General features: G+C 42.8%; 1 protein-coding gene across 1 annotated transcript; it reads left to right on the top strand.

The window, feature by feature from the left end:
- Window positions 1-7934: 7934 nt before the first annotated feature.
- LOC124012522 (syndecan-2-A-like) lies at window positions 7935-41825 on the top strand. Its single transcript, XM_046326250.1, has 5 exons — window positions 7935-8370; window positions 35856-35970; window positions 36391-36560; window positions 37501-37621; window positions 39774-41825. The coding sequence occupies exons 1-5, from the start codon at window positions 8311-8313 to the stop codon at window positions 39935-39937; spliced, it is 630 nt and encodes a 209-aa protein (XP_046182206.1). The 5' UTR covers window positions 7935-8310; the 3' UTR covers window positions 39938-41825.
- The last annotated feature ends 18699 nt before the right edge of the window (window positions 41826-60524 follow it).

Genomic DNA, 60524 nt, shown 5'->3' with positions numbered 1-60524 from the left:
TACATCACATCTTCTGCAATTCTGGAGAGTAAATGTTTGCAGTTAATATTTAATATTTTTTTGTGAGAGTGACTAATTAAATCAATGGGGGCCCCCCAGTTGGTAATTCGACCATGATTACTACAAGTTTAGAAAGCTGGACATTAGACTAACAAAAAATGTTAGCTGAAATGGACTTATTGAGTGACTGTCAGTGACTGACATAACAAGAGAAAAACTGCTGAGGCACAACTACCTTTTCAAAATGGCACCCTGTATATTCTACTATTCTAACCTCAATTGAGTTCTTAATGATTTATTTTTATTGATCCACGGGCCGCCAGTTGCCCATCCCTGCTGTAGGTCATCAATCTGTTTGTTACATGCAATATGCTTTGTGGACTTCACCAGACAAATACGGCTGTCTGGTTTTGTGATGAAACAAATGTGTGGTTGAATTGATTCTCCCAGTGGTGTAAGGTACTTTAGTAAAACTACTTTAATGTACTACTTAGTTGTTTATTGGTGTATCTGTACTGCACTTTACCATTTATATTTTTGACAACTTTACTTTACTACATTCCTAAAGAAAATAATGTACTTTTTACTCCATGTATTTTCCCTGACACACAAAATCACTCATTACATTTTGAATGTTTAACAGGACAGTCCAATTCACACACTTATCAAGAGAGCAACCCTACTCACCCCTACTGTCTCTGATCTGGCAGACTTAGTTTGCTTAGTTTGTACATTATGTCTGAGTATTGGCGTGTTGCAGTGTGCCCCTAGCTAGCAATAAAACAAACAAGACAATTGTGCCGTCTGGTTTGCCTAATATAAGGAATTAGACATTATTTATACTTTTCCTTTGAAATCTTAAGTATATTTCTGCAATTACATTTACTTTTAATACTTAAGTATATTTAAAACCAAATACTTTTAGATTTTTACTCAAATAGATTTGACTGGGTGACTTTTACTTTAGTAATTTTCTATTAAGTTATCTGCTTTTACTCGAGTATGACAACTGGGTACTTTTTTCCACCACTGATTTTGCCCACTGTGTGACTATTGTCTTCTTGTTGTCTCTGCCTTATACACCGAGTGTACATAATATTCACCCCTCATTCACAGCCTCAATGCATGGACTCTACAAGCTGTCGAAAGCATTCCACAGGGATGCTGGCCCATGTTGACTACAATTGAATGGCACACATACACAATCCATGTCTCTATGATCTCAAGGCTTAAAAAATGTTTCTTAAACCTGTCTCCTCCGCTTCATCTACACTGATTGAAGTGGATTTAACAGGTGACATCAATAAGGGATCATAGCTTTCACCTGGACTCACCTGGTCAGTCTATGTCATGGAAATAGAATGGAAGAAGGTGTTCCTAATGTTTTGTTCACAATGTATATCACGGTGGGGTTTGAACTACAATGATTTATAGAGCAAAAAATGCAAATATCACAACACAGGTTGTAATATGGCTTTTTTCCTGAATTGGCTTCCCCAGTGATTTTACCCACACACCATGTCTGTCTGTCTGTCTGTCTGTCTGTCTGTCTGTCTGTCTGTCTGTCTGTCTGTCTGTCTGTCTGTCTGTCTGTCTGTCTGTCTGTCTGTCTGTCTGTCTGTCTGTCTGTCTGTCTGTCATTTGAAACATCATTTTGATATCCTACGTTCTGTGTCCCCTAGTAGACTGTCTAAAAATGTGTCCTGAACTATTATGTGTCACCAGGTGGCGCTGTTGTCTGAGATATAATGAAATTGGATTTCCTCATACAGATGGTACAATCAATCCATTATTGTATACAGTTCAGATTCAACCCAATGTTTGGGAATATATACAAGGTTCACAAAATACCATTGTATGTATTCAATGCATCACTATCGTTCACGACATTTGCAACTACCAAGTAAATCTCATGCTTCAGTATGTAAATCCTGCATCATCTGTCACATTGACATAGACAGTACATCCTCTTTGACGTAAGACCCCTTCCAGCACTCTTCCCCCAGGGTGACTTGCAAGCCTTCCAGTCAATGCTGGATGCAATCCTAACCTCCCATAGCAAAGGGCCATAGCTACTAAGCATGCTGCAGCAGCACCAGCCGCTGTGGCAGAAGGGGCTTTGCCTTCACCCTAATTGGCTGGGTAATCTGGGACGCCAGAGCGAGAGCTAAGCCTGCTCAGGAGACTGGGGGATGGGGCACAGGGGACAGGGATAGAGGGGGACGCTGGAGAGAGGCTGGAGCGTGATTCCTCCATGGCTCCTCCTTTATAAGGGCTGGATCTGACCAGAAAGGCAGGATGGCATGAGTCCACCAGCCTTGGCAGGGGCCAGGTTACGCCTCGCACCAGACTCCGAGGTCAGAAGATCCCCTTAATAAGAAGTAAGCATGGGAAAGGAGATTGGCACAGTTGGCAAAGTGACAGAGGGTCACACTTTATTTTAAGTTACACAGATACTGTGGGAACAGGGACCTTTATTTTTGACAATTCAGTCATTGTTTCAAGCACTTCTGCAGATACCACGTGTAGCTAAGTGATGACAGTGGTTATCAAAGATTCCGAGATTTATTGAGATAGTAGTAAAGGGAAAATGACACACGGTATAGGTAATAAGTATAGAGAGTAGCTATTCAATATGTAGGCCAAAAAGTTGCATGGCTGTATGCAAAGCTATCCAAAAAAAAGAGAACCCTAAGTTGGTAAATTCTGGTAAACATTATGAGTTCAGTATATTAACTCAGAGTTGTTGCTGCTGCTATGGTTAACATTTCATCTTAGAAAATCTTTGTCCTGAACCAATACATCATCTTAGTTTTGCTAGAGAAAAGAGCAAACATCACATTCAAGAACAGCACCACCAACTTGATCTATTCTCATTAAATGTTTCTGACTCATAGTTCAATAAATTCCCTCAAAGCCTCAAGTCTCCTCTATTCTCCATGCATTAGGGCCCCTGCCCTGCTCTTTAGAATGTTGCGGTCATAACGTCTATGCCCTCTGAAATAGTTTGCAGTTGAAGCATGTCACCTCTTGTAAAGGACTAGCCATGCCTGTAATTACAATCCATATTTAACAATGACAGGCGATGTCAAGGGATTTCTGTTTGAGGCAGACAACCAATAGCAGAGCACCCTGCTTGTGATGATAGGAAAGAGGCTAGGCAAACTGTATTTCATAAAGCTAAAGGTTATACAGTGCTGCCTGTTGAAGGGTATAGAACTATCGCACTCCTAATTTAAAGATTGTTATGTAAAACTCAGAAGTTTTGCCAGAGTCCTTTCTCAGCTGATAGTGAGACTGAGGTAAGAGAGAATTCTGAAAGCAAGGTGACAAGGCGTCTGTTGTCCCAGTCATTAATCCCAACATGTTTCAAGCTGACCACCATGGTCACTGTTCCCAAGAGCTCCAAGGAACCTGCCTAAATGACTATTGCCCTGTAGCACTCACATCTGTATTTATTAAAGTGCTTTGAAAGGCTGGTCATGACACACATTAACACCATCATCCCAGACACCCTGGACTCACTCCAATTTGCATCCCGCCCCAACAGATCCACAGATGACGCAATCTCAATTAATCTTCACAATGCCCTCTCCCACCTGGACATTAGGGGAAATAACTACGTGCAGTTGAAGTCAGAAGTTTACATACATCTTAGCCAAATACATTTAAACTCAGTTTTTCATTATTGCTGACATTTAATCCGAGTAAAAATTCCCCATTTTAGGTCAGTTAGGATCACCACTTTATTTTAAGAATGTGAAATGGCAGAATAAAATTAGAGAGAATGATTTATTTCAGCTTTTATTTCTTTCATCACATTCCCAGTGGGTCAGATGTTTACATACACTCAATTAGTATTTGGTAGCGTTGCCTTTAAAATGTTTAACTTGGGTCAAACGGGTAGCCTTCCACAAGCTTCCCACAATAAGTTGGGTGACTTTTGGCCAATTCCTCCTGACAGAGCTGGTGTAACTGAGTTAGGTTTGTAGGTCTCCTTGCTCGCGCACACTTTCTTTTTCAGTTCTGCCCACAAATGTTCTATAGGATTGAGGTCAGGGCTTTATGATGTTTACTCCAATACCTTAACTTTGTTGTCCTTTAGCCATTTTGCCACAATGTTGGAAGTATGCTTGGGGTCATTGTCCATTTGGAAGACACATTTGCGACCAAGCTTTAACTTCCTGACTGATGTCTTGAGATGTTCCTTCAATATATCCACAATTTTCTTTCTTTGTGACGCCATCTATTTTGTGAAGTGCACCCGTCCCTCCTGCAGCAAAGCACCCCCACAACATAATGCTGCCACCCCCGTGCTTCACGGTTGGAATTGTGTTCCTTGGCTTGCAAGCCTCCCCCTTTTTCCTCCAAACATAACGATGGTCATTATGACCCCCCCAAAAAATTGTTTCATCAGAACAGAGGACATTCCTCCAAAAAGTACGATCTTTACCCCCATGTGCAGTTGCAAACCGTAGTCTGACTTTTTATGCCGGCTTTGGAGCAGTGAATTCTTCTTTGCTGAGCGGCCATTCAGGTTATCTCGATATAGGACTCATTTTACTGTGGATATAGATACTTTTGTGCCTGTTTCCTCCAGCATCTTCACAAGGTCCTTTGCTGTTGTTCTGGGATAGATTTTCACTTTTCACACCAAAGTACGTTCATCTCTAGGAGACAGAACGGGTCTCATTCCTGAGCCGAATGACAGCTGCGTGGTCCAATGGTGTTTATACTTGCATACTATTGTTTGTACAGATGAACATGGTACCTTCAGGTGTTTGGAAATTGCTCCCAATGATGAACCAGACTTGTGGAGGTCTACAATTTTCATTTGAGGTCTTGGCTGATTTCTTTTGATTTTCCCATGATGTCAAGCAAAGAGGCACTGAGTTTGAAGGTAGGCCTTGAAATATATTCACAGATACACCTACAATTGACTCAAATTATGTCAATTAGCCTATCAGAAACTTCTAAAGCCATGACATAATTTTCTGGAATTTTCCAAGCTGTTTAAAGGCACAGTCAATTTAGTGTATGTAGACTTCTGACTCACTGGAATTGTGATACAGTGAATTATAAGTGAAATAATCTGTCTGTAAACAATTGTTGGAAAAATTACTTGTGTCATGCTCAAAGTAGAAGTCCTAACCAACTTGCCAAAACTATAGTTTGTTAATAAGAAATTTGTGGTTGAGTGGTTGAAAATTAGTTTTAATGACTCCAACCTAAGTGTATGTAAACTTCCGACTTCAACTGTATGTGAGAAGGCTGTTCATAGACTACAGCTCAGCGTTCCGGTGTATGTGACAATATTTATTTTTCTTCAAGCTCATCACCGAGCTCGGGACCCTGGGACTGAACACCTCCCTCTGCAATTGGATCCCGGACTTCTTGACAGGCTGGCCCCAGCTGGTGAGGGTAAACAACAACACCTCCGTCACACTGACCCCTCTACATGGGGTCCCCTCGGGATGTGTGCTTAGTCACCTCCCTGTTCAACCACGACTGTGTGGCCACGCACGATTCCAACTCCATCATCAGGTTTGCTGACAACATGACGGTGGTAGGCCTGACTACCGATGGCGATTAGACCGCCTACAGAGAGGAGGTCAGAAATGTCCACATCAGTAAGGACTTAACATGGTCCACAGACAGACACACATTCGTGAACAGGGCATGACAGTGCCGCTTCATCCTCAGGAGGCTGCAAAGAGATCTTGACTGGCTGCATCACCACTTGGTATGGCGATGCATCATTCTCGACCACAAAGCACTACAGCGGGTGGTTCGGACAGCCCAGTAAATCACCGAGGCCGAGCTCCCTGCCATCCAGGACTTCTATATCAGGCGGCAAGGAAGGCCTGAAAAATTGCCAAAGACTTCAGCCACCCAAGCCACAGACTGTTCACTCTGCTACGGTCCGGGCAAACGGTACCGGAGCATTGGCTCTCGGACCAACAGACTCCGAGATAGCTTCTACCCCCAAGCCATAAGACTGCTAAATAGCCATAAAACTGCTAAGTAGTTAATTAATTAGTCAAACAGACTATCTGCATTGATCCTGTCTTGCACTGACTCTATGCACACTAACAATACTTTATACAGTGCTTTCTGGAAGAATTCACACCGTTTTTCCACGTTTTGTTGTGTTACAAAGTGCGATTAAAATGTAATTAAATGTCTTTTTTTATGTTAAAGATCTACACAAAGTACTTGAATGTCAAAGTGAAAGACCAAGATGAGAAATAAAACAATAAGTGTTTAACCCGTTGACTGAATACATGTTAGAATCACCTTTGGCAGCGATTCCAACTGTGAGTGTTTCTGGGCAAGTCTCTAAGAGCTTTGCACACCTGGATTGTACAATATTTGTCTATTCTTCTTTTGACAATTCCTCAAGCTCTGATAAATTGGTTGTTGATCATTACTAGACAACCACTGGGTGTATTGATACACCATCCAAAGTGTAATTAATAACTTCACCATGCTCAAAGGGATATTCAATGTCTGCTTTTTGATTTGTACCCATCCACCAATAGGTGCCCTACTCTGCCAGGCATTGGAAAACCTTTGTGTCTTTGTGGTTGAATCTGTGTTTGAAATTCACTGCTCGACTGAGGGACCTTACAGATAATTGTATGTGTGGGGATCAGAGATGAGGTAGTCATTCAAAAAATAATGTTAAACACTATTGCACACATACATAGTGAGTCCATTATACATTCAGACTGCAACACAACAAAATGTGGAAAAAGGGGGTGTGAATAATTCCAGAAGGCATCTCAAATACCTCTTACCCCTGCACATTGATCTGGTGCTTGTACTCCCTGTATAAACCTTAATTGTTTTGTATTTTATTCCTTTTGTGTTGCTGTTTTTATACATGTTTGGAAAACTGCATTGTTGCGAAGGGCTCGTAAGCAACCGTTTCACGGTAGTCTACACCCATTGTATTTGGCGGCTGGTGAGAAATGAAATGTAATTTGATTTGAGCGAGGATGGCAAATATACAAGCATATAACCTGATACAAAGATTGAATGCATGGTTACTTGTAAGGTATAAACAATGTTTGCCATTCACAGCATGAGAATGTAACACAATTTAAACATAGTGCTCATTTATTAAGATTCAAACGGTCATTTACTGACATTCTATGCGTGATACGATTCTAGGATTCATAAAGTAGGCCTACTAACACCCCATATAATATCAGTCTACCGTTTAGGAGTGAATTATACCAGTAGGGGGAGACTTTGCATCGAAATGAACCATAGAAATGGACTGACCGGAAAATTCCTTGAAATGATCCTCTGCTATAGGGTTTCCCAAACTCGGTCCATGCCCTCGCACGACACAGCTGATTCAAATAACCAACTCATCATCAAGCTTTAATTATTTGAATCAGCTGTGTGGCGCTAGGGCAACAACAAAAAATATGTGTGCACCCAGGTGCCCCAGGACCGAGTTCAAGAAGACCTGCTCTATTGGACTATAGAGGCCCTCAGGAAAAACAGTTGGTAGCACAATTACAATGTCAAGCTGTCACAATCATTTCAATAAAGTAATACTTTGTTACAGGGAAATAATAGCTGATGATATGTCTGCAGTGATTTAATGGTTGTTTTTGCCTCTCCATTGGACAGAAGATGCAGATATTTATAACCCACAAATAAGATGATAAATGTTATCTTTGACTACTGGACTTTTCTGGAACATTATATGTAGGCTATTAAAAGGTATATCACGTCAAAGTGTAGTACTTCAAATAAATGTAGATGCAAGGACAGTTGATTTGATGGCAGTCCGTTGATACTGTATGATGTACAGAGAGGCGAAGCTCTTGGCTTGAACAATGCTCCCATATGGTCGGAGTTACTGTCAATCATTGGACGAGCTCTCCCTCATATGACCTGTATTTTCTTGCCGACTCTCTGCATACAGCATTGCGGTTGAGTTTGTGTAACGTGTGACATGGCCGAATCTTAGCGCGTTATAGCGGAACATCTTACTTGCGTTTCTACTATACTCAAGTGAATACAGGGTATAATTAAGTCCGGATTCAACTGTGAAACATCCAAGTCAAGTGTCCTACGCAGCAATTTGACTCGAACTACATTTTTTTTGTACGAAAAAGTGCGTGGAGGAATAACAAAACGCAACACGTATCCGGTGGGATTCCATTCTAGAGTAGAGAAACGCGAGGGTGCAAAGGGGAGAGGGGTTAGTCACAAACAGAAGAGGAAAGGGAGAGAAGGAGAAAGATTTTGTATGTTTTTGCCGTATCGACACATTTTATTGAAGGAATAATGAGGAACATTTGGATAATTTTGACCCTCGGCATAACAGCCTTTCTCTCGGGGGAAAGGGTAAGTTTTAAAAGCGAAACATGTCGATTTGTTTGAGGGGGGAGCTGGGAAAGCGAACAACTTCGAATCTTTGACCACTCTTTCTTGATTGTTGCATTGTAACGTTAGAGTACTCGGAGCAATTGTAAATGTAGCCTATTCTTGTCCTAAATGTGACACGTTGTAGCCTATCATATAACTTAAGAGCAATGTCAATTCAGTTTCGGCCAGAGATATTAAAAAAAATCTATAGTCAATATTATTTAAAATGGTTTTTCTTGGTCTGGGAACCATAACGTTAATGTACTTGCACGTCAAGTTTGTCGATGTTGACAATGATTCAGCGTTCAGAGTTTGCTTTGAACAGATACACATTGTTTTTAGAGTTTTAGTTTAATGTCAGTACTTAGTATTTTATCTCCTAAACTATCATTTTGATGTACGTGGCAGGTTGCTGGTCAAAAATAGAGGAACCCTTTCTGTATGGAAATGTCAACTAGCATAGTTTTACAAATCAGTGCTTATAAGCTATCTGTTATCATTTGGTCTTTGGTGGGTAATAAAAACCCAGTCTGGTTCCATTTATGCGGCTTTTGTCGTTAACCTATGAATTGGCCATTAATTGTATCTTATTGTGAAATGCAAATAAACACTTTTGCTGCATGTAGCCTATCCAAATTGCCTAGCCTATTCATAGCCATGGGAAGTAGGGGTGCGGATGGTTCTGCAGCACCCGCTGAAAATAAGGTGTGTGTGTGTGTGTGTATGTATATGTGTGTGTGTGTGTGTGTGTATATATATATTACACAGTACCATTCAAAAGTTTGGATACAACAACTCCTTGCAGGGTTCTTCTTTATTTTTACTATTTTCTACATTGTAGAATAATAGTAAAGACATCAATACTATGAAATAACACATGGAATCATTTAGTAACCATTAAAGTGTTAAAAAAATCAAAATACATTGTTTGAGATTCTTCAAAGTATCCTCCCTTTGCCTTGACAGCTTTGCACTCTTGGCACTCTTGGTTAAAAGTTAATTTGTGGAATTTGTGTTGTTGTGACAAGGTAGGGGTGGTATACAGAAGATAGCCCTATTTGGTAAAAGACTACGTCCATGTTATGGACAGAACAGCTCAAATAAACAAAGAGAAACAACAGTCCATCATTACTTTTTTATTTATTTCACCTTTATTTAACCAGGTAGGCTAGTTGAGAACAAGTTCTCATTTGCAACTGCGACCTGGCCAAGATAAAGCATAGCAGTGTGAACAGACAACAGAGTTACACATGGAGTAAACAATTAACAAGTCAATAACACAGTAGAGAAAAAAAGGGGAGTCTATATACAATGTGTGCCAAGGGCATGAGGAGGTAGGCGAATAATTACAATTTTGCAGATTAACGCTGGAGTGATAAATGATCAGATAATCATGTACAGGTAGAGATATTGGTGTGCTAAGACATGGTCAGTCAACACAGAAAATTTCAAGAACTTGGAAAATTTCTTCAAGTGCAGTTGCAAAATCCATCCAGCACTATGATGAAACTGGCTTTCATGAGGACCTCCACTGGAAAGGAAGAGTCAGTTACCTCTGCTGCAGAGGATAAGTTTCTTAGAGTTACCAGACTCAGAAATCACAGCCCAAATAAGTGCTTCACAGAATTCAAGTAACCGACACATTTCAACATCAACTGTTCAGAGGAGACTGTGAATCAAGCATTCATGGTGAAATTGCTGCAAAGAAACCACTACTAAAGGACACCAATAAAAAGAAGAGACTTGCTTGGGTCAAGAAACACAAGCAATGGACATTAGACTGGTGACAATCTGTCCTTTGGTTTGATGAATTTGAGATATTTGGTTCCAACCGCCATGTCTTTGTGAGATGCAGAATAGGTGAACGGATTATCTCCACATGTGTGGTTCTCACCGTGAGGCATGGAGGAGATGTGATGGGGGGAAGGGGGTGCTTTGCTGGTGACACTGTCAATGATTTATTTAGAATTCAAGGCACACAAGCATGGCTACCACAGCATTCTGCAGCGATACACCATCACATCTGGTTTGGGCTTAGTGGGACTATCATTTGTTTTTCAACAGGGCAATGACCCAACACACATCCAGGCTTTGTAAGGGCTATTTGACCAATAAGGAGAGTGATGGAGTGCCGCATCAGATGACTTTGCTTCCACAATCACACAATCTCAACCCAATTGAAATGGTTTGGGGTGAGCTGGACCGTAGAGTGAAGGAAAAGCAGCCAAAAAGTGCTCAGCATATGTGGGAACTCCTTCAAGACTGTTGGAAAAGAATTCCATGTGAAGCTGGTTGAGAGAATGCCGAGAGTGTGCAAAGCTGTCATCAAGGCAAAGGGTGGTTACATTGAAGAATCTTTAAATATGTAGATTTCATAGTTTGGAGTTCTTCACTCTTTTTCTGCAATTTAGAAAACAGTGAAAGTAAAGAAAAACCTTTGAATGAGTAGGTGTGTCCAAACATTTGACTGGTACTATATATATATATATATATATATATATATATATATACAAATGGGGGGGGTAATTTTTGTTCATGAAAGTATTGGAAAAGAAGTGCACCTTTTCTGTCACTTTTAGAAAGCAGAGGGCAGAGAGAGTGACATTTGCTTTGCCTGTCAGCTGTTTAGGCATTGCACTGATTGCTTTGAATTTGGTTTTGGCATTTGAACTTGGCCTTGTAAGCCCTGTTGTAATCTTATAGCCAGGGGTTGATTTTAATTGGGAGGTGGGGAGCCCTCCTTTCTGGTGACCATCAAAGACAATAACAATTGTAGGCTATAACACATTTGCATTGACAGAATGATAATTGAGATAACCTTAATGATTACCTAGTTGGGCTAACTTTTTAACTTCTTGCTGTATGCCAACATCATCATCATCATCTTCCTGCATCCAAACCTGCATCCCTACCTGTAGCCTACCTGCATCCCTACCTGTAGCTTACCTGCATCCCCACCTGTAGTCCACCTGCATCCCTACCTGTTCCCTACCTGTAGCCTACCTGCATCCCTACCTGTAGCCTACCTGCATCCCTACCTGTTCCCTACCTGCATCCCCGCCTGTAGTCCACCTGCATCCCTGCCTGTAGTCCACCTGCGCCCTACCTGCATCCCTACCTGTAGTCCACCTGCATCCCTACCTGCATCCCTACCTGTAGCCAACCTGCATCCCTACCTGTAGCCCACCTGCATCCCTACCTGTAGCCCACCTGCATCCCTACCTGTAGCCCACCTGCATCCCTACCTGTAACCAACCTGCAGCCCTACCTGTAGCCAACCTGCATCCCTACCTGTAGTCCACCTGCATCCCTACCTGAAGCCAACCTGCATCCCTACCTGTAACTGACCTGCATCCCTACCTGTAGCCTACCTGCATCCTTACCTGTAGTCCACCTGCATCCCTACCTGTAGTCCACCTGCTTCCCTACCTGTAGCCCACCTGCATCCCAACCTGTAGCCTACCTGCATCCCTACCTGTAATCTACCTGTTTCTGGTGTAATACATTTCTACCTCACACTATATCAGTCTTGCTTGTCCATCTTCCTGAATTAAAACATTTGATATTCTAACAAATCAATCTTGTTGGCAAATCATAAAATATTACAAAGTTATTTAGATATAGTGTGGATGTAGAGCTGTTTTTTTTGTGTATATAATGAGCACCCAGATGCTGCGTAGGAAAGCACAATATCAGACAGAGACAAGCTGGCCCTGTGAAACATTTCCAATGTTGGCTACTAGGTTGCTCAAAAATGTTTCAATATTCTCAGTGCAGCCTCATTCGTTGATGCAATGCTTCAATATTCGCAGGATGTTTCCCTTACCTGGTGAATAATGCAGACAGGCAAATACAAAAAATGAGCTGGGTGCACACATAAGGAACACTTTTGGTGGGTAGCGCACGAAACAATGACATTGTCATAGTACACTGCATGCACCGTTCCACGAGGGTGACTTCATATAGCCTATAGCACGGGGTCTGCATCCTTTTTCATAGGAGTGGCAATTTTACAATTGATCCTACAATTTCTAAAGGTCTGCGTGCCAGTTATGATTTTCAGATAAGCATTGTAGGCTACTCAACTGTGCCCAGAAAATGTCTAATTGCCCACAAACTGAATAGCCCAATTCCAGCTGCCTACTAGACAGAGGCGCTGTTCATTCAGCGACACTCCACGGAGCTCCACCACGCCTGCCTGTACCGAGACGTTGTCGATTCAGCGTTGCTGAATCACGGGTGCGTCCTTAATGTGTCGATTCCTTGGTCGAGTTTCTTTGTCTTTATGCGTCCTGGTCTATTGAAAGCCTAAGTAATTCCTTCGACGTATGCCTTTTTTTTTATCTCAATGCATCTGGCATAGTTTTCATTTTGCCGTCAGCTGTTTTTCGCTCTGGTTACCTTCACATTGATGTCGGCATTTGAAGTGGGCCTTGCTAGTGTGTGTTACGCATCTGTTTCATGTTGCACGGTATATGTATGCACTGTTCCATAAGTAGGCTAAATGCGTAAATGTAGCCTGTGTATGATGAGGTTGAGTCGTACATTGTAGACGACATTCCGCAGACCCTTTAAACCTAATATAAACCTAATATTGTGGTGATAATGACCGGGGGACGTTTTTGTTTGTTTTTGCTGTTCTCCAAATAGGATTTTTAATGTTTTAAAAATGTGTAGAAGTACAGTAAATGAGCTTCAACTGGTGGGTGTATTTCGACACACCCAACCTTGCCATACAATAGGCAAAGCTGAACTGCCCACCGCCCACCCCCAAAACTACTGACCCGCCGGCTATGGACCTGGTCATAAACTTAACCGGGAAAGTAACCGAGCTATAGTCCTATCCCTATGCTATGTTGCGTTGCTCAGCTCGGTTTACTGCTTGGTTATCAGAGTCAGACATAACTCAGGGCAACCCAACAAGATACTGTGATGTTTACATTCACTTTAGTGAGGGCTGAATACGTTGTTTGACGCATTTCCATTACAGGATGTACCCCCCAGTGTTTCCTAAAAGGCTCAGACGTTTCTGTCTCCATCTACACAGGCCTCACCCAAGTCACGATGCTATTGGCTCTGGTGGACCTCTCACTAAGGGGCCAAACGCCAGGCCACTGGTACTTTTCAGCTTTCGTTTAAATAACAATGGCTAATTGTGAACTTTAACACTTCAGAAAGCAACTGTTTTGATTATGCAGAGGTTGATTCAGCTCTTCACAGGTCCTCACTGTCACCATTAGCTATGAGAACAATTTCCCTATATAAAGGTGTATACACTCGTGTAACACTGGTGTTAGTCGAAAAGCAGCATTATTGTCCAACCCATTAGAAATATGTATAGTATGCTTTATCATTTAAAGTCCAAACTTACTATTATGCGATTATGTTGTTTCTATATCATCATGTTTAGTCATTCAATTGGGGCACACTGTTTATCCCATACATTGGCTAAAATGCCAGAATAGATATCAGTGAGCATTTGTGTCTTTCATGTAGTTGGTGCTGTAACTGAACTCTTATTCCAAGTGTCCCGCTGTTTTCTCTGTGGCTTTACAGACTTGTCACTGGGTTCCGCTCCTCTATGAATGGTTGTCCAATTAGCTGATTCAGACATCAGTGTTTTTAATGAGTCATAGTTTGGCATGAGGTCACTTCCAGACTGCACGTTTTTTAATAGACGAGCCTTAACCTGAAGCCCTTATGTCTGCTTGACTCAAAGGTGTCACTCCCTTGGATGTGATTGGGGAGAAGTCTCACTCTATTGGAAATGATTGGGGAGAAGCTCAAAGCTCACAAAAAAAACAAGTGGTCATGTTACTGTGCATTTTTGTTGTTTCAAACAATGTTGTGATCAGGCAATTGTGAAAGGAGCCTCCCAACCTGTCATTTTCTTTGACCTTTTGGGTTGCATGTAGCCTACGCAGTTATGATCCATGGTTGTGTGGGCATGACAACTACAGGCCCAACTGCTCACACTGTAATTAACATGAGGGGAGACAGAGTGCTGGTTTCAAGCGCAGGGCGCAGCAGGTGTTTATCGCAAAGGACCACATGAGGAGACATGTCGCTGGATCCAGGAGGGGCAGGCTGAAGGTCATACACAGTTGTCCAAAATGGCAACAGTACAGGCAGGGAACAGGCTAGTAACGTAGTCCGGGAGATCAGACAATAGGTAGATAACAGGAAATCCGATAGGAATAAAGTACAGGCAGGGAATAGGCAAAAGGCGTCATTAGTTTTTGCCTGCCTCGCTATCATAAACGGGAGGAGTAAATTACGGGGGAAAACAGAGCTCCGAAAGACGTGTGTCACAAAACAAACAATAACTCCATGATGGGGTGCAAAGAACTGAACTAAATAGTGTGTGATAATGACAGGTGTGTGAACAGGTGATCAGAATTCAGGTGATTGGGATCTGGAGAGTGAGCTGCATTCAGGGGATCTAGGTGTTTTGAGGGTGTGAGTTGGAAGCAGACGTTACACACACATTCATTTCTATAGAACCATGTATGGCTGACTATCATAACCCACTTGCCCTATCAATCTATCACTTCTCTATCTGTATTTCCCTTCTTGCAGTGAGGGGCGTAGATATCCGCCTCAATGAAACTCGTCACGTGGCATTGATTCTCAATGTTGACATGGCAATCAAGTGGTTTGGCTGATAACCACCAGAAAAATCTATGTGTTAATTAGAAGTTGACGTTTATTGTCATGAATCTTGCCCTGGACATAGAACTTAGAGATTTCCGCTAGTTGTGCCGGCTGGCTATAAGTGACCGACCTGCTTGCTACAGTCTTATGTAGTAAAATTTGAAATGCTATTTCTGAAAAAAACTAGAGACTCAGAGCTAGAAAATGTTATATCATACCTTAGGTAAGTAATTCTGCTTTGAATGTTGATTAACTTGTTACCCCACTTTTGAGAAAATGGCCCTTGAATGTTTTGTTACACCTACTAGAGAGCTCTTTGTCTACATCCATTCAGCATCGTTGACACCCTCTTAAGCCTTAGCCCCACCCATCTCTTTAAGGATTCACATGTGAGGCCATGTGCTAAACAGAATGAGTACAGTAGTGTACTAAACAACCAAATATTTCAAGTCTAAAGGCTTGTTTATGGTACGTCTATTTACATGTCTCTAGACAGTTGTCACACTGACATCATGAATATTCAATTGTTTTATATATATATTTTTTAAATGACTTTTTACCCAATTTCGTGCTATCCAATTGGTAGCTACAGTCTTGTCCCGTCGGTGCAACCAAAGCACGACCCTGCCAAGCTGCACTGCTACTTGATACACTGTTTGCTTAACCCCGGAGCCACCGCGCCAATGTGTCGGAGGAAACATCGTCCAACTGGCGACCGTGTCAGCTTGCATGCACCCAGCCCGCCACAGGAGTCGCTAGAGCGCAATGGGACAAGGCCATCTCGGCTGGCCAAACCCTCACCTAATCCAGACGACGCTGGGCCAATTGTGCACTGCCTAATGGGTCACCCGGTCGGGGACGGCTGTGACACAGCCCGGGATAGAGCCCGGATCTGTAGTGACGCCTCGAGCACTGCGATGATGTGCCTTAGACCTCTGCGCCACTCGGGAGGCCCTTTGAACATTCTATTCTCGTCCGACATCAAACTTGTTGTCATTATGAAAAAGTATTAACACAAAAAAATGTATTTAGTATGTCAAAAACATGCACAGGTGTAAAAGGTACAGTGAAATGGTTATTGTATAGTGGCTAGCTAGCTAAACAATTAACCAAAATCCCAACTCATGCATGAATCTCCAGGTAGCTAAATCTAACCAACTAGGTTCAAGCTAAAACTAGCAATGCAAATGGCTCTGATATACGAATAATATTACTACACAGATCATACACATAACGTTAGCTAACGAGCCAGCCAGCTAATATTAGCTAGCTAGCTAACAGTACTCTTTAACTTGCAATGAAAACTACTTTTTGACAAATTGTAGTGAGCTAGACTCTCTTACCTGTATACATGGATGGACGCTTTTCCCCCTCTGTCACGGACGCCATAGTTGCCCTTAGTTTGAAGATGTAATCCGAAGACAGGTGTTTTATACAACATCCTTCTGTGTGTTCTCTTATGACTCCCTCCACATAATTGCAGTCAAATGCCACGATTTTCTCCTTAGCGATCAAACTCTGCTTCCACCGGACATTCCGCTGATTTCAAAACTCGGTCCTCCAGAAAGTGGAGAGGATTAGTAACACTTTTGCAGTTCTTCGTGATCTCTTTCAGAAAAGCTGCGTTAGAAAGGATTACCTACACATACTGAGCAGCTCATGTTATATGGCAGACCAATCCAAACTCATCTCTCGGCATGTCCAGCCCATCAATTATCTCAGCCAATCATGGTTAACGGGAAGGTTCCTGTATTTTTTCCGTAGCTAAACCAACTAGGCTCATAATTTGACAATTGAGATCGTATTTACAAATGGCATACACGTTTGTTATTAAAGCACATGAACATTCACATGTTTCAGAAGGCATTTCTTCCAAAAAACATATTTAGATAAACTATTTACTTTCAAATGGCTCTCCTGTGAAGTAGTGACACACGACATACACCTAGTTTCTTGAAGTCAGAGTTGGATATCGTAAAAAATTAATGAAAACCAAAATGAGCTTTTTGGTCTAAATGTAAGGTTAGTGTTAGGCTTTAGGGTTAGCAGTGTGGTTAAGGTTTAGGGTTAGGTTTCAAATAAGGTTTTATGACTTTATGACTGTGCCAGCTAGTGGCCACTCTGGAGAGCTGCCTCCAGGGCAAGATTCACTTCACACCACCCTTTTCAGTGTGTTGCGCACTACTTTTTAGTTACACTGAAATGTATGATCCGACAATCGATTGCATGCTATTATCTCATGTTGATGTTTTGAAATGTATTTAGACTCCGGGCTTTATTCACTCCATATCGCGGATGTTCAGCATTGCAGCGTGATAGTAATGTGAAGGCAATGTTCCCGCGTTAGCGGTAAACGCTGCATGTTGTCGGCTCAATCAGAAATGACCTTTTACATTTCTATCTTGCAAATCTGCAACGCTTCAGCGATACAGATTAAGTAGAGCCCTTAGTGTCATGCAATGCAGGACCTCAAAGGAATAACTCCGAAATGGCCTTGGCCTTGCAATCTTGGGACACTCACGGACAATGAGTGGGGAACCACTGAAATTCCATTCTATACACTTAGAGGGACTTTGCTTCCAACAAAATAGGTGATTGTTTACAAACTGTATATCCTGAAGCATTACACATCTATAAGCACACCATAAATGCATGAATACTTATATTAAGTTGTAATAATGCTATGTAGCTGTAAAGAAATGTATATGATGTGCTTATGAATGTGTATTGTGTGCTTTATTATCCCGTGCCCTTAAATAACACGAAATCAAGGGGGTCAGGGGAGATGTACTACACAGCACATCAGAGCTTCATTTGTTGGCCGTTTTAGTTATTTTTGTTCACTGTTTTAAGTAATGTTGTGCCTGAGTAGCACAAGCTGCTAGCTGACCGCTGCATCACCCCACACCCCTGACAGCTCATCACCTGAGGCTCTTTGGCTTCGGCATAAAGAAGAGGGTAACAACATCGATACACAAACTGCATTCGCTAGCAGGCTCGGACCCACAGATGCCAGGCCTTTTTTGATTTCCTAGTTATACAATTTTTGAACAACTTTATCGATATTCCTGTAGATTCTTGCGATTAAAAAAAATAAAAAATGTTGACCGGAATATTTGTACACCCTGCTATTGTGTAATTTTAGAACCAGGCTCTTTTAAGGTGAGTAGAGGGGGACTTTATCCATCCTTTTTTATAAAAGTAAGCTATTTAAGAAGAGCATCATCTCTAATTTAAGGCATGATAAATAAATAAAATGTGTGTCTGCAGTGGACAAAATATTCACTTTCCTTAGCCTCCCATCCCATCTTGAACATTCTAGTCTTTATCTGGGAGCAAGCCTTTTAGGTACATACAGCCGCATAGAAACCAGGGCTAAGTTTGTGGACCGTGTTTTTATAAACCTACCACAAATCAAATCAACGTTTATTGGTCGCGTACACAGTTTAGCAGATGTTATAGTGGGTGCAGCTAAATGCTTATGTTACTAGCTCCTAACAAGGCAGTAAAATGTCAACAAGTACACAAATAATAATAATATATTTTTTTACAATAAATTTTGAAATGTCGGAACAAATTTTATTCACCTAAATAGCAGTAACTGTAATACTATACTAACTGTAATACTGGAATACTAGATTGCATATCTTTACATACATACACCATATCAATTTACACAATATATACTAAGAATGATATGTACAGGAGTAGATACAGTATTTTCGAAGAATCCAGGAAATAAATCAATATGTGGTGTGTGTAAGCAGTGTAACTAAAATGCAATATACTGTAGTAATAATAGAATACAGTATTTAATTACACACTACAAAACCCCATGGCAAAATGGATAGAATTGCAGGAATTTAGCTTCCAGACCAGAGCCTGGAATATACATATGTATGTGAATGGTGTGTATGGACTGTATGTGAATAGAAAAGGTGTGTACAGCAGTGGTTATATAAGATGAGCCATGACTAGAATATACTATATACATGTGAAGTGGGTAAAAAAGTATGTCAACATTATTAAAGTGACCAGTGGGAATAGTCATGTCTTGCTGTGTGCAGAATCAACTCCATGCCCCTTCCGGGGGTGTATTCATTTGCTCCCTATCTGACAAACATTATGTAATCTCTAATGGATTCTACAGGCCGAGGCTCCTTGGGCCTCTAAAGGAAGGCGTCCATCCCTTGTGCTCTTGCTTCGTCATCAGCCACGCAGCCCTGATTTGTCGACGCAACCCCGACGCTAAGATTCTGCTTGTCATTACCGCTGTCTATTTGAGTTGCACTGAGAACCAGTTGCATGAATATTCCCTTTAAGACAGCTGAAAAGAATGAAGGCAAAAGTCTTTTAACGAACAGAGCGATGCAGCAACACACTCTGCTTTGTGGACACTCAAGAAGCGAGTGTTTTGTGTCGGCGTCGCGAACATCTGCAGGACGTATGTGTGTTTGTTTGAAAGGAACAGCTTCTCCCCCTCACGCCTCTTGACTGGTTGGAAGGGATTCTTTCATGAGGCTGAGGTTGTGTGTTTCCAAAAGACAGTCAGTCCAGCCTTCTAGGAATGGGGAAAACACATTGGGGAGAGGCAGGACATGGACAGTGGTTTAACTTTGGCGCCTTCCACCATGCATGTGGCAGGGGCAGTAAGGAGCCACAATTTGACAAACTAGTGACCCCTCATCATTCTCAACATGGATGTCAAGTTTTTGTTGAAAACAGTAACTCATAGCAGCTTTTGTTTATAAAGCAGTCTCCCCCCGCACTCTCTTGATTAGCATAGCAAATGGAAAGTTCCTTCAGCGGATTGTGGTGGAGGTTCTGTGGTTGTGACGAAGAGAAGAGGGGAAAACCCTGTGTTTTCTTTGCTTGTTCAATTTACTACCCTGCATGCAGCCTGGCGACACTTTTTCATGGAAGAGAACAGTGTGAATTTGGTTTCCCTTTTGGCGAACAAATCTCCCTTTATCTGGTGCTTTACTGCGGGGGAACGCGTGAGTCCGTCTGACTTGGGGGGGGGCACTGGATTGGGCTAGTTAGGACAGTAATGAGAGTTAAGTGTTTGGCTTGAGCACAGCATCACAGATCTGCCTGATACTATCCCCAAGAAATCTGGGTTGCCAAGAGTAATAATGGCAATATTGTGTCAAAAGGCAATTTGTGCTTTCCCTCATTGAAATGAGAAATGTATGATCCAACAATCGATTGCATGCTATTATCTCATGTTGTTTTGAAAGCTATTTAGACTCCGGGCTTTATTCACTCCATATCGCGGATGTTCAGCATTGCAGCGTGATAGTAATGTAAAGGCAATGTTCCCGCGTTAGCGGTAAACGCTGCATGTTGTCGGCTCAATCAGAAATGACCTTTTACATTTCTATCTTTCAATCTGTAACGCTTCAGCAATACAGATTAAATAGAGCCCTTACTGTCATCTAATGCACTAGATACTTCACTGCAAGTAGTGAAATCTGAGCAAGCCTTAAGGTCCTCTTAAGGCCTTAAGGCTTGAGAGGATCTGCAGGGAACTCCCCAAATACAAATGTGCCAAGCTTGTAGCGTCATACCCAAGAAGACTCAAGGCTTCCAAAGGTGCTTCAACAAAGTACTGAGTAAAGGGTCTGAATACTTATGGCAATAAGATATTTCAGTTGTTTATTTTTAATGTGCAAACATTTCTAAAAACATTTTGTGCTTTGTCATTATGGGGTATTGTGTGTGTGTGTAGATTTAGTTTTTTTCCCCATCCATTTTTGAATAAGGCTATAAAGTAACAAAATGTGTGAAAAGTCGAGGGGTCCGAATACTTAACAAATGCACTCTGTGATTGTGTAAAATTGTGTTTTTACTGTTGCCACATTTAAAGGAAGGACATCTCCTTGGTTTTCCAGGTTCAGTAAAGAGGAATACATCTGGGTGGACATTCTTTAATCTGGGCCTCCTTTCACACTCAAATCATATTTTAGGTGCCACGGAATTACTCTCAAGTGAATTCAGTCACAACTGAAATGATGAACAACACTCTCCAACTCCTTGCTCAGACAGACTTGGGCATATGCACGCCACACCAGAACTCAGAATTTACAGAGATCTTTGTTGGTTCACAGTTTCATAGTTTGTGGTCAAGCTTGTTGGTCTGCCTTTTGTATATCTGCTGCCTGCTAAATCAAACGTTGCTTGGAGGCCTCTCCTTGTCCCTTTTTGGCTCTGTTCTGCTGTATAGACAAGGATCGGAGTGGGAATGTGCTCCATCTGTGGGGTGTTATCCAAAGAATGGGGGATATATGAAGGCATGACGTCAGTTTAACTTTTTCCATCTCTCTCCCAAGATTGCTCTGGAAAACGACACGGTGCATTTAACACATCTGTGCTCACTCATATTTACGAGCCCGTTTTATCAGTTCTTAAAAGCTCCTAATTGAAACCTGTACTGTGCTCCACGAAGCAGAAGAATGTACTTTAATGTCTGGTGTTTCCATTATTTTTCCATGGCTTGATTCTATGCAACACTGAATCAGCTGCCGGGTGTACATCTTGCACTCTAATCAGGGTGTGTTAGGGACCACAAATTATACCTTATAATCTCGTAATGTTTTCATGAGAAATCTCCCAGATTCCAAAGCATTTGAGGATCTTCCGTAATGAAATGGATAGAAATTCGTTAGGGGCTTTCAAAATAACACCTCTCATTCGAATGCTGTGGTCATGTGTAAACCTTTCTCTTTTATTCAATGGTACTGCATTTAAAGTCCCTGATGGCGCACTCATGAATATTCAGCAGAGTAGTGGTTGTCATAGGAACAGTTTTATAAAAACAGGAAGTACTTTAGTTCTCTGTCGAGTTACACCGCACCGTAGGGAAATCCTTTTCAAACCAATAATTGCTCTCTAAGGCACAGCTTTTTTTTAAAACTATTTTGCTCTCCGTCTAGCATGTAGGGAAATTGCCTCCAATTCAGATTCGGTTCACTTGTACAAAGACATTTTCACCTTTTTGTGTTTTGTAAAATAGCTACATTATTATCCTTAATCCTAGCCGTGTTTAGAATACAGCTTCCTGCGTCTTCTAATTTGGATCCAGAAGACAACCATGATGTCATGATTGAGAGGAACTAGAAGCACAAGCCTTTCGCTACACTCGCATTAACATCTGCTAACCATGTGTATGTGACAAATAACGATTTGATTTGAAGACTCTTTCAAAATATTCTGTAGTTTGGTTCTCCAGGGCAGCGGTGGCAGGCACACTGTCCAACGCTCTAAACCCTGTCATCACATCATCAAACAAAGACCTACAACGCGTCATCCAGCAAAGGGCAAACCAACAGTCATCAATGGCATGGGATAAACATAGTACAGGTCAGATGTAAAGCCCGGCCAGACGAGACCGAAAGCGATTCGGTGGATCTTTTAATTAGCGCAGGTCAAAATGGACCTCGACCAAGTCTTTGGCGTGCTCAGACGCATTAATGCACCGGTCCTGCGAGCCCGTTAATCTTTACTAATGCATTCTGTTAACACCCATCTATGTGCTAAACACCAACTGTAAACCTGGCGCTGCCAGATAGCCATGTCCAGTGTCCCGTAGCGCTCCCATAACAGAGAGAAACAACGAGGGCACTCTTATTCAACAGGGGAGGAGGCTTTAGGGAACCGTGTCGGATGGAATCCATTTTGATTTGAAATGCAAATGCCACTGACACGCTCATTTCTCGCTGTCCTTTTGAGGCGATTCCACAGTCATAATGGGAGGAACATTTCGAGGAGAGCCTCCAAACAAACAAGAGTCGAATGGGTGGCGTTCCACAGTCGCCCCCCCATGACGTCATGTGAAAGTGCATTTGCAAATCTGTCACCTTTTGATAGTGTGTGTATATCATATCTCTGATATCTGCTCTCTGATATCTGCTCCCCGTTTTCTTTTCCTATCCCTGATTTCGGTGAGACTGGGCCAAGGTCATTGCTATTTGAATCTGGGCATTTTCATGCTATGCGTAAACTTGTTAGCCTGGCGTAACGGAGGAGGGAGGCTTGATGACTTTGATGATGATAATTTGTTTAAATCAAGTTATTCAGTGGCTGGCTGGAATGAGGGCCGACTGCCCTGACTCCAGACCCAGGACGTCCTGCAGAGACAGTTGAAGCATCATGGCTCTCTCCAATAATTAATCCTCAGTGCCAAGGCTTGGTAAAATACCAGACCTGATCTACCATACCAGCCAGTGCCCGGACTTAGATATTAGGTACAAAGTTTTCAGAACTTGTGTGGGGTATAGTAGCATCTCCCCTTTTAGTGAGGTGTACCACCACAATCTCTGCTGTCCAGCTTTAAGGCGCTATACGTCTCTTCTGTTCCTGCTTAGAGGTCCGCCCTTCATAGAGTTCCCGGGTACCTGCTACTGAGACCTATTCAAAGGCTCTAAAGTTGTGTCTTGAAGTTTCCGGTAACCAATGAAAACACTGGCTAGGTGTTCTCTAGGACCAATCAGAATGCTTCTTCTACATGATCCTAAGCATCTTTTGCCCATCCATATGGAGGCAGTGAGACAGATGGTGGAGCACAGGGTGGCCTTGTGTTGTTTCAGGAACTCAGGGAAAGCTAAGCGGCAGATTTCATAACTGCACATTCTTCAGGAATTGCGGCAGAGGGATAGAATTGGGCTGCGTAGCGAGAGTAAGATTTGGCAGATACGTTAAAGCTGTTTTTAGCTTCACAGTTTTGTCAGCGATCACAATTGCTGATTCCTGACGGAGGACAAAACGGTACATTTAGGAGATTTTGGCCGTTTGTGTGTGCCTCTTGGTCGAAAGTGTGTTTTCTGTGTTGATAAAGTTGGCTTCTCCAAGGGTCCAGAGGGGGGAAGATGCTCCTTCTGCCACACAATCATTAATGATGGAGAAAGCAGCCAAGACGTGGTACTGGTAAAGGACCTATTTCTGTTTCCACAGAATGGAATATGAATTGCCTCCTCTTTCTCAAATATGAGCTCAGGGCTAGAGCGCTGCTTTGAACAGTCAGACAAAAGCTCCATAGAAACCAAGCAAACCCGCTTTTTATAAAAGCCCAGATATTTATATTCAGAGGGTAGCTTATATGCCAATGGGTTTTGTGACTTCATAACTTTATTGCGCGGAATACAGAAAACAGAGACCGGAAAATCCTGGTCTGTTACAATTGTTTTACAAAAGTTGTCTACATAATGTGCTGGAGATGATATTGTCCAGAACCGTGTGAGTTGTTTACCCTTGCTTTGTGAGCTAACTGTGGCTACATTTGTTTTTCTGTTAATTAGCTAGGAATGCAATCCCAGCAGCTGGCATGCATAAAACATGGAGTGGAAAATGATTTCCCCTTTGTTGTGGAGTGGTTTGTTTCAACAAACATGGAAACCAAATCGGATGGAGCGGTGGTATTCTGTCAAGTGTGTGTCACACACACACACACACACACACACACACACACACACACACACACACACACACACACACACACACACACACACACACACACACACACACACACACACACACACACACACACACACACACACACACACACACACACGCGCGCACACAAACAAACTCAACTGGCGTCCTCTCTGTAGAGTAGTGTTTGATCTCTTCCTGTGTACGAGGCCTGAATCGCTCCCCGAACGCCGGCTATAGCAGCTAATCTTCAGCATATGTCACTTCCTAAACTGATAATCCTCCCAGTAATTGTGTGACTGTGTGAAAGGTTAGCATGTACTGTAAGTGTGTGTCCCCCTCCCCCGCACCTTCTTGTTAACAAAACGGGAAGAGGCCACATATTTAAAGCTGTGGCATCATTCAGAGCAGCTTTGTTCTATGAGAGTCTGAGGTTAAGGTCAATGTTTCAATATGTCTTCATGATGCACTGTTGAATAGTATGTGACTGTGCAAACCTATAAGGTAACTAGCCCAGCTCCCAGGGCCTTGTCTCATTAATTGGCTATGACTCTTGGCTTCCCACTCTTCATATGTTGCCACTTGGCTTGAGCATGCCTTTAGGCCTGTTATTGTTTCGATCTTACCTCCGTAGTGCGGACAGTGTATGTAGCTTGCGGTGAGGGATACGTGCCCCAGTGTGAAACTTTAGACCCGTCTCTGAATCAGTGTTTGAACGAAGCGACGGGGCATGGCTACCCCCCCACCCCCCCAAAAAAATGGCTAACCCTCCTGCAGGTTGTGCTGAGACCCGGGTTGGTGCTCCAGTCATTTTATTTTATCTTGTGCTAGCGTTGGTTTTGTCCTCTGCTGGATTAGCTTTGGATAATGGGATCAGGGATCACCACCTGCTTCTCACTTCCTCCCCCTGCCGGTACTGGCTGTGTGTCGCTCCCTTCATCAACCTCTCAACATTCATTTTCCTCTTCATTGTCAGCATCATAGTCCGCATCGTTATGCCCTCAGGTACACTAACAGATAAACAGGTCCCCACTGCTCTCAGAGGAACAAGTCATCACCGCTATGGCAACTCCATCTCCACTACCTCTCTCCCTCGTCATTTTTTCTTTCATCTGGGCCAATCTCACCCCCCCCCGTCCCTATCTCTCACAGTCCACCGTCTTCCTACTGTCGCCCCCACCACCAGAGTGTAGTGCCCTCCTGACTCCCGTGAACACAAATCCTCTTAAGGGAAGGGTTGGATGGGAATTCAATTGCTGCACTGTTAAGACTGAAGCAGATCAGCCAGTGAAGCGGTGAAATCACCCCCCCCCATACACATGGCCCATATCTATCCAGATAAGGGCCCATTTGCAGCAGTGGAACAGTGAGAGATGAACTGAGCTTTGGAGGAATTTGGCAGGTCATATTTTTTTCTGCACAAATAGATAAGTGGGTGGGGAAAAGGCCATATGTATAAATGAGCTTGAGTACGGGTGAAAGAGCATGAACATTTTCGCATCCCACCGGTCCGTTCTTAAAGTTTTCTTCCTGTAAATGAAAGGAATAAGATTGCAAACTCTAAATACTATGATCTAACACATTTGGAAAATAATCTTGTTTACGACAACTCAACTTGCCTGTCCATGCCTGTAAAATTGGATAAGTTATCAAATAAAATGACAACAAATCCTCAAAAGGCACATTGCGCCTTGGTTATGAAGAGACAACGAAAGCCCCTTCCCAACGAGCCACTTTTCTGCTTTATGTTGTGAGAAAGACAACATGACATTGTGGTCAGGTCACCTTTGACCCCCCCCCCCCCACTCCTAAGAGCTCTTTCATGTCACAGCCCTTCCTGGCTGCATGGGGTTAATGAGCTGGCTCTGAAATACTCATGAGTTTCCTGTTAAGAAAAGGGTTAAAAGCCTGGATGGAAGCCGGACAAAGGCTCACCACACAACAACTTTTTTCACCACTCCTAGCCGAGGCTTAGAATCTGGATTAAATTAAACTTTGAACCAGAAGCTAATTTATCCATCACGCCCCCCCTCCCTGGATGCCATAGCTCTTTTAGGGGCCCGGGGAACCAAACACAAAGGCTTTGAGCGATGCTGATTGAAGCCATGCCTTTATCCTGACACGCTGAAGGGGATAGCAGACTGTTTGAAGTGTGAATGAGAAGTGCCTTGTGACACAATGGCAACAGTGGCATGGATCAGAGGTATTGCTAGTTAGCATAGTGGTTTAGTATAGCTGGCTTAGGCTGAACACATGGGTTGAGGTGACTGGTGACTTCTTTGGTCGCCTTTGTGCCTGAAATTCTTTCCAAGCATGTTGAAAAGGCTCCGAACGGGGATACAGCCCCACAATACAAATAGGTCCGCCTTGAGAAGGTATTAGATTCATCTACAGTTTTGAAATGTTTTGTATGCCTTTTGGAGTGGGAGAGGCAATGAAAAGAAATGTAAAAATCTGTATTACTGTGTGGGCAGTATGGGGGGGGGGGACACGCATCAAATACATATTGTACAAGAAATTTCTCACGCACCTGCCCATGCTTTGTTTACAAAGTGCAGTCAGCAGTGCAGAACATGGGTCCGGGTGATACCATATGGTCCCCTTGACTGCTTATATATGCCGTAGCAGAGGGATGAACCGCCCCCTCCCCCAATTTACTCATCCAGGGGGGAGCTAGCTAGCAGCACCTGTGTTTGTAGAGGAATGGTGGAGATGGCAGACAGGCTGTGGACTGAAAGGATGCATTCATCTCCTGCTGTTGAGCCCTGCAGAGCACCTGAAACACCCTGACTAATAGAGGGGTCGGAGGGGGTCGGGGGGGGGGGGGGGGGCTGGGACATGCGAGGGAGCATGTTTCCCTGTGTCTGTGTGCATGTGTGAGAAAACATGCCGCTTCATTTGTTTGTGCCTCTCTGCATGCCTCTAAGTTTGTGTGCCAAGGCAGTGTAGGTCTGCCGGGCAGCTTCCCCCGTGAACCGGGTGTTTGTTGCTGTTTTTACGTAACTTGTTTTCATTGCGAAAACCTTGAATCGAGTCCTTGGAATACGAAACTGAATACTGTAAGGAGGATTTGGTTCACTCTTTGTCCATGTCAAAGTCAAATTGTACATTGCTCTTCTTATTCAAACAATGCAGTAATCGGGAGGTACATCTTTGGTGAAAAGTCTCCACCCTCCTCCATTCCCTCCCTCTGGCTCGTATTAAGATATAAGGAAAAAGGCCTGTTTTCTCTTTCCAAGAAGAGGACTTGGCCGATCCTCTCAGCATTCCTCCTCCTCCGATAGCTTTTCATCAGGCAGGAATGCCTTTCAGTCACTGACAGCTCCCGGCGGAACGGTACGAATCTGGACCACACGCTGTAAGCCAGCCCTGTGTTCAGGAAGAATCCAATCGTACCCGAGTGTTGCATATCAAACCAAAGAGATGAGCGCTTTGAACAGAACCCAAGGCCTGTTTCCTGCAATATCCATCCTTCATACTCTCCCTAATGTGCACAGGCCCCATTGAGAATAGTCAAGCATACTGGGAGCAAAAGTATTCATTTCCTTTTTCTAGAAAAAGCCGGCCTCTCTTCCACCTGTAGGCTAAAAATCTAAGAGATTATTAATATGCTGCAGGTGAAGTCAGAAAGGTGGAATCTAACTCTTTGAGGCCATAAGGACATTTTAAACATTTTCCTCCACACGGCCACCAGGGATTTTACTACAGGAATGGAAATCCGGTCTGTGTTATATTAAGATCAATGAGTCACGGTAGAGTTACTCGGACTTGGAGAATGAGCTCTTGGGAAAGTGTTAATTTTCTTCAGCGTGATTGTATGGAGCCGACCGCGGGGCAGGGCCTGCTCATTTTCCCCATGACTGAAATGGCCTCATCTTACTTTAATGTGCCTCTAGTCAAAAGTGCTTCAGTAGAGGTTACCGTGTGAGCCAGTTTTGGTCCGGCTATTAATTAAAGGTGAAACCGATGACGCCGTTGGAATTGTGTGTGTGTGTGTGTGTGTGTGTGTGTGTGTGTGTGTGTGTGTTGGCTGCAGTAATTGCTCTTACCTGAGGCTTTCAAATGCCCCCTCGTGCTTTCTCTTTTGTGCGCTCTCCTTTTTTAACGTTCTCTCACTTTCCCCCTCCCCTCATCAACCTCTCTTTTAGGTGATATGAGCCATGATTTATAAGGCCAATGATTAACTGGCTGGAGGAGAAATTCAGTGCCTATAACCTGAATAGATTACATTTTGTCAACCGCTATTCCACTATCATCCTCATAGTAATTTTGCTGCATGATATGTGGCCTTGGAAAAGGTCTGTTCCAGACCTTTAGTGAAAAGTTTCTTTGTGATGAAGTGCGTGTTGCTGAGTTAGTCAGGGATGTGTGAAATGAACGCTAAGCAGGTACAAAGGCAGGGCGAAAGAACAGAGTGTCTCCAACGACATTCAGACAAGTCAGAACCGGTCAAAATGGTGAATTTGCGAACATGGCGTGGTACTTTTCCACTTCAGACGATGTCAATTACGGGGTCAGTGGTTTGCTGAGGATTGAGACTTTTCTAAGCCCCTTCCCCTCCCTCCCCACTCGTGTTGAACAAGCAACATCCCTCCTCCCACAGACCTGCCCTCTGAAGAGACCTACCGTTCATGTTTACACGGGCACCATTTTGACTGGGCCAGTGTTATTTGTGTGGATAGTGGACTTTATATATGGTAGTCAAGTAAGAACGTTGCTCCTGGATGTGGGAATTCTAGATTACTGATGCTTCTGAACTCAATTAGTGTTTTTGTTATAGCAAAGAGATTTTCGGGTTATAGAACATTAGACCTGTTTTCATACAGGCCTAAGCACTTAAAACCACCCTGTGCTCGTTTCTGTTCAGCCTTGCCTCTGTTACAGCTTCCTATTTCCACAGTGACTTGAGGGAAGAAACCTGCCGTGATGCGGCAAATCTTTCAGTGTCCCTCCTCACAAAAATGACTCGCAGTTGAAGCCCATTTCCCAGCATATTGGGTTTCCGAGCTGACAAAGAATCTAGGGTTTCCTGTGCGTATCAAAAGATGTTTAACGGGGCCGAGGAATTTCCCAATTCCCAACCCGGGGGGGGGGGGGGGGCAGTATTCCAAATGGTAGACTTGGTGTTCCAGAGAGGGCTGTGTGCAGAAAGAACTCTGTCACTTTCTACGGGCTTAGATGCAATAGAGCTGAGGTCTTCACTATAAACTTTACATGTTGAGACCTCGTGAGCCACCTTTTGCTTCTTATCGTTTCACTCAAGGTTTACATTTAACTTCACATTAGGTTCATCAGGTGCCTCAGCGAATGAGTCAACCAGACAGGCTTTAATTGGTATGCGAGTAAAATGTTTAGTGGTCCGAGTTGAAGTTAATTAGCCGTAATGTGTTGCAGCGTGGTGTGAGCGTTCACACACATTGACACACCGATACCAGAGTGAAATTTGCACATATGTCGCATGTTATGTTATATTGCAACATTGCACAAATGATTGTGTCTCATGAATCGTGTTATGGCTTGTTATGATTCATGGTCTCATTTAGGTTTACATTCAGACCATTAGAATACACATTTCTTGCCTTATTTTATCTTGCTGAACTGCGTAAATAGGATTGTACAGGCAGGTAGGTTTACTCTATTATCCCACAGCCAGGCTATCAGTGAGCGTCTGTTTTCATTGCAAACCTTGAAATTGACTTTCTTCCTCCCAGGATGTTGTCTCTTATTGGGCGTCTATAGGAAAAACATCAAAAAAAAATTGGCACAGGCGCAAAATAAAAGTATTTTGACAAAATACTTTTTGATTTTGATTTTGCACAGTCTATCAGGTTTTTATGATTCTTGCCTAGTGTTATATTTATGCAGTCTGAGGTAGATTTAACCGTCAGTGTATGTGAGGACAGAATTAGTCAAGCGCTCTGTTCTCTTTTGTGAGACATTTTTTGCGAAAACTCCTGAGCCTGGTCTTATTTTGGTCAAACTGTAACAAAGGTTCCCCCAGCCAGCTTATGCAGCTTGTGTTTGTTCACATATGGATGTAGTTTAAGGTACTTTGAGCTGCTTGACCGAACTTTGACACGGTGTTTGTTTGGAGGACTAGAGCAAAGCTTTATGCATCAGAACTTGATGGCCCTTTTGGGGGTATAGAATGTCCTAGCATTGTGGAAGAACTATCTGTCAAACGGTTCTCAAAGTACTGAGCATATTTACCCAGCAGTATGTGGTGAGCTGATCCAGTTCCATAGATCAGCAAGGTCGGCAGGTTTTAATTCTAGCACAGTCCCAGACAGTTTACTCAATCTTTATGAGGACATAAAGATCAGCTAATGCACCCGTAAATGACTACTCTCCGCCATTAATTTGATGATGGAGTCCAAACTGCGCCCCGGAATGAAAAGGTAACAAATCCACCTATAAGCTCTCCGCGTCAACCCAAGCGTGGCACTGCTTTGAAACGGGAAGGAGCCGTAGCATCTAGATTACTTCCTGAACTTTCCAAAGGAGCACTTCAACTGGGTTCATTTCAGTGTTCATCATTCAGTTTATTACGAGTGGTGACCGTTTTGGAATCTCAGATCAACCACCGATCAACTGTTCAAAAGCTTGTCCTAGATATACTGTCAATGCTCGTCTGTAGCTCTTCTTAACTGTGTCTTTTGTATTCCAATTAGGATTATAAAGGCTTTATATATGCTGTTATGCATGTTGAAAAAGGAACATGTGGCAAAGTGAGCTACTGGCAACAGAGCCAGATGAACAGATTCTGTTTCCTGGATTTTGTGGTAAATGTCAACACACACACACACTCACCAAGCTACAAAGCTGTCCCCCGCACTCCGGGAATAGCTCCAGGGCACACAGTCTGGTTTTAGGGAGAGTTTGATTTGTGTCAACTTCCTGCTGTAACAGCCCCTCCCCTCCAGTGTCTCAAAGACCATCAATTTGTTTCTTATTATGATCCCAGGAGGGCAATAAAAGTTGAAGGTTCTGAAGAGCGCGAAGAGACATCCGTCCACCCTACTCCCCCTCCTTTCCTTTACCACCACAACCATTTGCTTAGCTTGTGGGGTCAGTGTTTGAACTCCCACTTCGTTGCTGTAGACTTGTAACCTTTTATGAAATCATTTCTCAAACCCACATTCGACAAACAAATCCTCACCAACATCAATTATGAAGCCAGCTTGCTCCTTCCGGTTGTTTGTTTAGCATTAGCATGTGCTAGCGTTAGCCTACAAAATGGCCACCAACAAGTGCCAACCTAGCAGTCCATTTGCTGTTGTCATTATCTCTTAAGACAAAAAGTGAAACACCACACAGAACCGATAATAAGAGTAAAATCTTCACTATTGAAACACTGCATCTCGAATCCAGCCATTCTAGCCCACTCAAAGCCAATTGCTCTCACCCAGTCACCTCCAATCCTTTCCTCTCTGCCAGGTCCGGCACCGGGAAAAGCCGTAGCCATCCACCCGTTCAGGGCCAATAAAAGCCACCTCGTAAATGTGCCTGTGGGAGAGAGATGGGAAGGAGGCCAGACCAGAGTGGTGGCAGTATTGATCACCGTATGGATCCGTGGCTCGCTGAGTTTACAGATAAACTCCCATCTACCTGCACTACATTGTTGTTTAACAAAGAGACACTCTGGCTTTTTTTCCTTCAGAGAAATCATTGACTTTCAGAGTTCACGTTTGTTTTCCCCAATCCTGGGGAGAGGAGACCGATTTTTCTTTTGATTGTACAGTGGTACCCAATGGTCTTACAGAAGCGGACTGTAAGACCATTGAAGACTTAACTGTACTGTGAGATACAATGACTGGCATCAGTGAATATCCTTAAGGAAGATGAAATGACAGCATAGCAAGTCAAGTGCTTTATGTTGTACTGGTTCTCTCTTGCCCCCGCAGTTAACTTGAGGTTCTCTCAGGTTAACTCAAGTTTTTGAGCGGGAGCAGAGCAACAGACGGACAAGGAATGTCTGAGGCACCGTTTGCCCTCTGTCTCTTGCTTTCCACTCCTGTCAATGATGTAAGCCGTACTGTGTGTACGAGCTTTTTCGTGTGTGTCTATTTTTTTCCTCCCCTGTTTTGGGGTGGGATAATATTGACCGTGTAAGAAGTGAATGCAACGTGTCTACACGGATTAGAGACGGGGCAAGATGGCTCACCCAAGTTAACCTACACTAACCCCGTGACCCATAGCCACCCACCCTACTCTTAACTACCTCTCACGATAGCGCTAGCATACTGCTAACTGCACACGCCATAAAGAGAGCCTCTCTGACTTTCGGACACCACCAGCCATGGGCTTGGCGGTTTAACAAGCTTTTAGCAAAGCAACCTGCAGGCCACGGATTGTCTACTGCAGCGCATAATCTCCCTCTCTCTCTCTCTCTCGCCCTCCTACCAGTCTCTCTCTCTCCTCTTTCTATGTCACTCTCCTTCCTTGTCACTCTCGCTCGTTTCTGCCTCTCTTCTTCCTCCTCTTGTGTATTATATTTCTTTCCCTATGGACGTTCTCTATGGAGACTGACTGCATTCACCACCAAGCCTCCTGCTGGTCACTAGTTGTTCATTAGGTGCAGACAGACCGTAGCTCTGTTCTAATAAATGCCACAGTGCTGCTTGTTATCGCAGTCTCGCTGTCAGTCAGGCGCTAGGCTAGGTGCTGCTTGTTAGGGTCTCGGGTAAGGATTAGGCAGCTACGGCTCTGACTGGCTGGATTCTTCATGGGCTTTCTTGTTTTGTATCTGCCAGTTCTGTGTTAGTTAGGGACATACCTGGAAGTGGACAATGACCCCCGGACATAGTCATTAACACTTTGGGGGGGGGGGGTATATTTACAAGCACAACGTTTGTGTGTGTATGTGTGTGCGCTTGAGGCATTAACAGATGTCTGTCCGCACTCTAGAGCCCTCGTCTTTCTAAAGGAAGGAGTTATTTAAATAGCCCGCTCGGAAGAAACCCTTTATCTCTTGAGTTCAAATAATGCCAGTGCGTAGTAGTCAAAGCATGTGTAGATTAGGCTTTGTTTGGGAAGAGAACCCGGAGGGTGATTTTTATGGAGTCCCACTACACGATTACCACATCTTGAACGTCAGTTGCTATAATAGACTAATTGCCATTTACACAAGTGGCGTTGACCAGTGGCGTTGACTCTCACTTTCTGTGGAAGGAAAGTAAACAGATAGCATGGACCGGAAGGAGAAGAGGGTTTTTCATGCACGAGAGAATGACCATAGAAATGGAATTACTAGTAGCGTAATTCTAGATATTATATTTCTATGAGGAGGTTCCTCCTTTGTTATGGGGTTCCAGGCTTGAACTCCCAGCTTGTGATAAGGATTCAAAGGCAAGTCCTCCTGGAAGGTTAAACGTGTCAATAGTGATAAGAGGCAGGAGTTTACGGACCATTTCCACTCCAGAATGAACATCTGATTTGACTCCTTGTCTTGCTCTTTGTGCCATGCACGCTACAGTTGTTTAGTTTCACTTTCTTTAGATTTGTGCTGTGTTGAAGAATGTGGGTACACGTGTGGCCTCAATTGCCTCTATCTCATTAGGCTCTGTTTTTTGTGGCTTGATTTGTGGGCTCCACCCTTTGGTTCGTTAATTGTATTATTACTGATGTGTAGGCCCAGCTAGTGAACTGAACTGGGGGGGGGCAGCGAGGTTAAAATAAAGTTGCTTTGATCAAATCCAGCCTTTGATCAGCCAGCCCTGGCCTGAATGCCTTTCTGTTCGAAAGTCATTGCTCCTTTTTGGAGGGGAGGCAGCTATCATTCTGTTTTATCATCCCCTGCCTTTTCACCAACCGCTCACCGCCGCAGACCTGCCCCTTTGTGACGGCGGAGAGTGTCAGGCAGACAGACCTTCAAAACACACTTTACCCCCACACCCTGAAGCATTTAGGGGCTATGTTCACTCATTCCCATAGGCTCAGTTTGCAGTTTTATACACTCAGTTATACACCTATTGCAGTCAAAGTAAAACAGGCAACCAGGCATAGATACAGACACACATATGCGAACGAACGCACGCACACACACACACACGCACACACACACACACACACACACACGCGCGCGCGTGAACACATACAGGTTTTGTTCTTCTATCCTGGTGAGGACCGAAACAAAAATTCCATTCAAACCCCTAATTCTAACCTTAAAATAGCCTTTGTCCTCATGCGGATGTGGGAAATGGTCCCTCACATGGTTAGAACACACACACACACACACACACACACACACACACACACACACACACACACACACACACACACAAACAACACAAACCTACTTATCACAGCTTCATTCTGAGAAATGTGTCATCCCTTATGTTATGTCCTCACTCTCTTTCTTTGCCTTTTCTGCAAAAGCAACAAGTGTAAAACTGATCCCAGGTCATTTATTTCCAGGTATATAAGCTGAACAGCACAAGAGCAGGTTTGGAACGTTACAAAAACATTGGTGCACCAAACCAACGAGCACCACCGCTACCACACAAGCACCAGCAAAGCAGGGATGAGTTATTGTTGGCCCTCTTTTGTGGCCCTTTTACTAAAGCAGCATCAGTATGGAGGGGACATCACACTCGGACTCAAGACTGAGGTTGAATGGAGGTTGCCATGGGTCCTACCTAGCTATTCCACTTAATGCACACACGCACGAAGGTGCGCACTCACACACACACGACAATGATGGCAGTGTTTTGCCCACTGTGCAGTAATTTCACTGAGTTTGTATGAAGTTGTTGTTTGTAAAGGAAATTGCGGATGGATGACATTTTTATTTACTAGCATTCTATAGTCTTGAGGGGGTTGACGTCTTTGCAAGTCACACGAACGGCATTGTTCAATTTCAGCTTTTCTATTGGCCAGTCCGTTAAGCTGTAAAGACAAACACACGCACACACGCACACACGCACGCACGCGCTTCTATGAACTTTTACCCCGGCAACGATGGTGGGAGGAGCTAGACGTTTAGAGAGGGGTTGTTTGACCCTGACACAGTGATATAGTCTGGTGTGGTTTGTTGAGACAAGTGCCCTCTGTGGTACATGGACTACGATGTTCAAGCACGTAACGATGGGTCTACCTGGCAGAACATACTGGAGTGCTGTAACGACTAACTATCTTTGGGTCGACTATGGCTTTGAGTCAAGTGGTAAGCCCTTTTGGTGTTCACTTTTCATTGAAGCTCGGTGCTTTCTGCCAAACAATCAGACCGTGATATCCGGAAACGTGTTCACTGCTAGAAGTATTTCAAAGACAAAAGTGGTGACTATAAGAAAGTTTTGTTGGACTTGCGCATTGAAAAGTGGCCTCGGGAACAGTCTAAATGCCCAGTACTTTGTCTAGATTTCTGTTGTTCTCCGTTTCAGATAGCGGACGCGGCCAAGTCGTCCTCCGAAGTGGATGAACTTTTCATTGATGACACAGGGTCCGGGGGCTACTACCCCGAGGATGACGACGACTTTAACTCGGGGTCAGGATCAGGTAAGAGTCTGGTCACAGTAGTCTTCGACTGGGTCGGCAGGCTGGCTTTTCACCCAGAGTGGGCATGTCTGTAGAACTGAAGTCTTACTTAGGTATTGAAGCCCCTTTTTACAAAACTTTTAACAACATGCAGATGGCCAAAGCAAAGCAGGCTGTAAGAAAGAGCTTTGATAACTGTGGCGAACACTGTTCCCAGTAAAAATTAAACCAGACTCACTTTACCTTCACCTGATCCTATTCTAGAATATCAGGAGGTGGCCTTGTCTGTTGTGATTGAATTATGAATGTGAACGTGAGGTACTTATGAAAAGCCTGATTTCTCTTAGGTACAGACTCAAACATAGACTGACAAGCAACTGAAAGTAATTGAGTGCTGGTGAAGTAGTACAAACAGTGCTATCTCCTCATCTTGCTCTGCAGGCACTGCTGAGGAGGTGATCGAGGAGGCGGTGACCGTGAGCACGCTGTACATTGCGCCCAAAGCAGAACCCACCCAGGACTCCACCAAAGACTTCACTCCCAGAGTGGAGACAGACACACCCAGAGAAGACCTGCCTGGGGAAACGCCCTGGAAGCCAGTCAGAACTGAGGTGAGGGAACATAACCTTTTAGACCGGCCCACTAAGCTAACGATGGACCGGCCCACTGGGCATTTGCCCAAACTGCCCTAGGACCAGCCCTTTCTTCCCCCGTATGGTAGATATTGAAAGATTGGAAATTGTGTGGTAGTCTGTGGGAGCCTTTCCCCTCCCAAAATAACAGTTGAACATGCATTGACCCCGATGCTGGAATGCTATACATAAAAGTAGTCATTGGTAATAGAGCCCTAATAATGCACTAATATTGTAGCATTTTGCTAGACAGTGATCTATGCTCTTTGACCTCACCACAGATGAAGAGTATAAACCATCAGCCATAAGTCTTAACTCGTTGACATAGAATGTCATCAAATCCCTCTAATGCAGTGATGATAATACCCTCCAAGAGGTTCCTCTGGGGATAAGGATCAAGCAGTCATCTAGGCTCATGATGTTGCTCTGGTTTTGTTGTACATTATGCTGGATTACTGAATCAAACAGTCATAATCTCCTGTTTTAGAACACTACAGAATCCGCTCTTGTTGGGTGATGGCCTAGATTCTTTCTGGCCTGGTTCCATTGTGGTCCCTTTCTCCTTCCCCTAATCCCTTACCGTTCAATATTTACACATGAAGACACTAGGGAGGTGACAGCAATACAGTGACGACTCCACCAACCCCTCCAATAGTTTTAGTGTGGCTTCTGCCATGTTGCTTTCACCTATCCAGTCTTTTCAGATCTGTTAACAGGGAAGGTGTAGGGCAGGTGATTTTACTTGGCCCTGGTTTCAGAGCTAGAGACCCAAATATGGACCCAGGCATCTATGTTAGTACATAAACTATATCCCTCCACCTCTAGCTTCCATTCTCCTGGCCTTTTTATGTTTGTAAAAAAAAGAAAGTTTTTTATAAACGGTATACCACCATCGTGTCCTTCCATTCTCTCCTCCCAGCCCCCAGTACCCGTCACCGAGGATGTACGCAAGAACCAGATCACCAGCACCCCCAGCTCCCCCCTGGAGCCCATCGATGTTCGCTCGGAAAACCTCTTCCAGAGGACGGAGGTGCTGGCAGGTATGTACGGCAACAGCAGCGCAGGGGTTCACCACTCGTCACAGGCAACGGCAGCGCAGGGGTTCACCACTCGTCGCAGGCAACAGTGTGCAGTCTTTACACCTGTGTCTACCCATCTAAATGTTGATTATGGGTTGTTGAGCTGTTGAATGGGACATTGTGTCACATCAGGTAATTACACTGCCATGTTATTTCTGAATGTCTGAATGTTTCTTGATTACAACGCTGATTATGAAGTAGGTCAGGTGGCGGGTCTGGAGCGACGCTTAAAGTGTGTCTGCTGCCCAGATTGATGACAAGAAAATCTGCGTTTGGATGTCTGGCGAGTTTTGTTGGTTGGATCTTTGCTGCATCTTTAGCATATGTAGCAACTTCATACATCCTCTGCCATATAACACCTAATAATCTGTAATATAGTTGCTATAACATTGCTGTTATACACTGAGTGTAAAAAAACAACAACATTAGGAACACCTTCCTAATATTGAGTTGCACCACCTTTTGCCCTCAGAACAGCCTCAATTCGTCGGGGCGTGGACTCTACAAGGTGCCGAAACCGTTCCACAGGGATGCTGGCTCATGTTGACTCCAATGGTTCCCACAGTTGTCAAGTTGGCTGGATGTCCTTTGGGTGGTGGGACCATTCTTGATACACACGGGAAACTGTTGAGTGTGAAAAACCCAGCAGCGTTGCAGTTCTTGACACAAACCAGTGCGCCTGGCACCTACTACCATACCCCGTTCAAAATACAATTAAAGCTTTTTGTCTTGCCCATTCACCCTTTGAATGGCACACATACACAATCCATGTCTCAATTGTCTCTTCAACTTGTCTCCTCCCCTTCATCTGCAGTGATTTGAAGTGGATTTAACAGGTGACATCAATAGCGGATCATAGCTTTCACCTGGTCGGTATGTCATGGAAAGAGCAGGTGTTCCTAGTGTTTTATACACTCAGTGTGCATTGTGTTTAAGTCCTGATCAGATCCACATTCCTTAATCATGATGTTCTGCCCACGTCTCTCATGCTCTCTACAGCTTCTGAAAATAATGTATAAAATACATTTCTACCCGTCAATGGGACCTTCCAGAGTTCATAGCGCACTTTGCTCAAATTTAGTGTTAATTCACTTCTACTGAAATCCAAACTAGGAAAATGATCTGACTGGCAATCGCACTCTCTGATGCTGTTTTCCTTTCAGTGTCGGCGATAAACATGTAGAGTGTTACAAATGGACTGGCACTTCAGTTCCCCTTCGTTCTGACATCCGTCTGATAGTTACTGTGAAAAAGTGACATGAATGAGGACGAGTAGGGGATTTCAATACAGTCATGCTGGAAATATATCCCAAACATCCAACCAGTTAGCCGCCTTTGCTCGTTTTGGATTTTGTTGTTTATTCCAAAGTTTGCAACGTAGAAAACATGGTCTAACTATTGTATTTCAAAATTGCTCAAATTACTGGTCATGTAGACAGACATGTGAGGCCCTGACTTTTCGAACTGTCTACTAGCTAGACTACTTTTTTCTGTTTTCAATTATAGTCATGTTGGCCACATCCACTAAAACCCTGGCCTTGACAGGGCTGTATATACTGTGGATTAGAGTAATGTACAACTCTTGGGTTCAGGAGGCCCAGGCCCACTGTGTAGAAACAGATCTGGCTAGCTAACCTCCTCCTGTCCTCTCTACCCTCCTACCTTTCCTCATCCTGTCCCCTATGGCTCCCACAAACTCAAATGGTCTGTAATCTAATTTACATTTATCCGCTCCACACCGAGGATCCGCACGGTTTCTGGCTGTAAGCGTGCCAGATATCTTTTTACCCATGGGGCCGAGGCGCCAGTTCAACATGTGGAAATATAACTGGAGCAGAGGGGAGATTGTTTCGCCACAAGAGCCCTAAAACAGATTAAGGGCTGTAAAGAAATCTTATACAAGTATAATTGGAAGAATGATGAAATCCTATGTAAATAATTAGCATGCAGGGAACAAGGGCATGTCCTGGGAGTAATCTTGAGTAGCTTGATAGGGGGATTGTGTAAAGGGCACAGTGCATTCAAAGTTCCCTCTCTAGATGCTATAAGCGTTAATGTCCTCTGAATAGCCTTTGACCTCAAACCTCTGACCTCACCCTCTCTCTGTCCACAGCTGTCATTGCGGGTGGAGTTATTGGCTTCCTCTTCGCCATCTTCCTCATCCTCCTCTTGGTTTACCGCATGAGGAAGAAGGACGAGGGCAGCTACGACCTGGGAGAGAGGAAACCCTCTGGGGCAGCCTATCAGAAGGCCCCAACCAAGGAGTTTTATGCATAAAGCCCCGCCCCCTCATGAGAAGATTGACAAATCGGAGTGACTGTTTATAGCAGTCCATGACAACAAGAAAAAACCTGTTCAAATATACTGTAACAACAAAAAATAAAAAGTTAATTGAGGAAAAATTACATAAAGGAAAGCTTTTGCATAGAGTATTGTAATTAAGACATTTTCTTCTTTTTCAATGAAAAGCCAAGCATTGCTTATTTTATGGCATATCTCAGTGTATTTAAACATTTTGTGTATTATTTGAAAAGGCAAAAAAATATAAAAACATTTTTAAAAATCTGTTACGGTGAGAAAAAGCTATTGCATCGGTCTTCTGTCAAAGGAGCTGTTTTTAGTCGCTGACTACTATTTAACTGTAGCAGTATGTATTTGTAAAGAAATGTTTTAAAAGTGGAAATAATTGAATATAATTATTCTGTATCAATCCTATAAAAAAATATTGTCCTAGCATGTCTGGCGTTGATCTTTAAAAGGTGTATTTCATTCATTTATATTTTTTTCTCAGATGTAAAAAAAAAATATATATATATATGCCTTTTGTAGTTTTCATGAAGCTTTTTCATCTTCATATTAACGCTGATAACTGTCAATGTAAATGTTCTCCTTTCAGGTTACAATGTCAATCAATCTAGTTGAACTTGAGCGTTTCATTTATTATTTTGTTCGTCTTGTTTGTTTTCTTTCAATGTTTGTTTTGGTCAAAACCATTTCTTATACAGCATACATGTTAAAACACAGTAATCGGTCTTAAAAAAGCTAAGATGTGTCAGGGGCTCAAGAAAAACACAAGACTTACTTTACAGTATGTCTTGTGGATGTTTTTTTTAACATTTAATTTAATTGCATACGACTTCTCATATTGCACATTCACCTCATTGCTTCTTTGCTGGTCTCGTTCAGCTCTGAGTGTTTACGATGTTTGGGGTTATAAATTTGGCTCTGGGGCAATGTTCTCCCCTAGTTTACTCTGCCTGTCCCATCTGCCTTTGCTCCTCCCTCTCCTCCTCAGCATTCTCTCCATCTCCTCCATGTAAGCGGTCGGCCTCTCCCTTTTTTCTCACTCCACTGTGTTGCCAGTGTTTTTGTCTCCCCCCGTGTCGATGGTTTAGCCCGGAGATCCTCGATTCTCAGAGAGCGTGAGGTTGGTTACCAGGAGCAAGACAGAGAACTACACCATGGGATTGACCTGTTGTTGCCATCCTCTCTCATTGAAACAGTCACCTCTGCGTGAAGGGTACAACAGGTTGTGAAGTTGCCTTTTGAGCTGTACACAAATGTGAAGTAGACGTCATCTGAACTCCCAACCACCCACATGAGGCCATCCTCCCTGCACCCCTCCCTCATTCCCTCCTCCTTTCTGCTATACCCTCCAGCCTGCAATCTCTTTCTCTCTCTCTCTCTCTCTCATATTATCATCATAGAAAAGATAGGTACTAAACTGCAAACCAAAACCCAAAGACACAGTATTCTCACCATTGCTTGAACTTATTCCCATTATGGCCACGTTACTCTCATTTTCTTTTCCTTCATTTTTTATTTGATTTTTTTATAGCTTTTTATTTTATTAGACTTGACCATTGAGTCCAATTGCTTATTAGTATACAAAAAGATATATATTATATATAAATGCATATTCACAAATGTTTTAAACCTTCAAAGTGCCTACCATTTGGAAATGTACTTGCTCTCTCGGAGAGCATAAGGAGATGCATACGTTACACCAGGAGGATGATGATGATAATGACTGGCATTCTGTGAGCACAGATGACTGTAATGGTCACCACTTTTTTTTTTTTTTTTTAAGTCTTACAAAAGCAGACAGTATTGTACCTATACGTTGAAACAACACTACTGAATAAACATTGTGGCCTAATATTGATCTTGTGTGGGCTTTATTGATCCCTGTGTCTTTTTCTCTTCACGGTTTCTTCTCCCTCAGGCCACAACCAATGACTGAGGAATACTGTATACTGGTCTCCCAAGATGCCATTTTACAGATGCTTATATCTCGGTAATGATTAACATGGACTATATACCATAAAAGCATCAATTACTTATCTATTAGCACATACTGTATATCACCACCCGATAACCATTAAATAAGCTTTGGGCTTTGATTGTCGGTGTTGATGAGTGATGGATGAAGCAGTATCATTTTACTGAACTAATCTGATGGGTTCTGGATTGAGATTAGTATAATGGGAATGTAAAGTGCTAACTGGGAGATTATCCTGCCTCTTGTTTCCATATCTGTCACAGAGATTTATTTTTGACCTTTATTTAACTAGGCAAGTCAGTTAAGAACAAATTTTTATTTTCAATGACTGCCTAGGAACAGTGGATTAACTGCCTTGTTCAGGGGCAGAACGACAAATTTGTACCTTGCCAGCTCGGGGATATGAATTTGCAACCTTTTGGTTATTAGCCCAACACTCTAACCACTAGGCTACCCTGCCGCCCCAAATGTACAGTAGTGCCATAGTGTTCCTGAGGCATCCGGATCTCTTATAGATGGTGAGATTAAGAGCAAGTAAAATCTTGGCTAGAGCGCCAGCACACTACAGCTACTGTAGCATGTGAGCAAGGTTTGTTCATTCAGAATGGGGTTATTAAGGCCTTAGTTGAGCAATGGTCGTGAAAACCCCGACGCTTCAAAGTGTTGAAATGGAAGACGCCATATTTTGGTGTTTTCTTGGAAGAAATGGTAGGAAAGGGTGGATGTGTGCGCACATTAGTGGGTAGCGTGGGCTTGTTTGTGTGTGTCTTTGCTCGCTTGATCAAAGTGTTGAAATGGAAGACAGCCATATTTTGGTGTTTTCTTGGCATCTCAAAGATAAAAATGGTAGGAAAGGGTGGATGTGTTATGATCTAATGGTCTAATGCTGTTATGATCTAATGTTGTGGGTTATGATCTAATGTTGTTATGATCTAATGTTGTTATGCTAATTGTTTGTTGTGTGTCTTTGTCTAATGGTCTAATGTTGTTATGATCTAATGTTGTTGATCAATGGGTTAACAGACCCATGCTATCACTAGTTAAGGCATGTGTTGATCTAATGGTCTAATGCTGTTATGATCTAATGTTGTTATGATCTAATTTCTATACAGAACAAGGATCTAATGTTGTTATGATCTAATGTTGTTATGATCTAATTGTATGTGATAATTTGCCTAAGTTAATCTAATGTTGTTATGATCTAATGTTATGATCTAACATCCCTAAAGAGAGGCATCTCAATAGGATAAAGCAATGTGCCAATAGGATAAAGCAGAGCCAATAAGAGAATGTCTCTCCAACTCTTGCTCAGCAACACTGATCGATCCATTCCCTGCACATCCATCCAGTTTCCCCACTGTTTGTGTGCCTATGTGTCTGGGTGTGACCACAATTTATAGCCCCCTGAATGGTTGACTCTGTTGATGTTTGTGTTGGGGTTAGGGTCCGTGTGTGTCTATGTCAGAGTGTAGAACATAAATTCATTACCCTTTCAATAGGAGAGAGACTAGGGAAAGGGGTGTGGGTGGATGTTTTTAGGGGACAAAAACCACTACGTCTCTCTCTCTCTCTCTCTCTCTCTCATGCTCTGAGACAGAACTAATTCAATAAAGAGGCCGGCCATCAACTGTTAGTGAGCGCCAAACCATGCAGAAACTTCTAGGAAATGGAGTCCAAAGTAAACACGCTGTCAAGCCTCATAAAGACTCATGGCTGGAGGCTAAGCCGTGGCCGGCGTGGAGACGAAGCACCTCAGTGACCCAAACACAGCCGACCGACACTCCACTGGGCCACTGCAACGCACTGTAGTACTATATGGCCACAAACTGGGTCAGACATTACAGGATTGGATGTGTGTCTATACCAAACACCACAGGAACCTTACCGGACAACACCTATCATTGCCAAACGTCTGTGCCAAGAAGAGGTGGATAGAATGAATGGATACTAGGCATCAGTGGAGTTCAGTTCGAAGCTGTTCTGTGCCAAGTTGCAAGGTACCTAAATGACTGCATCGCTGGACTGATACTTCACCCGAAAAGACCACACCGTTCTAATACCAAAGTCAGCTGAAAATGTGGCAGGAAGGTGTGTGACTGCACCACAGCCGCTCTCTGAAGCACACTGAGCAAACTGAGGCCTCTACCATTGAAGTACATAATAGTACTTCTTGTTTTTGCTGCCACGTCCCCCATGCTGTCTGAACGCTTCTCACAAATTGCCCACGTTTCTTTATTCTCAGGATTGCGAGGAATTAGTTGAAAGAGCTGTTGATTTGTTGGAGGCACTTTATTGGACTCGGGTTTTGACAGGCGAGGAAGTGAAAAGGAGAAGGGAAAAAAAGCACGTCTTCCCCCGCAAAATGTTCCCTGTGGGGAGGTGAACTACTGTTTCCTCCCGGTTGATTGTACCAATGAGACACAAGACATTTATGGATAAGGTGAATGATGTCATCTAAGGTTGCGCAACAATTTCTATAGCACATATATATAGTCTTTCTCCAGGCAAGACTTTCATCATCATTTGAACAGTTAGCTACTTGAAGCTACATTTAGTGTCAGAACCCTGTGAATAACACAGTTGGTGATCTCTGAAATCTCTAATGGCTTTCGTATTCAGATTAACCTACGGTAATGACAATATTATGCTTACATATTTTGCTCGATACACAAGGGTTTAGAATATTTCTGATGCTCAGAAGAGGGCGGTGTAAATGTATCACACACCTGGCTATAACTCCTTTACTCATTTAACCATCTAAAGCACTGCGGAATAAATCTTTCAATAACCAGAAATATTGTATTTTCAACTGAAAGTAAAAGACGCAAAAACTAAATTTACCGTTAGCATAGTGCACATAAAACAGATTGACCAGTTCTTAGACTTACTGTACTTTTAATGAGAATGACAGATCTATAACTCCCATTTCTATGTGAATTTGGTCGGGTCGCCTAAAAAGTTACATATTGCAGCTTTTAATCTGGCAATCCAATTTGGTTCCAATGTCAAACAGAAGTGTTAAAGAAACTTTAGTCTCTTTAGTCTCGTAAAAATAACAGAATTAGAACCTTACTTATAGAACTGCTGTGAGATGGAAACAAATAATAACCCTTGCTCAAACACACACACAACAAACTCAATTTCAAGAAATGACAAGCTCCTCAATTTGCTACTTAATCACTCCGGCTCTTGATTAAACACTGACTGATAATGAATGCCAATGTGCCACCTTGGTTCCCTCTGATAGGATTTAGAAATCATCATCCACCCAACACGCTCGGCAGCATTCTCATCTTCCCCCTACCAAGAAACACGATAGTGCGCTTCCTTTTAATACTACTAGATCATTGGAGGCCTATTTTGAAAAATGAAAGTTTTGTTTTGATTAAGGCCTTTCTGATGGGACCGTTTATAATCATTATATTCTAATTAAGTCGTAGGCTCAGGAGAGAGAGAGAGAGAGAGAGAAAGAGAGAGAGAGAGAGAGAGAGAGAGAGAGAGAGAGAGAGAGAGAGAGAGAGAGAGAGAGAGAGAGAGAGAGAGAGAGAGAGAGAGAGAGAGAGAGAGAGAGAGAGAGAGAGAGAGAGAGAGTGAGTCATGGATTTGAGCTTAGAGCCCATGGGAATTTGTTGTATAAGTCACACTTGAAACTTGGTAATTTTGTAATCAGGGTTTAGTAAAGTTACAGGCCTCTAGTTCTAGTATCTGAAGCGGTGTTGGAACTACACTGTACCATAGAGCAGTGTTCTTCAATTCTTGTCATGGGGGACTTCAGCGACTGGCATCATAGACTAGACGTAACATAGCAAATGTACATCCAAAACACTCAAATTAGTATGATATGTTATTTTTGATATGGCTCATTTGAGGAAGGGGATGACCATCCTCAGTGAATTTCAGATGTGATTTTGTGAAACATTAAAAAATTTAGACTTTTTAGATAAAACTATACTAAATATGTTCAAATGTCACAAAATAATTTATTAAAACACACTGTTTTGCAATGAAGCTCTACAGTAGCCTCAACAGCACTCTGTAAGAAAGCACCATGGTGTAGCTGGAGCAGAGCTAGTTGCCGTTCTCCTCTGGGTATATTGACTTCATTACAAAACCTAGGAGGCTTGTGGTTTTCACCCCCTTCCATAGACTCCCTCAGTAATTATGGCAACTTCTGGAGCACATCCTCCAACCTATCAGAGCTCTTGCAATATGAACTGACATGGCTATGGCTATCCAACACTGGAACTATTCCAAGTCAAGGCAAGATTTTGGATTTATTCATTTATTGCTACGGGTCCTGCCGGTGTAACTGCTAAACTGCTCGATGCTGACTATAAACTGTACAGCATGATTGTAGCCGGTTTACTAGCACATTAGTTCTAGTAGCTATATTGACTATGAAATTAATATGGTGACAATGATGTAGGCTGTGTGTAGCAGTTAGTGGTTATGATATGAAGGTTTGGCTTGGAAAGGTTTTTTCACCTAGTCACAGAAAGCTGATGTGATGTCCAGAAGCAAGGGGAAAAGGTGAGAGGAGAGCGCGTAGATGCAAGAATGAATTATACAACGATTAAAAGGATCATGCTGTTTGTATGTGGTTGCTATGAAAGTAAACTGTGTTTGAGTGTGATCAGGGGTGTATTCATTCTGCTGATTCTGTTGAAAAACGTTTCTTAAACGGAAGCAAACAGAACGAAACAGGGATAATTATACCTGAATGTGTCCAATAGAAACTCATGCTTGCAACTGTTGGACGAATAATTACACCCTAGATCAGATAGATGCAGGCAAGTGTGTGCAAGGCAGTATTGAATGTGTCACTGTCTGTCACCTTGATTACTCCATTTTGTCTCTTGACCTATGTTGTATACTTTCATTCATAGGCTAGGTTAAAGTAACATCATGATGGGTATAGTGAACATTTGAGTATCATGTAGTAGCCTAAACGTATCAATGTTACATTGAGCTGGGTGAATGGAATATGAATGATAGTTATCCAATATGCTGTAATAGAAATAAAGCCATGCTGATCATTTTTTGGGGATCCGTTTCAAGAAGCAAGGCATGTTAATGTTTTTTGGCAGAAATGCCTTCTGGAACATGTGCACTTTAATGTGCCTTAATAACAAATGTGTATGCCATCTGTAAATAAATACATAAAACAAATCAATTGTTAAATTATGAGCCTAGTTGGTATAGCCATGGAAAAGAGGAACCTTCCCGCTAGCAATGATTGGCTGAGATAATGGCTGGGCTGGACATGCCGTGAGATGAGTTCGGATTGGTCTGCCATGTAGCGTGATTCTGTCTGTAACATGAGCTGCTTAGTATCTGTAGAGAATCCTTGCCACCCGAGCTTTTTTGAAAGATATAACATTAGCCATGGAGAACTGAAGAAGTTTTGCTACTGCTCTCAACAACATTGCTGCCCAGAATTTAGCAGGCGCTATCGACAAGGATCAGTGGGAAAAAGTTGTGATGGACGACTTTCTGCACACGGTCAGTGTGAACCGGAGTGACTTCATACAACAACAGACCAAACAAGCTGCAGCTAGCTGCGAACCAAAATGAAAAGACACGATGCCTTGAAGCATTCATCCATGTACAGTAGCAGTCAAAAGATGGGACACACCTACACATTCAAGGGTTTTTCTTTATTTGTACTATTTTCTACATTGTAGAATAATAGTCAAGCCATCAAAACTATGAAGTAGCACATATGGAATCATCAAATCAAATCACATTTACAGTATTTATAGAGCCCTTCTTACATCAGCTGATATCTCAAAGTGCTCTACAGAAACCCAGCCTAAAACCCCAAACCGCAAGCAATGCAGGTGTGGAAGCACGGTGGCTAGGAAAATCTCAATAGAAAGGCCAAAACCTAGGAAGAAACCTAGAGAGGAACCAGGCTATGAGGGGTGGCCAGTCCTCTTCTGGCTGTGCCGGGTGGAGATTATAACAGAACATGGCCAAGATTTTCAAATGTTCATAAATGACCAGCATGGTCAAATAATAATAATCACAGTAGTTGTCAAGGGTGCAACAAGTCAGCACCTCAGTAGTAAATGTCAGTTGGCTTTTCATAGCCGATCATTAAGAGTATCTCTACCGCTCCTGCTGTCTCTAGAGAGTTGAAAACAGCAGGTCTGGTACAGGTAGCACGTCCGGTGAACAGGTCAGGGTTCCATAGCCGCAGGCAGAACAGTTGAAATGGAGCAGCAGCACGGCCAGGTGGACTGGGGACAGCAAGGAGTCATCACGCCAGTCCTAAGGCATGGCCTTAGGGCTCAGGTCCTCCGAGAGAGAGAGAGAGAGAGAGAGAGAGAGAGAGAGAGAGAGAGAGAGAGAGAGAGAGAAAGAAAGAAAGACATAATTTGAGAGAGCATACTTAAATTCACACAGGACACTCTGAAAAGACAGGAGAAGTACTCCAGATATAACAGACTGACCCTAGACCCTGACACAAACTACTGCAGCATAAATACTGGAGGCTGAGACAGGAAGGGTCAGGAGACACTGTGGCCCCATCCAATGATACCCCCGGACAGGGCCAAACAGGCAGGATATAACCCCACCCACTAGAGGGATATCTTCAACCACCAACTTACCATCCTGAGACAAGGCCGAGTATAGCCCACAAAGATCTCCGCCACGGCACAACCCAAGGGGGAATCGTGTAGTAACCCAAAAAGTGCAAACCTTTTCATGCGTGAGTTCCGAATATCTCTAACGGTCGCCCCAGCGTGAGTTTTTTTATGAACGTGATGTCAGAACGTTCTCTCCATTCCAGAATGTGATTGTTTTGCAACAGTACATTTAGTCCGCGCTGCCCTCAAACCAAGGCACGCAGCGTGTTTTTATTTATAGGCTGTTTCCAACTTTTTGCAGTTTGCATTGAGGTGTGTTCCGCCTCCTCATTTAGTCATTTTTACTTTTGAGGACAATATATATATTTTTTACATTTCTGACCTGGACAAAATTCCCCAAGCACTTTGCAATTGTTTGTGCAGTTCAAGTCTGCAGACATTTGAGCATCTCCAGTCAGAACAGTATCTGCACACACGTGTTCACATTTTCCGTCTGTTGCCCGCATCGCAATCATCGTTTTCGTTACCAATAATAACTTTGGAAATGTGTGCGTTTCTACCAAAGTAAGTGCCTTATTACATTATAATAGATTCAGTATGTTGTTTCTACTGTAGCTCACGGTATGTATGGAGCATAGTATATTTGTTTATATTCCTTATAAACGCGGCCACGCGAGGTAACTTTATTTCATAACCTTTATGGTGTCATTTTCAGTCGTTCTTATGTAGCTAGCTACATTCTTTTATTAGCTCTGTAAGACAATGCTAATCGTGTCAGAGAAGTATTAGCTTGTGTTGTATTTTGAAGCTACCCTGGCTTTACGACTCCCAAGTGACCCAACAGTCTAAGGAACAGCATCTCACTGCTAGAGGCATCGCTACAGACACCCTGGTTCAAATCCAGGCATGCGATTCTATCAAAGTAAGTGCCTTATTGCGTTAATAGTTTCTGTTTGTGAACTGTACGTCCTGTTAGTTGATGGTGAACTATGTGGACATTGAGGGTAGCGGCGATCAGATGGAAGAGTATCTTATTATACCACTTGGTCGTTTTCCGTGTCCACAAAGCTGTTTACCATGTCCGCCTTATCCACTGCCCCCATTTTGAGGTTATAGTCAAGCACACAGTCTGGTTTGATCTTTCTCTTTCGTCAGGTGGTCCACATTCCCTGTGGCCGACATGGTTGCTGTCTGGACAGTGGAGAGGACATGGACGTCTCGTTTGTCATGCCACTTTACTGCCAGCTGTTGACTGTTCTCTTTGAACTCCACCTCCCCTCTCTGCATCTTCCTCCATCCGAATGCTGGCATCCCCTTCCTGTTCGACCTGACTGTGCCACAGGCTCCTGTGCTGTTGGAAGAGCAGAAGCTGGAAGAGTGTGGGACTGCTGTAACAATTGTCCCCATACAAAGTCTGTCCCTTGCTGAGATGAGGAGCCAGCACGGTCATCACTGTGGACCTGGGCACCCCAAGCCCCTCATAATGTTGGATGTCAGTGGTGGACCCTGGGTAAACTATAACGTCCTGGACAAATCCTGTCTTCACGCCGCACATGACAAAGAACTTGACCCCGAACCTGTAACTTTCCTTAACATCAGGTACTCATTAATGCATAGGTCCTTGTATGGCACAAAGACCCGACCAAATGCTGATGTCAGGCTGGTAAGAACATTTCTTATTTTGTATAATGGGTCATTTAGGATGGCAGTAGCATTGTTGACGAAATGCAGGCATCACAGCAGAACTAGGAAGCGATCTTTGGAAAAGAGGGTGGCAAAGAAGGGAGTTGCAAACATAGGATCTGTGCTCCAGTATTCACTTAGGGAATTATTCTTTACTATCCCCATGATAATTACTGTCACCAGGAAGGTATACATTTCACTAATTGTGGTTGCCACCCATTTAGTGAGTTTCCCCCTCACTCCTGGCTCTCTCTTCTCTTGTAGCTCCAAGGCATAGAGATTGGTCTCCTCTACTATGTCTCCCACTAGCTCCTCTGTCAGAAACAACTTGAAGCACTCTGCCTCAGAGGGAAATGGCAAGGGGCTTTTGCACTCCAGACTGGAACTCATCAAAGCAAACAGCAGGGCCAGGAGGGGTGAAATGGCTGGCGGCCTTCCAGCTACCACAAACCTCCTGTACTTCATCCACTATTGGTCTGCCTCCATCACCACCAGCATTTTCAAAGGGACCTGGGACTTCGTCAGTAGACAAGGAGTCCTCAGATTCAGGGTTCTCAATGGCTACAAGGTTGGGGGGCAGCTCCTCACTGTCAGAATCTGATTCCTGACTTTCAGACTCATTGTCAGAATTGAGTAAAATCTCCAGAATTTCAGCATTTCCTTTTGAAAGACCTTTTGAAAGACATTGCTCATGCTACAGCTTAGCTACATACATAAACAACAACACTGAATAGCTCAGAGTGGGAGTCAGAGGTTACGTGATTGACTGCCGGCACGTGCCACTAGTATCAATAAATCACTATCATAAAGTGTTTTGTGTGGTAATTATTTATATATTTACTGTTTTATTCACATTTTCAATTACCGGTGACAAATCATGCATTCCGATTCTTGCATAGATTGTAAAGGGCACATATTATGTGTGTAAAATGTTTTTTTGAAGGTTGTACTGATTATGATGAGTTTAGCTAATTCTAGCTATGTGTGGGGCCATGTTTGTTGACATACAATGCATTCTGGGTTCCACGTAATCGTCTGTTAGACCAAAGATGTTATAACAAAATGAGGTGAGTGAGGGTTCACAAATTTTTTGAGAACTTCCGGAAATTAATGGTGGAATGATGTGTACAATGATAGACGACACACCCTCTTCAACATGCATACTATAAACAGACCAAACTCATCTTGTCTTCTCTTACTATCTTTGGTTTCTGTGAGGAAAAAAAACATGACAGAGAGCAAAAACTACCCATCGTCGGATTACTGATAATGTGATCAATAATAAATAGCTATTTCTATTAGCTAATTCATTTTGTAGTTTATGTCAGCTGAGAGTTGTCTAAATATGACCGCCTGTGTTACTTAAATCTTTCCTCAGTTAGCTAGGACAAAATGTAGCCTACATTTTTCCGGTTTGGATGATTGTGTTATGCTATAGATAATTCTGTGAATGTCTGAATTATGCATCCAAAAATAAACTGCTCACATTTGGACATAACTTTGTAAGGACTGTGTTTTTGAAAAAATTTTATGAATAAAAAACAGTGTGGCCAGCTCAAATGCTGATTGATTGTTGCATCATTCGAAACTGTCCATTCTAAATAAGCGCTCTAAATAAACCGGTGTGATTGTATGCTACAGGGACCACTGTAGAATGGGTTAAACAAATCAAAATATATTTATATTTGAGATTCTTCGAAGTAGCCTTGATGACAGCGTTGCACACACATTTTCTCAACCAGCTTCATGAGCTAGTCACCTGCAATGCATTTCAATTAACAAGTGTTAAAAGTTAATTTGTGGAATTTCTTTCCTTCTTAGTGTGTTTCAGCAAATCAATTGTGTTGTGACAAGGTAGAGGTGGTATACAGAAGGTAGCCCTATTTGGTAAAATACCAAGTCCATATTAGGGCAAGAACAGCTCAAATAATCAAAGAGAAATGACAGTCCATCATTACTTTAAGTTTCTTCAAGTGCAGTTGCAAAAATCATCAAGCACTCTCATAAAGACCGCCACAGGAAAGGAAGACCCAGAGTTACATGTGCTGCAGAGGATAAGTTTATTAGAGTAACCAGCCTCAGAAATTGAAGCCCAAATAAATGCATCACAGAGTTCAAGTAACAGACACATTTCAACATCAACTGTTCAATGGAGACTGTGTTAATCAGGCCTTCATGGTCGAGTTGCTGTAAAGAAACCACTACTTATAAACACTAATAAGAAGAGACTTCCTTGGACCAAGAGACACGAGCAATGGACATTAGTCCAAATGTGCTATTTTTGGTTCCAACCGCCTTGTCTTTGTGAGACGCAGAGTGGGTGAAGGGATGATCTCTGCATGTGTGAGTCATACCTCAGGATGAGACCCAGATGTAGACAGTTCAAAATAACAAATGTTTATTTATGAAACGGGGCAGGCAAACGACAGGTTTGGCATGGGTCCCTAGATCCTCAAAAAGTTCTACAGCTGCATCATCGAGAGCATGGTTGCATCACCGCCTGGTGTGGCAACTGCTCGGCATCTGACCGCAAGGCGCTACAGAGGGTAATGCCTATGGCCCAGTACTTCACTGGGGCCAAGCTTCCTGCCATCCAGGACCTACAGTATATTATCCTTGTTATTATTATTTTATTGTATTACTTTTTATTTGATTTTTTTACTTGAGTTTATTTCGTAAATATTTTCTTAACTCTATTTCTTGAATTGCCTTGTTGGATAAGGGCTTGTAAATTAAGCATTTCACGGTAAGGTCTGTACCAATTCAATTTGATTGATGAGAGGAATAAAAAAATATATATATTCATTTTAGAACAAGGCTGTAACGTAACAAAATGTAGAAAAAGCCAAAGGGTCTGAATACTTTCCAAAGGCACTGTATATGACAAAGACAAGCTACAGTAGGCTCAGACCATCCTTAACCATTGGCAGGGATCCGATTTAAATTCTTCACTCAAGCTCATGCACACCTATTGTTCTTTCTGTAACCCAACCATAGAGCATAACAAAAGACGATGAGAAAGGATTCAGAGGCGTACATGAGCAACCACATGAGAAAACAGTTCCTAAGAAAATACATTATCCACTCCGAAGACCCCTTTCGTTGCCTGACTGATCTCTCTCCTCTTTTATCTCCCCCTTTCTCTCCTCTTTTTCCCTCCGAAGAATAGAGGGAGAGGGGGTTTCTGGTTCCCAGGCGAGGTTTTGATGAAGGCTTTTGAAGTATGCCATGATTATCCATGAAAGGGCCCTACGTCTCGCCCAAGATGCTATGCTCTCCATCGCCTTCTCTCCTTCTCCCGTCGCCTCTTTCCCTCTCGCTATCTCCATGATCAGGATATGGATCATGTGTTAACCTTAACTAAGCACGCAGGACCCATCTAATTACCTACAGGACTTTGGTGCATACATGTGTGGATAAAGGGTTGAGTCGTTGGGACACAGAGGGAAGCAGAAAAGAGAGATGGAACCCCCGTAGGATTCTGGGAAAGTGCTGCCGATTGTCCGTCGACTCCGGTGACAGCGCTGCGGCAGTGGCACTTTCTCGACAAAGTGGGGCCCAGAGGCTATTTTACAGTACTCCCTCCTCTCTCCATCTCTCCCCTCCTCCTCCCCCTCTTCCTCCACCTCCTCTCCATCACTCCCCTACTCCTCCTCCTGCTCCGCCTCCTCCTCTCTATCTCCCTTTTTCTGTGTACTGTCCAATTACCCCTCCCCATACTTTGAACTACAATTAATTCCTATCCTAAGGCGCATATTAACATCATGTTATCGAGAATATTTTTTATACTACATACTACATACAATTTCATTTTCATTTGAACTGAGGTAAATATGTGTTATCAATGAGAGGCAACTGTATAATCCATCTCTATGGAAATATACAGTCAATTCAATGAATAATTGATTCTGCAATCTTTTTTTTTTCTCCATTTAGGCTCCACGTATCATCATGTGATGTTGTGTTTAACCGGCTGGGGATGGCATGTGTAAATGTAGCACTTGGTTGCATGGCGTGGAAGGGAGACTGGGGAGGGTCCGAGCCAGTGTGTAGAATGAGAGGGGTCTAGAATGTTGTGTGATTTTGTAGGGCGCCCATTGAGAGATGAACGTCTTGAAAGAAAACATTTGTGCAGCAGCAATGGTTTAGTCTCACCTCTTTATACAGTATCTCTCTCTCTCTCTCTCTCTCTCTCTCTCTCTCTCTCTCTCTCTCTCTCTCTCTCTCTCTCTCTCTCTCTCTCTCTCTCTCTCTCTCTCTGCATTCTCTCTCTCCCTCTCGCTGTCTGTATGAGTGCCTGTACAGAAGGTTCAGGCACTCGGTTGGAACACCTCACGCCTCCTTGGCTATCCAGGAACACTGAACAAACAGCCTGACCTAACGTCCAGCCAGAGAGGGGAGAATGTGAGAATGTTACAAAGATTAACTAAATAAGGAAGGGATATCATCCATACGGTGTTATATGATGATCATCATGGCGAAGATAACTGTGATGGAAGTAAAGTATGCATTCATAACGATATTGCGATATTTCATCCATAGACGGTATGAGAATATATAGAAGTATAACAATCACATTCAACATGCAGTCTCACACAGTGTAAGGCGACAGCATCTTGATACTCACTTTAGCGATATTGTCCCTAGATAAGACTATTATTCCCATATTGCCTCTGCCCAACTGCTACGACGAGCGCTTTTTCATTTTCAACAACCCTATTCTGTGACTCTAGACTTTTTCAAAGTAGTTTTACTCACATTGCTTGTAACACACTATAAAGCTGTTCTTTGGGAGCAGTATAATGTGGGTGAATGATCTGCTGCACCTATTTAACTCAGGCAATAGCTATAGGAGGTGGCTGGGTGGGTCAATAATGACTGAGATCAACACTTATTCCAAATAGGCAGTGTGGAGAGAGAGAGAGAGAAAAGCTGTTCCAAAGTGTTTTCAGACTGAATGTAGCGGAATTTCCCGTAGTGACTTATTTCCCCCTTTTATTGCTCCTCTCATTGAGCAGCTTGCCAAAGCAATTTCAAAGGGTTTTAAGTCCTGTGGAGCTGCCTTATGCTTTGCGAACAAGCAATTTTTAAACAACGTATTCATCAAATAAGCAGTTCGGCAGGCATTTATATTCAAGTTGGCATAAAATTGGTAAAACACCAATGTGATTTAACTACGGGTGTTTGAAATATACATTTAATGGGTTTGCCTTGGTGGATTTTGAAAGACAAGTACTTAACAAAAAAAAATCTGTCTTTTGAGATGTAAATTAACTAAAAATAAAATACTTGACTATCTATAAAATGTGGGTCCTTAGTCACTTGAATCACTGGTCATTAATAAAAAGCAGTTAAGTTTTTAAACTGTGTTGATAACCCCTAAGGGTACATATGTTTTATGGAAACTTTCCCATAAGTAACTTTCGGCCAATTAGAAGTCACTCTGCCCAAGAGAGGAAAGGGGTTTGATTAATCTCGCCCGGGCGCCTGTGGAGCAGTGTTTTGCATCGGCTGTAAATTGATTGCATTCGATTTGGATCCGGACTGCCACCGGGCATGAGCCAGGTGCCCCGTTCAAAGCCCATGGTGAAGTTGTCTCAAAACAAAAGTGACGTAATTAAGTATGCATAGAAAGGATTAGAATCCCGTGTTTTCCCATGCAAAAGTGATTGCTTTTTGATAAGAAGGCTTTATCTGCCTTCCGAATGAAATCTAGTTAGAACATTTTAACACGTATTTTATGGAAAATGTGTGTTGTATGTTTCTGGAAGATGCACCGTGCTGCCTTGTCGACCAAATTAAAGAACGACAAGGTTATAGCGCTCCTCCCTCCCCGCTTTTACCCGATGACGTGATGTGCCTTTGCCTGGTGCCCCGCGGCTCAGCATAATGGAATCCGTCCATTAATATCCAGTAAACTGCATAGGATGAAAGTTCAAAGGTCCATTTCTAAAGGACCAGGAAGTAAGTCTGATCAACAATATTGGCAGTTAAACTCAAAGGATTGATTTTAGTTCAGGGTATAATAACATTGACAGGAAGGATTTCAGGAAATGTTTGAAAAATACTGTAGCAATGTACAAAAGGTAAGAATAAATCAAAGGTAAGGACTGCAGCTCTGAAACTTTGTGTTTACTGTCGTTCATGATGATTTACAGGTCCTTGCAATGAATGGTTTATACATTTATTTATATGCATGTATGTTGATAAACATGAACAAATCATGATTGTAAATGGTTTAGAAACTGTTCAATAATGCTTTAAATAACCATTTATTTCTTCAAATGATATATGAAAGCCAGTGTCTTATAACTTTTTGTGTTATATTCCCTCCCTGCGAAGCCAGACAAAGCTCACTTGTATTTCACAGTAACTATGAACATCAAAGAAGGGTGTGTGTTTGTGCAAAAAGTCCCATCTCAAATGTTGATTGAGCTTGCACTTACAAGTATAGACTTGCATGTAAATGTGCAGGAAAAACAGTCACATTAGGCACTCTGAATGGCAAGTCAAAAGAATGTATGAAATAGAGGCAATCGGGACTGCATTGTGAAGTTACGCATAACCTTTGTCAAAGAGAAGTGTTAAAAGCTAACATGAAAGGGGGAAATCTGCATTCTTCTTCATACCATACTCGGTGTGTGATTTTCAGGAGTTGCTCCTTTTGGGAAATCACCTAGACAGAGACTCTATGTTCAATGAGAGCGAGAATAATGTTCTACTCTAGCCCAATAATGGAATAAAGGAGCCTAATGTTACTCTTTATAGTCCAAGACCTTACATGTTTAGAGGCAAATTGGCTCTGGCAGCCAAAACAACACTAATACTCCATCTAAACGGGAATTGCGGTATGGTTCTAGCAACATTAAGCCCTCTACTTTCATACCCTCTACTTTCATACTTTCATTTCACAAATGCAGTATAAACACTTACTACACTTCCAGTGGAAGCTCCTCCTCAGAGGAAGGGGAGGACCATCCTCCTCAGTGAATTTCAGAAAAACGTCAATTCTGAAACTTCCGGAGGATGTCCTCCAACCTATCAGAGCTCTTGCAGCATGAACTGACATGTTGTCCACACAATCAAAGGATCAGAGAATGACTCTAGTACTGAAAGCACAAGCTACTGCTAGCTGACTTAAAATTATACAAAAAAATGAAGAAGAAGCAATAGCTTACTCAAACACCCAGCTCAAACAGAGAGGGATGCTGCATTAGCTCGCTGGATATGGCTATGGCTATCCAAAACTGGAACTCTTCCAAGACAAGGTAAGCTTTTGGTTCTATTAATTTATTGCCACCAGGACCCGCTGGTGTAAATGCTAAACTGCTTCCTGACTGTACACTGTACTACATGACTGTAGCTAACGCTATTAATGCGTTAGTTAAAGTAATTATGTTGACTATGACATTAGCTAATGTGGTGGCAACAATGAAGCAGTTATGATATGAAGGTTCTGTCACGCCCTGATCTGTTTCACCTGTCCCTGGAATTGTCTCCACCCCCTCCAGGTGTCACTTATTTTCCCCAGTGTATTTCTCCCTGTGTTTTCTGTTTCTCTGTGCCAGTTCGTCTTGGATGTTTTCCAAGTAAACCAGCGTTTTCCCCGTTCTCCTGGTTTTTGCTATTCTCCTTTATCTAAGTCCTCCCGGTTTTGACCCTTGCCTGTTTCTGGACTCTGTGCCAGCCTGCCTGACATTTCTGCCTGCCTTGACCACGAGCCTGTCTGCCACTCTGTACCTCCTGGACTCTGATCTGGTTTTTGACCTTTTGCCTGTCCACGACCATTCTCTTGCCGACTCCTTTTGAATTAATAAACATTGTAAGACTAACCCTCTGCCTCCTGTGTCTGCATCTATGTCTCACCTTGTGTTATGATAGGTTTGGCTTAGAAAGTTTTTTTTTGCCTGGTTATAACAGCTGATTTGTTGTGCACTGAAGTCCACAAGCGAAGGGAAAGTAGATGCGAAAAGGAATTATATAACGCGCAAAGTGATCACGCTGCTTGTATGTGACTGTTATGAAAGTAAACTGTGTTTGTGTGTGATCAGGGGAGTGTTCATTCCTCCGATTCTGTTGATAAACGTTTCTTAAACGGAAGCAAACTGAACGAAACGGGGATAAACAAACCTGAATTTGTCCAATGGAAACTCTCGTTTGTCACTGCTGGACTAATGATTACACCCTAGATCAGCTAGATGCAAGCAAGGTGGTATTGAATGTGTCACTGTCTGTCACCTTGATAACTCGAATAATTCTCTCGACCTGTGCACCTACGTTGTAAACTTTCATTCATAGTCTAGGTTGTAGCAACCTTATGATGGACAAAGGAAAAATGTAAGTATCATGTAGTGGCCTAGACCCATATACCTGTATGTTACACTGAGCTGGGTGAATGGAATATGAATGATGGTCATCCAAGATGCTGTAATAGAGTAATACCATAATACCCATAAAACCTAGTTGTCAAACAGGGAAATGGTTCCAATCGTTTTCCACCACTCTTTTTTTCCCATAGGGTTTATTAGAAACACTTCAAATAAAGGCTGCGTTTTGTGTCGGATTATCCTGATGTGACGTTTTGATAACCGTGCAAATCTCTCTTGGACAAGGTGACTTCTATCACACACACACACACACACACACACACACACACACACACACACACACACACACACACACACACACACACACACACACACACACACACACACACACACACACACACACACACACACACACACACACACACACACACACACACACACACACACACACACACTGTTTTGACTTATTTCTCTGGCTTGTCATTGGATTTGTTTATTATGCTCGAGGGTTTATAATGTCATTACGTTTGATTGTAAGTGAGACAACAGCTGAGAGGTGTTATTCTGCCAGTTATATTTCTCATATTGTTGGAAAGTTTCAATGGGAGGTGTCCCGTTGCAGTGGTGTATCTCTGCCCTTGGGTCCTGACTTATGTACTCTGACCCACTTGATGATGATAATGCATTTCATAGCTCTCATTCTCTGTAATGCAAAGCCAGTAAGTAATTGGCAACTTTTCATTTCGTTTGAGTGTGGGAGGGAGTGGGAGTAAAAGTGAACACTCTGCTATTATGTCCCATTGCACTATAATGTCACCTAATCATCCAATGTTCTCTTTCCCGACAGAAATCACAACAGTATTTACCTCCGTAAGTTATTCATACCCCTGGACTTAATCCACATTTGGTTGTGTTGGATTGGTTACATCTTTTTCTCAGACACCGACACACAATACCTCATAATGACAAAGTGAAAACTTCATTTTCATATTTTTGGAGGTTTATTGAAAACGAAATACAGAAATATGTCATTTACAGAAGTATTCACACGCCTTTGCTATGACACTCCAAATTGAGCTCAGGCCCACCCAATTTCCTTTGATCATCCTTGAGCTATCACTACAACTCGGAGTCCACCTGTGGCCAATTAAATAGTTTGGACATGATTGAGAAAGAAACACACCTGTCTATATATAAGGTCCTACAGTTGACTGCATGTCAGAGCAGAAACTATACCATGAAGTCCAAGGAACTGTCCGTAGATCTTTGAGATATAATTGTGATGAGAAGGGTAGGGTATCAAATCATTTCTACAGTGTTGGACGTTTCCAAGAGCACAGACGTCTCCATCATTGGGAAATTGATAAATATTTAACTACCCTGACTCTGCCTAGAGCTGGCCGTCTGGCCAAACTGAGGAACCGGGCAGAAGGACATTGGTCAGGGAGGTGACCAAGAACCCAATGACCAGAATGACAGAGTTCCTTGGCTGAGATGGGAGAACCTGCCAGAACGACAACAGTCTCTAAAGCACTTCTCACCAATCTGGGCTTCATTGGAGATTGGCCAGACAGAAGCTACTCCTGAGAAAAGGGCACATGACAGCACGCCTGGAGTTTACAAAAAGTCAAGGGAAAGACTAAGATCATAAGGCAAAATATTCTATGGTCGAATGAGACAAAAATGTTACTCTTTGGCCTGAATGCAAAGTGCTATGTCTGGAGAAAACCAGGCACCGCTCATCACCCGTCTAACACCATCTCTACCGTGAAGCATGGTGGTGTTAGCATTCATGCTATGGGGATGCTTTTCAAGGAAGGGAGACTGGTGAAGACAGAGGGAACAATGAATAGAGCCAAATACAGGCAAATACTTGATGGAAACCTGATTCAGAGTGCAAACAACCTAAGACTGGTGCTCAGATTTTACATTCCAACAGGACATCGACCCAAAGCAAAGCACTGGAATGGCTTCAGAAC

This window comes from Oncorhynchus gorbuscha, linkage group LG24 (assembly GCF_021184085.1).
Source record: "Oncorhynchus gorbuscha isolate QuinsamMale2020 ecotype Even-year linkage group LG24, OgorEven_v1.0, whole genome shotgun sequence".
NCBI lineage: Eukaryota > Metazoa > Chordata > Actinopteri > Salmoniformes > Salmonidae > Oncorhynchus > Oncorhynchus gorbuscha.
Note: the sequence above shows the minus strand (reverse complement) of the source record. Positions and strands in the feature narration are given on the sequence as shown.

Coding starts and splice junctions, on each gene's coding strand:
- LOC124012522 (XM_046326250.1), top strand. CDS start 8,311: ATGAGGAACATTTGGATAATTTTGACCCTCGGCATAACAGCCTTTCTC. Junction 8,371..35,855: donor CCTTTCTCTCGGGGGAAAGG/GTAAGTTTTAAA, acceptor TCTCCGTTTCAG/ATAGCGGACGCGGCCAAGTC. Junction 37,622..39,773: donor GAGGACGGAGGTGCTGGCAG/GTATGTACGGCA, acceptor CTCTGTCCACAG/CTGTCATTGCGGGTGGAGTT.